Source organism: Anopheles gambiae, chromosome 2 (genome assembly GCF_943734735.2).
Source record: "Anopheles gambiae chromosome 2, idAnoGambNW_F1_1, whole genome shotgun sequence".
NCBI classification, from domain to species: domain Eukaryota; kingdom Metazoa; phylum Arthropoda; class Insecta; order Diptera; family Culicidae; genus Anopheles; species Anopheles gambiae.
Genome location: NC_064601.1, coordinates 36,081,261 through 36,152,940, shown reverse-complemented (window position 1 = coordinate 36,152,940; position 71,680 = coordinate 36,081,261). Strand labels below are relative to the sequence as shown.

At 43.2% G+C, this 71,680-nt stretch overlaps 5 protein-coding genes across 12 annotated transcripts in view; 2 read left to right on the top strand and 3 right to left on the bottom strand.

Moving 5' to 3' along the window:
- Positions 1-18,394: 18,394 nt before the first annotated feature.
- On the bottom strand, positions 18,395-19,680 carry LOC11175919 (antigen 5 like allergen Cul n 1). Its single transcript, XM_003436407.2, has 3 exons — positions 19,222-19,680; positions 18,898-19,142; positions 18,395-18,805 (listed from the first exon to the last, which is right to left on the bottom strand). The coding sequence occupies exons 1-3, from the start codon at positions 19,516-19,518 to the stop codon at positions 18,562-18,564; spliced, it is 786 nt and encodes a 261-aa protein (XP_003436455.2). The 5' UTR covers positions 19,519-19,680; the 3' UTR covers positions 18,395-18,561.
- A 2,968-nt stretch (positions 19,681-22,648) lies between these two features.
- Positions 22,649-23,989, bottom strand: LOC1275030 (antigen 5 like allergen Cul n 1). Its single transcript, XM_314254.6, has 3 exons — positions 23,418-23,989; positions 23,102-23,346; positions 22,649-23,008 (listed from the first exon to the last, which is right to left on the bottom strand). Exons 1-3 carry the CDS (start codon positions 23,709-23,711, stop codon positions 22,765-22,767), a joined length of 783 nt encoding a protein of 260 aa, XP_314254.6. The 5' UTR covers positions 23,712-23,989; the 3' UTR covers positions 22,649-22,764.
- A 4,942-nt stretch (positions 23,990-28,931) lies between these two features.
- On the top strand, positions 28,932-30,056 carry LOC1275029 (uncharacterized). The gene is made up of 2 exons (XM_314253.4): positions 28,932-29,256; positions 29,331-30,056. Exons 1-2 carry the CDS (start codon positions 29,054-29,056, stop codon positions 29,512-29,514), a joined length of 387 nt encoding a protein of 128 aa, XP_314253.1. The 5' UTR covers positions 28,932-29,053; the 3' UTR covers positions 29,515-30,056.
- Positions 30,057-31,314: 1,258 nt separating this feature from the next.
- On the top strand, positions 31,315-68,716 carry LOC1275027 (band 7 protein AGAP004871-like). Of its 8 annotated transcripts, none has more exons than XM_061649126.1 (4): positions 49,559-50,916; positions 52,448-52,519; positions 67,190-67,706; positions 67,797-68,716. In XM_061649126.1, the coding sequence occupies exons 1-4, from the start codon at positions 50,817-50,819 to the stop codon at positions 68,191-68,193; spliced, it is 1,086 nt and encodes a 361-aa protein (XP_061505110.1). In that variant the 5' UTR covers positions 49,559-50,816; the 3' UTR covers positions 68,194-68,716. The 8 variants fall into 8 exon arrangements, with proteins under 8 accessions (XP_003436453.1, XP_061505110.1, XP_003436454.1 ...); XM_061649130.1 differs by lacking the exons at positions 49,559-50,916; positions 52,448-52,519 and adding exons at positions 64,924-65,159; positions 66,201-66,279; XM_061649129.1 differs by lacking the exons at positions 49,559-50,916; positions 52,448-52,519 and adding exons at positions 64,924-65,163; positions 66,198-66,279.
- A 2,496-nt stretch (positions 68,717-71,212) lies between these two features.
- The window catches only part of LOC5667532 (uncharacterized), a 2,902-nt gene continuing 2,434 nt past the window's right edge, over positions 71,213-71,680 (bottom strand). Inside the window, exon 1 of the mRNA XM_001688498.3 lies at positions 71,213-71,680. This exon is cut by the window's right edge and continues 2,434 nt beyond it. The gene's annotated coding sequence lies outside the window, so the exon portion shown is untranslated.

Genomic DNA, 71,680 nt, shown 5'->3' with positions numbered 1-71,680 from the left:
CAATCTGCCAACCAGTTCAAAGAACACACAAACATACGCCTAGGAGGAATGGTTCCATTTTCATCATTTAAAACAAGCATTCAGGAGAAGAACTCATCACCCCAACCATTCAATCTAATAGAAACGAAATATTTGCTCAAGTTGAAGGTGAAGCACGCTCCCCGCTGCGCATACGTGCGTATTATCGATGGCGATGGCCGTACTTGCTCTCTCACTTTATTACGAACTGATTTCCGGGGGCTGCAAAATCTTGCCCAGAATACCAAAACTTCACCACCGCGCGCGCCAACAATCTTAAAAGCACGCGCACGTTTTCGGGAGAAGCGGAACGAAGGGATGTGGCAGCTGTGCGGGAGTGACAAAAAATCCACAGGTTTGTCCAAAAGTTTTTAATTAACAAACTTCACCGTCACAGTAGCGCACCGCACCAGACCGGTAAAGACAATTCTACTTTGAAGGCTGGTTAATGGGTAACGGGGCATGGGAAAAAAGGTAAAATTTCACTTCTTAGCAACGAGAGGCTGCACGAAAGGGGTGGTGATTTTTTTAATTAAGCGTTCCTGTGAACCAATCCACCCCTTTTTTAACCAGAGGCACCATTATCTTCCCGGCCGGCCGCTTCAGAAGACGGTAGCGCAGAAAATTCGGCCAAAATGTCCCGTACCTTTGCTCGGTACAATGTTACGCATTAACAAGAAGAAAAGAATAATATCAAGTTTATTCCCGTACCAAAGTAAAAACGAAGGAGAGAAAGAGGAAGAGAGAGAGAGAGAGAGAGAGAGAGAAAGAGGGAGCAAGAGAGAGAGTGGGACTTTTTTGCCGAAAGCATTGTCGAGTGAAACTGGGAGTCTACAGAACATTTCGCTCGGAAAAACAAGCCCTCCATGCCGGCAGCTCCGTCTCCAGCATCGTCTGGCACAGCAGAAGAAAGGTCGCCGCTTCGCCGAAATCAATGTTTAACAATTAATTACAGCTTTCTAACTTTTGCTTCCGTGTAGTCATGCTTTGCCACTTTCCCAAGGCAAGGCGTGTAAAATCGATGCGAACGGTCTGTAAAGCATGTAGTAATATTTTAAGCCCTGGCCCTCGGGAGGCTCAAATTACCTACTGCTTTGCTAAATTGATCAGCGATTACCGAGATGACATTTGATAAAAGTGAGGTGAGTAATGGGTTGCCATGTTGACACGCAATGGCGCTGCTGGCGGTTCGTGCCGCCCCGATGGGACCTACATGTGTTTTTGCAACATAATTTAAAATTCTCTTCGATCCTTTGGGTTGAAGCTTTTTCGTTTCGTTGTGTTTCTACCGTGTTTCGTGTGTTTCAAAGCATTGGAAGTTTTTAATCTAATTCCCCTTTCCCCCCAAATGACACCGACCCACGTGTCGCTTGGAGGTAATGCATCGCGAGACTGGAGGAGGAAATGTTGTCATCCATGACCGTTCGATTCGTTTCCTCGCACCCGTTTTCTACTGGGGCGCAAAACTTCCACACAAATCAAATCGAACAAATTCCACCCATTGTACCAGCAGTGGCATTGTCCGGGTGTAGCAAACTTTGCTCCCACTCCCGATCTGCCATCCAATCACAGGGATCCAATCCAATTGTCCTCCATCGACAGCGCTGGCGAATGGTAATGAATTCTTAATCGATAGCAACGCAGCAGATACCTGGGAGGCAGTCGCTCTTGCCAGGACCGTCCAACAGAAGGTTCATTGAAAATGTAATTTTGATAATTACACTCCCGCTAATCTAATGGATTTTCTTCGGGCACCGAGCACAGAACAGCGCCGAGCTATGGGTGTCAACAGATGGATCGTTACAGTTCGCGCTGGCCGACTGCACAAGGGATGGTTTGTAATCAAATAATAGTGTCCTAAAAATAAGACATTGTTCCAGGAACGTCCCATCCCATCGGAGCGCAGCGTACCTGTCTGGAAAACATAATTGTAGCGCTGCTTTCGACTGAGGCTCCTTTCAGCTTCACGGTGCAAATATAATAAGGGTAAGAAATTAAAACATTCTTAATGGCGCAACTTGTAAACTCTTTAGGTGATTGTTCTGCTTTAGCTGTAGGCGCTTTGGCATTATGGGTGCGTCCCATTCTTTACTTTGTGCACGTGTCACGCTCTTGCAAAACGCATGCAAATTACGGCTCGTTAAACAGAGACATAAAAATCAATGAAGCTCGTAACGTGTCCCGCACGGCTGCTAAACGATGCAATTTCAAAGCCCAAAGCCCGGCGCAGGAACCATCCCGCCGAGAGCAGCAATCCCGACAACCCATTATATTCCATTATTCATACAACAAAATTACCCCCCTTTTTCTTGTGACCCGAAAAAGATCACACATACGAAAACTCGCTTGCTTTTGTCATTCAACAGTGCGCTCGTTCGTTCGCTGACTGCCGCTCATCAGAGCCTTCCTTTACAATGCTGGCCATGTTACAACTCTGCCATGATTTGATACCATACTCCTTCCTCCGCCCTACTGTCCTTGTCCAGCATCCCGTCAAACGGCCCATTACATCATTACATTCATTCTAATGTCCTGTCACTCGGTCATATCAACTCAAATTCAAACGCCCCGCACTGACACTTTACCGATGGTCCTACGTCACCGAGTGGTGCCTCGGCAGCTCGTTAGTGCCGGGCGCTCCCCAACACTAAGCTCAGCCGGGTGAAAACTCATCTTGCAGTGGAATGGAAGCCAGATTGGTTAGTTGCAAAAAGCGAAGGGAAAGGCAAGATGCTCTGACAGACTCTTTATCTTTCATGTGTGTGTGTGTGGCCATGTGAGTGAATGCAAGTTGCCGTCTCTAGCTGCTTCTTCTCCTTGTGCCCATTAACATTCATACAAGTGGCTCGCCTTTGCTTTGTCGGTTGTGCGAGTCGTTGCCGAGGTTCTGGCAATGTCTTTGACCCTTCTTTCCGATTGCCACCATCAGTCGCATCAGGCTCGCTCACTGGGATATATGAATAATGCAAATTTATCGGAATTCTTTTGGGACGACAATCGAGCAACCCCTTTCCTCTTAGGGTGGCGCATGTGAGTACGACTGGGTAAGCGGTGAGGTGGAAGACAGGTTGAGCATTGTCTCTAGACGATGACAAAGAGTGTGAAGAATTTCATTGGAGGCATAAGGCATCTTTTTCTTAATATAGTTGAAGAGGATATTTAAGGAGCTTTATAAATGCATCACATTCCAAGAAGCCCTAATGAAGAAAGTTAGCCTAATCCGATAGTTAGCAACATATTTAAAAAAATAAAATAACAATAATAATAATAATAATACTAATAATAATAATAATAATAATAATAATAATAATAATAATAATAATAATAATAATAATAATAATAATAATAATAATAATAATAATAATAATAATAACAATAATAATAATAATAATAATAATAATAATAATAATAATAATAATAATAATAATAATAATAATAATAATAATAATAATAATAATAATAATAATAATAATAATAATAATAATAATAATAATAATAATAATAATAATAATAATAATAATAATAATAATAATAATAATAATAATAATAATAATAATAATAATAATAATAATAATAATAATAATAATAATAATTATAATAATAATAATAATAATAATAATAATAATAATAATAATAATAATAATAATAATAATAATAATAATAATAATAATAATAATAATAATAAAAGTAAAAATAATAATAATAATAATAATAATAATAAAAATAATAATAATAATAGTAAAATAAATAAGTATTTATGAAGGACAAGTATCTTTTAATACTGCTTTTTTAGATAGATCCTTCTTGAGTCTTAATTAGCTTGGACAAAAGTTAGTCGTTCTTAATGTTCTACTATCTTTTATTTTATTATGTAGATTAAATTTATTTTTTTTAGTATAACAATCGTAGGTAGCCTAGCAAGTTATTTTTGGCTAATTAATCTTACTATAGCAAGAGAGTGAGTACTGTTCATAATAGACACAGTCCATTTCAAACTTAGGTCCCTGAACGAGCATATCGTACGACTTGACGTATGTGTGAAAAAACCAATAGAATAATTTACATTTCTTTATGAAATTTAGTTTAAAAAATAATTAAAATTTCAACCATATTTTACCACTATGCCAAGAAAATAGACTTTATTTACCACTGCAATGTGATAGAATCCACCAGAAAACTCCTCATTTGCAAGTATAAAGCTTTTTGCGTGTATCTCTTTGTCAATGTACAGAAAAAGGCTGCGTTTTATTTTACGATGTATCCCTAGCCCCCGCTAGTGCTATATTTATTCAGCATGTTTCATACTAATTTAAAATCTTTTATCCTACACTCTCTTACCCTTTTGCAGCGCTGGTGAAATGCAAACGATTTTAATACGAAAAGCACCCCACGGGGTCAGATCCAAATGGTATGTCGCTGGATCTCTTCGCTTCTCGCTAAAGCACACGGTGTCAGTTCACCTCGATTTGTCATTTGCCTTTGCCTGCGTACCGAAGAGTACGTAAAAATCTACATAAAACTCAACATGTGCCATAGTTCTCAGCTCGTATCGTTCGCCACCGGTACAGGGGAAAGATAAAATCGTTTCGATTTGTTGTTTTTTTTTTGTGCCCGCGCGTTCAATCGAATGAAGAAAATGCAATGAACCTCGTTCCAGCAAATGTGATAAACTCTCAGCGGAACGGTGATGGGAAGGTGCACCGTTTCATCACACTCGCCGATCGATGATCAGCTTCATCAATGCCTGCTCATCGTCGCCGAGATCAGCACTTTTACGTTCCGTCGGAAGCACGAGAACGATTCGGTTTCTAATCAAGCGCTTGGCTACCAGCTCTGTTTCTCACGCTCACACACGCTGCCACATGTGTGGGATGAAAAATCAAGACAGAGTCCGATGGTGGAGGGGGGTGGGGTCTGAAAAACAATAAGAAACCACACAATGCACCCGTGCTGCGGTGGAAAGGGTGTGAAAGATTGAATTTCTCATTCGGTCAACCTTACCCGTTGGGTAAGCTTCCCACTCGTTTTACCTTTTACATTAATATTCCATTGCCGTGCCGCAAGTAGCGTTGAAGTGCGTTGCGGAATCTTGATAAAACCCCGTCTAGCTCTTTCATCCATCTGCCGATCCATCTGAGATGGAAGTTGGCTAGTTTGAGATTTGTTGCACAGCGTATGCAGTCGTACAGTGCAGTGCTTGGAGCACTAACATAAAAAAACAGCTCATGCGTTTCGCAGGTTCGTTTATGCTTTTGAAGCGAACTAGTGTAACGTACGCCAATGAAAGAAAATAAGATCTAAACCAATCCAGATGATGTAGTGTAGCAAATAAAGTTTCACACCCAAACAAAATTGTACTTTGTGTGCATCCTTACACGCGTGAGTCCGTCGTCCGTGATCGTCGTCACAGGCGAAAACCCCCGACCAACTGAGCAACAAAGAGCTTCTCGATCGTACATAAATCATCCTTATGCAGTGATTTAGTTTCGTGATACGGTAAAATGTTACTTCCTGTATGTGTGTGTGTGTGTGTGTGTGCCTTCATTCAATTTTGTCCGTGTTTGATCCGCTTTGGTCGGTCGTGAGCGGTTTCTTCGTGTACGCTTTGGCGACGGCCATTATTTTTCGTCTTTGAGACGAAATTTTTCCCCCATCCGGTCGTATGATTGAAGTGCAGGTTTCTGCTGTCGATGCTGCCGGAGCATAACGCTGGTTCCGCTCATCCCGTGGAAAGATCGCTTAAGCTGGCGCTCACAGCTCATCCCATTCCCGGCGAATTTTCCGGTGTCACCAGCCACCACGCAAGCAAATCGACTCACATGACGCGCTTTAGTTGCGTTACAAACGCTTTTGTCGAGGAAAACCATTTATCATGCCATTCAGTGTCTGTATCCTGTCTGTCGTCGGTTGGTAAAGAAAAGTTTACCCCCTCCCACACGCCACCACATACACATATCCATCGTTGTGCTTTTGTTGTGGTTTTTGGTCGCGTGAGCGGTACACTTTTCGCGATGATCATCAACGAGCGTCGTTACTGTTTTTATTTTGCCGTTATTTTGCTATGCTTTGGCCTCCCACGTTACGGGATCCCATTCGTGGTCAAACTTTCAAGCTTTGCAAAGTAAATTTCGTGACGGCGGCTACTCCAAGAAGGCCTCGGAAGACCTCGGTCGTGGTAATTTATGGCTTCCACTATTAGGCAGCACGAACCGACGCTTCCCTGCACGTCAAGTGCCGGCCACTACCATGTAAACATCGAACCAGCTCGGATGGGTCAAGTAGCATGAACCGGAAGAAACCTTTTTCAACAGCGGAGCACAGGCGGAACAAGAAAGAAAAGACCAAGACCGGAATTGGAAAACAAAAGGCGCAAAACTACCAGCAACTAACCGGTGGCTCCGGTTCGTGTAGCCACCACAAACACCAACCATATTTTGGATACAGCGAGGTGTTGAAAATGACCCACAACTTTTGGGCGGGGTTGTTGAGATCTTTAATCTGGTCTTTAATCCGCACACAATATTCTTTATCACTGGTTTATTTACTCTAGATTTCAACACTTACGGAGCGTGCTCTTTTATGAGTCTGTGTGGTAAAGGAACGAAATGAAAAATTATCAAAACTGAAAACTTTTTCACGATTGATTTCTTACATTTGGCTTTCCTCGCTTATCAACTTCTTGTTTCACAACACGCCCTATTTCACCAGTGTAGGGCGTTATATTTTAAAAATGGAACAAATGATGCAAAAGATTACTTTTACTAGCTATCTATTTTGTCGGTCAACTTTCAGCCCTTTGGAACAAAAACATAAAGCTGTTTCGGATAATGTGTAGCAGGGAAAAAATGATTAAAACTTTTCCAATTTCGTTATCAATCAATCTTAACTTTTGCCACGAAAACGCAACCTTCTGGCCGGTGACTTAGAAGCCAAAGATTCGCTGTTCATTATAACTAGCACAACAGAACAACGGTCACCCTGCCAAAAACCTGTCAGCTGCTCGGGGAAAAATGGATGACCCATTCGGGGATGTTGCTTTCTTTTTTAAATTACCGAATTTGGCAATATACCGGCAAGATAGCAAGGCGGTAAGTTATGAAACATAAAACAACAGTTGACGTGCTTCGCAATTTGCTCTCCGTGATCGCCGTCCGTGAGGCCAAAAGACACTTCACTTTACACTTTATCCGTTTGGGCGAGCATCCGGGGACCTTAAGCGGTGACGCCGAACCAATTTCAGATCAAACTGTAAGCCTCAAACGTGCCTCGGTGAGCATGGTTAGTGTAGAAATCAACCCTACTTAACCAATCTTCAGCCCATTATGCTGCCGTAGGATATCCACCACTTTTCCGGCCACAAATAACGTTCTCCAGGGACACAAAAACGATGCACGGACTGCAACAGGCAACAGGAGGCGAAAACGGTCCCAGCTGAAGGCATTACCCTGGCCTGGCCTAGCAATGAAAAGCGCTTTTATCGGGCACCAACGAAGAGTACCCTCAAACCGCAACAAACCCCTTCGATCAACGCTCATTCCCCTCCCAGTAGGCAAGACCCAACGTTCCCAAAGTTTCAGTGCGCCCTGTCGTACTTTGGCATTTGCATTTTATACCCTCACGTTTATGGAAAGGTTTTCTGTGGAGCTTTTATGTAAAATGAAACGCTTCAGGTGTGGGTGCAAATGTCTAGAAATTTATCTATGACCGAGTGACAACTGTGCAATTCAATCCTAGGGTCTGTGTATGTATGTGTGTGTTTTTCCTCTCCGCCTCTTACTCACAATAAAATCGATGAACTAAACGCTCGTTATAAGTTTGGTGAGTGGTAGAGCGGGACCAAGACCACAGGAACTATGTGTAAGAGTGTATGGGTGTTCTTGTGCGCTTGTGTGTGTTTATGTGTGTGTGAAAGTGTTTTGTATGTGTCTGCCATTAGATGCCATTAGATTGTCATTATAGGTTATCATTTGGCAAATAGTCCTTTCACCTCGTACCATTCGATCCTCAAGACGTATGCTTTACATTCTTTGCCTTGCATTCTTGGGTCTATGGCACGAGAAAACTGCCAGGCAAACATTATCGGAATCTATTGATGGCTTTAAAATTTAACACTTCATAGAATGGAGATATTTTTAGTGCCGCTAAGCATTTACAAGGTATGAGCACGTAATTCTTGACATATTTTATACGCATTTATATCCAAAAGATACTTTCTAGTGTGTAGTTATGTTCATCAGTATGAATAAAGGTTAATTAGAAAAAATGAACCGTTCGAAATTCACAATAAACCCACAAATATGAAAGAAAAGGATCTCACTATTAAAATAAAATATTTACAGCATGTTTTAGTAAGAAGGGTACTGATTCCACATTCCATTTATTAAACCTTACAAAAAACGATTCCCAGCCTAGAATTAATATCAATCATACTTACTTTTGATGTCTTGAGAACTAACACTTTTCCGCCATCGCGGTCCTCCTGTTTCAGTTTAAGTTTTTGCAAAGATTTTGTGAGTAAATAAGTATCTCATTTGACAGAAAAAGATGTCGCGAGATATCTTCTTCTTCTTCTTTGGCCCAACAACCGATGTCGGTCAAGGCCTGCCTCTACCCACTTGTGGGCTTGGCTTTCAGTGACTAATTGATTCCCCCCACAGCAGGATAGTCGGTCCTACGTATGGCGGCACGGTCTGTTTGGGGATTGAACCCATGTTGTTAAGTCGTACGAGTTAACGACTGTACTACGAGACCGGCTATGATATCTAGATGCATAAAAATCAACGTTTCACTGTTGTTTTTGTTTTTCATGAAATAAAACACCTGGTGACTTAAATCAATATCAGCTGAAATTAAGAAAATGTTCCAAAATCGTGGAAAGCAACTATCATGTAGGTTTGGAAAACATTACCCAGTTGACAACAAACATTTCACATCACATTTTCACGCTACCACTACTCTTTGATTTATGGCAAACAATAGCGACATGTGTTACTAGCTAGCATACAAATGTTAGACACTGCCTCTGTAGAACCAGCTGCTATTTAGTTTTGCCGAAATAATGTGCACAATAATGTGTAACATAATACTTGAGGTACATGTAAAGCCAGCATGGCGGACCCGATTTTTTATCATTAATAAACATTTATAAACATTAACATTAATAATATTACCTATTTTTTCTTCAAGTAAGGTAGTTGTAGACCATTGATGAATCATCAAGGTAAAAAAAGAACCAAAACCTTCGCATCCTATTGCAATCGATGTAAATTTTCTAATTGCTTTCGGAGCTAATGGTTTCCTTCAGAAAAAAAAAACTTTTGGGCCTACTTTACAGAATACAGAAATCGTACAATTTGTCCTACCAAAGCGAACATGTAATGAATGAACAGTACATCGTAATTATCGATTTATTTCCATCCCAACCAACAATACAACCAAAAAAAAAACATGCAAACGATCAAACTTTGAATGCTTTCGCTCTTTAAGGTGCTTCACGGGTAAATCAATACGATTGCGCATAATTATTTGCACCGCACGAATGAAGACACGCTCTCGGCCACTTTACCCTCATTACCCTCGATGGAGAGGCCTACACATTTTACTTATTATTATCATCCCATCCTCGAATGCCCCACAATGCTCTCGTTACCTGCCTGCCCCTTGCACTGTTTCTGGTCCTTCAATCAAGGTTTTTCAGCCACCCACTCTCCTTCCCCTCCCCCTCCCTGCCCTCCTCCATGTCAAACCCTCCCGCAACCGCTCTAGCTGAAGTACTTTCAATTGACCTTAAATTCCTGGAGCGCTCCAAAACTGACGGTAAACAAGGCCCTCCAAACAATCTCACGCATTCCGGCCACGTCGTCGGGCCGGAGTCGTCTTTACGGTATGTGTGGTCTTGGCATTCTGGTACACCACTTACTTCCCCCCCCCCCCTTCCATCCCTCCGACCCCCTCGATTTTCGATACGGTCCATACAGCATGCGAAGATATTTTACGGCTGGTCGTTGGAGGGATTTTTCTCTCTTTCTCTCAACCTTTCCTCTTCCGCACCACTCCCTAGGCGCGTAGCAACAAATTTATCTCGAGTGTTTTCCACCGTTCCGTTCCACCGAAATCGTTGTTTTCGAAACGCTAGCACTCCTTCCCCTTGGGGAAGGGAAACTAAATCGTGCCCCGTCGCTAGGGGAAGCATCTTTCCAAAGCAGCACTCGGAAAAAAACATTCCCCCCAAAAGCGTAAAAGAAAATGCAAAACTGTGTCTCCCGGCTCATTCAGTGAGGGAGTGAGTGGCTTTTTTCCGCTCGGTTTGGTTTTGGGCGATTTTGGGCAAAACAGAATGTGGCGGCAAAGCGTTCCGAGTACGAAATCGTCACTGTAAGTGGCCGCTTACGTGATTTATGAGTCATCAATTTTGGTTTCCGACTGTGAATCTAGCCGTGTATAAGCTTGCAGGTATGCTCGCAGGCAGCGTGGCTGATGAGAAGCTAAACATATTTTTCTAAAGTAGAAAACATCGGAGTCTCGGTGAAATCAGATTTGATACTTTGAAGAACATTGTTTTCCCGGCGAAAGCAAGAACCGATTAAACATTAAACTTCAATTCACCGATTGTGCATGAGCATGTGCAACAGGTACAGTTACGTACAATGTTGAAATTCTTCCTTTTATGATCGATTTTCGGGCAAACATAACGCAACGCAAAACGCGCCGCATACACGCAAGGAAACTGCAATTCAATTTCGTGCGCAAAGGCAAATGTTTGCCAGAAATTAATATCAACCGTTGAATAAAACATGAGCATGAGGGTTTTTTTGGTTGAAATGTGCGCAATTCTGTTCCCTAGCTTTCAGTGCCGTCCGCCCGGACCCGGAGTGTGGGTAGACAAACTCGAACGCGTCGCACAAGCGCATTTCCTCCAACAGCAACAAATAAGCAAGTAAAACACGGTCACTTCAAACAGTCAACGCATAAAGATGAAACGCGACGGTGTGTTTAGACGAATTATGCGTTTGGCAGCCATTTCCTTGTTTACATTCTAGTGAAACGTTTTCCACCACGTGCTCGCACATCAGACGCCGCTGGTTTGGGTTTCTTAGATCTTCCACTTCATTTGCTGGTGGATGGGCGATACGGACATCCGTACTTCCGTCAAACAGGGCCCAGACAGCCCGAGTTTGAAAAAGGATCTAGCAGAGTTCTGATAAAAACCGCTATGAGCTATGACATGAGATAAGGGGAACACAATAAATTCAAAACAGCGACACAGCTCTTTATATTGCAACACAGCCATACCGAAAGCAGCAAATGCTCCGAAATAAATGAAATAATAATGCGTGTGTTTAGTAACCTTCAGCCAACATTTCTACTCTCGCTTACTTTTACTCATACAGGCGTACCCATGTTAGGCAATCTTTCGTGGTGACGCGGGGGCAGAAAAAAAATCCCTGGAAAACGGGGAGTAAACATTTTCCTTCTGCGAAAACCGTTCCCGATCATCCTAAACGAATATTTACCGGTGAGGATTTGAGGGAAAATGTGGAGTGGATTTTTCGTGGAGTGGCACGAAGATTCGCAGTGAAGTGCACCGTGTGGGTGGCATTTAGCGTGTGTCTTCCACGTCTATGCTGACGACCTAACGCAGGGGCAAAGCGGAACTTTTATAAGGTGGGAAGTACATTAAAATATGGATCAAAACGTACATTTTCATACAAATGAAATTATTCTATGTGTTGTGGTTCAGCGTATAACGAGACTGAATTAGTATAGATTGCCATACATACATAGATAGTTGTAAGGGAACTTTTAGTTTTTTTTCTATTAGATATTTATGTGGATTTAAACATTTGACAGCTGAAACTACAGCAACACTTCTTTTCCTTCTCAATGTTTGGCAGCTTCTACATGAACTATACATTTGTTAATTTATTCAAATTTCAGCCTTTTAATAGCTACTGCAGTCCACGCGTTTTGGCAAAAACAACTTTTACAATCTAAGTAATAATAGTTTAACAAGAAAATAAGTATATCTCTTCTTAAATCATTTTTTTCTTTATTTTATAGAGACTTTGAGCCAAATCAAGTCAATATGAGAGGAGCTAAACAATGTTTGTACGCCTGATTTTCTAACCTTTATAATTTTTCAACAACACTTTTGCATTTTGAAACTGTCAATTTGATATGCAAAGTACGGCAAAATCCATTTTCGTCATTGATATGTTTTCATTCTTCATTAAAAAAAAACTTTCTTTTCTTATGGCCCAGTTTGACCAACCTCACCTTTTAGCACCCAACAGAAAAGAAACGAAAAAAGAAGAACAATTGACTCATGTTACCGGGTGTGATAATAACTCTGGCTTACTAACTTTTCATCCTCATAGCTTGGATTCTGGAGAAGGAAAAAACATAATATTCTGTTGACAATCTCTCACGCGCCAGGCTTTCCCTTTCAGTACCGTTTCCCTGCAGGGTATCAGATAGCAGAGGCCATGGGAAACAAACATCATCGCAGCTGCCATATCGATGCAGCCGCATCACCGGATATTCGGCAAGATTGTTAGAAAACAAACCGTCCAGCAGATCTCGCCCCGGGCCGGTGTTGTAAGTCCGGTTCCGCTGGTTCCGGTCGAAAATGTGCTTTAAGCGGTTGTAGAGCCGCACACCAACAAAAACAACTAAAGCAAAATATCTCCTCCCCCCTTCCAGAGGGAAGCGAAGATAGAGAAGAGATTATGAAAGATATCAACGTCAGTTGCTGTTGTTTTGTTACCCGCCTGTGAGCTTAGGGCCTAGATGAATAGGGAACGATTTAATGTTTGCTTCTTATGAAAGCGGTTGAGCAGAATGTTTTTTTGGAAGCATACCTTGGCGACGGTCATAGATCGGTGTAACGGGCAGTGATGAAATACTTTTGTGGGTGGTTGTGCTGTTTTTTTTACGTTTACTGCTTTCAGTAGGAGCACCATCGGCTTAAGGCTAAATTAGAATGCGGAATTTGTGTCTACTCTTGCTTTTCCTGGAAATTATTTCGTCTGTAGTGTGCAACGGTTATTAGTAAAATTCCAACCGTCAACGGTGTCCATTCTACATCTACATGTATTACCTAGAAAGCTCAGTCTCATAATGAAACCGGGAAATATGTGTATGATATCTAGCTCTAGTTGAGAATATCTAGGACTCTTTTTCAATCTCTTTTCAAACAACGCCAGGAATAAACAATTATTGAGGGTTACACAATAGTTATTCATAATATGTTATGTTGCACGGCCGGGTTTGTTTCTCAGCAGGATCATCTCGTCGTTACAAACACTAACTAATTTATCATTGTAGAACTCTCTCTCTCTTTATCACTTGATTAGAAGTCACATATATATGGAGTAAGCCTGGACGCTTATGAATAGCTCCACGTAAGTCAGTATGTCAATAAAATGAAAGTAAACAGCAATAAAATGTTCATCAAATAAGGTTGTTTTTTATACAGATTTGTTCGATAGTCTTACGATATAGTTTCTCATAATCTCAGTGAAGAGGTTAGAAGTTCTTGGAAATTGGTTCAATGCTGCCTGTTGCAAGTTCCCCACGTTATCTACCTAATTGGGCTGAAATAATGAACATTCATTAATCGATCGTTTCATTAATCTTAAAATAAGTACATATATACAAATAAAAACATCACATATATTTGATTTTTTTATTGTTTAGCAAATAATACATAGCTTTATGGATTATCACAACGTACCTTAACGTCAATCATTTCCTATGTAAAGTTTCACAATGTGATGTTCAAACATATTGTTTGGCTGATTCAAAATCATAATATTTGTTGGAACATAAAGCTACATAAATAAAATTGATACTACAAAATGAGATGAATTCAATTCATTCAACATTATTTCATTGTACAGTACACCTTACTGTTGCATATTGAATTTTTGCATTTAACTTAATCCTTTTTCAAAAGTGAAATGAAAACGCTTGACTGGATTCAATCATGTCCAATTTGCGATCCAGCATATACAAACAATACATACATGCACGAAACGAAAACAGAAACTTAAATTACTAACAGCAGTGCAGCTCGGTTCCGCATGGCTACAAGCTTTCATTGTGCTTGAAACAACAGAGCAACAAAGCCGAATAAAACAACGCATCGTTTTTTTTTATCGATGTGTGTACGTTTGCTTTCGCTTTTGTTAAACTTTTAACAAAGTTTTAATCAAAACAGTCGAACAATGGCACCAAACCGGTCCAATTACCGTATGTTCGATGAACGTGTTTGCTCTACTTTTTAACTTAAAAAAACGACATCGCCCGAACCGGCTCGACACATTGAACGCATACATGAATATAGACGTACGTGCGGTCAACGGTCGGGGGCCAATCGGTTGACCGGAAGTTGCTTAAGCATAAACATGCTCTACCCAGGTTCAATAACTTTATCCGTGTGTTTCACGGGACCGATTCACCGCCGAAGACGAACCAACGAACGACGTCGCTTCGCACACCAACAGACCGAGGATTATGGATTTAATTTAACAGATCACCGATTTGTGCACTAACGCTACGTCGTGCCCGGAAGGAACGTCTCGGTGATGGCGTTGAACAGGCAGCTAACCATCACCGAAATTTGCAATCTGTTTCTTATCGTTAAACATCTTGCAGTGGAGGGGTTTCCCGTACGGTGTGTGCAGACGCACGGCCGGTTTGCCGAAAGATTAAGGAAAACTTTACTCTTATAGTTCCTTCACGTGCCTGATCGAATGCGGCGCGGCACTGCGATGTGTGTCTGACTGGCGGAAACAAGTGGAAGAATTTAATTAACAGTGTATCAGATGATGCCCGTACGGGCTTTACTTACACGGGGCCCAAACTTTGGCCTTGCGATGGGTTAAGCGATTTCAGCAATTCTGTAAGAAGCCTTGCTGAAGCTTTTTTGTGGAATGGGAAAGTGAGTCAGACGGGGGTGCTAGGTTTGCTGTAGTTTGGCTTGCTATCGCTTTATCATTCGGTTGTATTTGCTGCACTCGTAAATGTTAACGATGGGTCTACGATTCGATTGCCGTACTAAATTGCTCTCGTAGAGCGAGAGTTCCTTTTTTTATTGAGCCACGAAGTGTTAATTAGCAATTGCTCTTAATCGAACGGTTCAAGAAATCCTTCATAGGGTGTGATTGATGTAATTAAAGGTTTATAAAATCACTTGCTCAAGAAGTTAGTTGAAATGAGATCACTCTCTATGATTAACCAACAAATTGAATGTTTTTGGATCTGCTGAACTTTCTGGACGAAAAATTTGGATCTAACTAACAAGCTGAATATTTATTTCTATTGAACATCGCAGTTCTTAACAAGAGAAAAGCTACACGAAAAGATCACCTTATGTTCGGTTCGCTATGTAGATCGAAATAAATATTGAAAAGGAAATTTTATTAGTTTCCTTAAAACTTTACATTTAATTGGACAATGCTGTTTCTTCGCTTCCATACGTTTCCTGCAATTTCAGTACACCCTTTGCTGGCACTTTTCGCTTATTAATTGTATTCATACATAATAAAACGTAACGACGTTCGGTGAAGCACAAAAAAAGTTTTCACAATGAAACGAGCTTAAGCAATTGCCACATTATCTATTCACACCGGAAGTGCATCACGATGTACTTTTAGTACATGCCGTATCGTATCGGTGGAAAATGTGTCGTAACGCACAAAACTACCACGTTGCAGTAAGTGTTCGGTTTCATGCAGACACCGCTACAGCACAGTCTCACACGATGCATTTCCATTGCAACAACCAGCATCAAGTTCCGCGGGGGAAACTGTGTCGAACTTTGCCTCTATCATTAGCCGTAGTACAGGGTGGAGGTGAAGTTTTGCAGCAAAGATTTCTCCCCTTCGTTCTATCCGTTTCCGGCTCTCGTTAGGGGACCTTCGCAAGGATCATCGCTTTGTATCAACGCGGACCGCGGACAGCCCCAGCATATCACCGTCATATACGATCCTTGGGGACCAGCTCCAGCAACGTTTGCGATGCGTTCACTGCTCGTGTTTCGGCCGCAATCGCCTAAAGGACAGAAGAGAAAACTGTGCCATCTTTTGCACATCAAAACGCTTTCCACATCGGTCGGACGGTTAGCCAGGTGCACTTTTGCACGGTGCAGCGCGTGCAGCCGTGGTTGAGGATTCTTTGTCACTGATTTCTCTTCCTGTCGGTGGAATCTTTCAAATATCTTCCGTTTGCTAACTTTTGACTAGTGTTACGCTTTTTTTCTCGCAGTTCTTTTGCTTCCCACCAACGGGTACATCGTTGAGCAGACCTCTTATATGACTCGGGTATAATCTATGCCCTGGTACATACCATTAGCTGCAGAAAGTACGGAAAAGAGAGCAAATGGGAAAGTTTTCTTTTTCGATTCTCTACCGCATGGCGCTTCCTTTTACACTGCTGACATTGCAGGATTTTTTCGAGAATGAGAAAGACACATTCAACAGCCACATTTGCCGTCGAGCACTATGCTATGACGATTTTGCGAACCCTTAAATATACAGCGTTAAAAAGTTGGTTTAATTTTGGTTCATTTACAACAGCTGCCAGGCACAGCTTTAGCGTAGTTTTAATGAAGCTTTTCATTGTGCTTTACCAAGACCGTTTGACTGGGTGTGTAGTGCTCATCTTTCTATGTTTATGTTTTGGAGTATGCTCACTCAATGGCGCATGATCACACTATCTAAAAAAATGAGCAACATTATTCTTCTTCTTATTGGCGGTAACGACCTACGCGGTCAGGTCTCCTATATCAGCTATCGAGAATTTTTAAGTACACCGCAGCTTTGCTACAAGGAGACGGTTCATGTGAGGCTTGAACCTACGATGGGCAGGTTGTTAACTTGGGGGTGTTGATGACTTTACCACGGGGATCGCACCGAAAGCAAACTTATTTTTGCCTTCATTTATCAAAACTATAAAAAAATCACAAACATAAATCATAAATTAAACGGAACCGTGACGGAACGCTTTTGGGGAAAATATTAATAAATAATTAGGAATAGCACATTAAAGCGCACCGTATATTGGTGCATATTTTAACATATTTCGTTAAATATGTTTGCTTTATTTCGTGCTATATTTTATAGTATATTTTAGCTGTAAATAGGGACCCTTTTGACTTTTAGCTTTAAAGCTACATTCTGAATCACGAAAATGTTCAAGGATTAATTTCTTTGAATGAAAGAGAGAAATCAAGGAAATAATTAGTTTTGCAGCCCACAGCTACATCAGACATGAGCTAATATCAATACGATTGTAACATATTACAGTAATTTTCAAGGCAAAAAGAAATTTTCAAATGAAAACACGTACGGCAATACAGGAATTAAAAATCACATATCACTCCAGCAGCATTCATTGGAACTAATTATACTAACCATGATCCAATTATGATCCAAAGTTAATTATACTATAACATAACAAAGTAGAGAGTTTTAATTCCTGGAAATCAATTCACCATCATGTGCAAATATTAACCACTAAAACAAACTGGGAGCAAAGTAATCCGGAGAATGTGGATGAATCGCAAAATAATCACTTTAAAGTACCAATGCAATTCCATCCACCTTAAAGCTGTTACCTATCGATGAACATGCAAACTACTGTACTTCTCTGGTTACAAACATACTTCAAACAACCTCGAACTACCGTGCGGAAGCTAATGAAAAATCATTCATTACACACCATCGTTCTAATTACATTCAACGCACTTGTGCACTTCTATTACTCTACCCTGCATAAGGTAAACAAAAATACCAAAAATATGCCCCCTCCAAATCGGATACAATGAAATGGTGTGAAAATTAATTTAACAATTACCCTACGCAAACGCAAACTACGACATGGTTGCGGTTGAGCCGTGCAGCGATTGTTGCCCCCATTCTTCTGTTTGAATGGGCACTGCCACCGGTAGCAAAATGGTTACAATTGGAGCTGAATGATGGTGGTGATGGATGAAATTCCAGCAGCAAATCAACCTGATGGAACATCAGCCTGCACAGCTGCACACTAATTAAACGTTCAATAATTCAATTGCCTTCACGGTGCCGTTCGTCAATCTGCTTAGAAACGACAGGAACCATATTTTGGTGGGGTTGGGAGTTTAAGTTCGGTTGATTGTTTAACGATCGCAAAAATTTTCTTCAATATAGCAAACCATATGACGGATGACGGTGAACCATTTGTGCCGTGGCCATTTAAAATGAATCAATTCTAGGAAGTAAATAATCGTGAGCGTTTAATTTTGACGTATTGAATGGTGACTGGTTGTGCAACTTAAAAGTTCTTAAAAAATGCTTATTTTCTTTCAAATAGTAACTCATTAGTTCATATTCAATCATGCTAAATAATTTTATTATTTATTTACATCAATTTCTTTAGCAAATCCAAAATATCTAATTTATCAAACAACACTAAATAGCGAAATGCTTCTACAAACATCGTCAATCAATGCTACTAGTGATGTTTTTGTCAATCGTGTGGCAAAGTCATTCCTGTTAATCCCTAGAACGGCACCGAAACCGGTTCGTCAGGATTGCAGAGGCCTTCGTAAGCCGAGTTGCAACCAGTAGTACAGCCAGTGCACGGATCGCCTGCCGCATACATCGGTAATCCAACGAAATCGGTAAACGAATAGTTGCACACCAGGTACAGGAAAGGGTCACCATTATCGGACCACTGGGACATCGCGCAACCCAGCTTGTTCGATTTATCCGCAGCCATTACGGCGAAGTGGAAAATCATAGTACTGCAATGAGTGAGGCCAAAATGAGAAGAATTAAAGATGAAAAAACGAGCCATAGGGACGTCCCTTTCAGGACTTCAGCGTCCAACACTTACTGTTTTCCCGGATCGTACATGCTGTTGACCATGCGCGAGTTCACATCGAGACGCTCATCCCACCAGGACGAGATCAGGTCCTTGATCACCTGCGGGATGTTGTCGATCGACGGGGCCGTCGTTTTGATGTGGTTCAGGTTCTGACCCGAATAGCGAATCGTATCCGTGTTGTGACAGGCGTCATGCTTCTGCACGCACCGATTCGCGTTCAACTGAGCCATTTTTGCCAGCTCGTCGTCCCAGGTCTAAGCAAAGAATCATTATTTATTGACAGGTTGGAAACAATCACAGATCCAATAAAATCACTAATATACAAACACCTACCATCGTGGTCATTTGTTTGGCTTTTGGGAGCCACTTGACGCCACCGGTGGCGACGGTGCTACGATACTTGTTGTGCTCGTCGAGCATAATTTTCTTGTACTCCTCGGTAACCTCGATCACCTGTGCCCCTTCGGGACAGTTGCTGGTGAAGCCTCCCGGGTTGTTGCACCCAATGTGAGCGTCTCCAGGATCGCACAGATCGGGATTGCAGTAATCCTGAGCTTCCGTCGTCTTCATGGCCGCTGCCACAAGCACTGCCAGCAGCAGCACCATCTTGCCTTTTCCATACGCCATCATGATGAAGCGTTCAATCCTTCACTGTACAGTAGTTACCTACGGCTCTCTAAAACAGAAACTGATGCTAGGGAATAGGATGGCTTGGAAATTTATACTAAAATGTACAACGAGATGTATCTTCGTACGCGTACGGATGCTGTGGTTGTGCCTAACCCTCTCTGCTATTTGAGGGGGCTGGTCTAAATTAAGCTAGATATATTTCAATTCCACGAACACAAACAGCCGGCTTATAATGGCTCGCGATATCTTCCATTCGATCAAGCGGCTCATTTAGATCAATCTCATCAACCTCGGTTATCCCATGAAAACGCGACCACAGCTACGCGTTTAATGTATTCAACAAAATGACTATCATACAAATGTAACGTGTTTTCTGACATAACGATAGATAATAATTTTAATCGATGCAATAGAGAAATTACGAGTTGCTATGGTTTATATTATTTTTTTTCAATTTGTGGAATCAATCAATGAATTGCCAAATGACAGAATTATCATTTCATCTATCAATTTAAAGCCCTCAATTAGTGGCGCATTGACACGAGTGGATGTCCTTATGTCACTCTAAGCCCTGCGAGTGAGTAGGAAGTGTCGAGTGAGAAGGATTTTTGAGAAATTCTTGTGCGGTGAAAGATCAAGATGCAAATTTACTCGTGACTGTGGTGTAAGGTATTTTTCGCGAGGCAACAATCGGCTGCTTAATTTTAGTAGTGCTTCATTCACCCATGCCATCAATACGTCCTCACTATGTTGATTTCCATTATACGTAACGAAACCATCGATTCGGAAAAGAATAATTAAATATTTTTGAGTGTGAAGTGGCAAAGGCAATTGATTTTATATCGCACAGATAAGATAATCCATTCCCGGTGATAATTGTTTCACCCGCGGTCTATGACGTCAATAACTTCAATTCGAATTACATTCAACACAATTGCATATCCCACGAGGTGCAATGTGCATCAAGGTGGAATGGATTTCCATACCACACGTGATTAGGGTTTAACGAGCGGCTGCAAAAAACAAAAACAAAATTGCTCGTTAACTTTATGCGTTAAGTTTAATTACACCTTGTGAACAATCGCACCCACAATCAGCTAGTTTATTGCCTTGGTTATTTTAAGTGTATAAAATCTAGAAGCAAAAGTTTTATAAAGGCAATTGCACACTACACAAACTAAAAGCTATGGACGAAAATACACATGATGTAGAGATACTATTTTGTTAATGTTAAAATATATCACCGAAGAATATAAGCCAAGACAAAGTGCGTAAAATGTTCGTTGAACGGACGAAAAAGGTAATTAGCAAAAACGGGAAATTGAAAGAATATTTACAATAAATAAAACAGCCCACTCGAGACTGCTCTTATGCATGTACACCTACATATCAACACAAGACGCGCAATTCAGTGGTTCGGGTAGTTAATTCCGCCGCCGTGGTACTGAGCTCGTAAAGGTCACCAACGGAGTTCAGCAAACGGGTCATGCAGAGCATGGGGTCGCGGGCGCCAAACCATGTCCGCGATGCAGTAATAACCAGCTCCCGTTAACAAGCCCAGTGATTAATGCCAGCCTGACATGCAAAATACAGTCTACGAGTTAAGGGAGCCCCAGCAGCAGACATCTTGTCTAATAATGAAATATAAAAACATGCTTGGTTAGAAAAAATATAACCTCTTTATAAGTCTACATCTATAGGACGTGACGGTCGACCCTATCACAATAAAGCATATCGTAATCTTAAAATTAAATTCGAATTCTTACTAACGTTTTCATTACAAAAAAAAAGACCTTTCTTCGGATGGATGTAGCCAAAAAACCAAGACAGAAAAAGGGTGTCCATAAACATTCCCTTAAAGCTAATTATTTAACCATATTCATTATATAACCATGTATTTGAGATCTGTCGTCGATCAATTCCTCTTCAGTTTGCATGGCAAAATTGTAAGATTAGAGCTATTGGATCATCATTGGATTGGTCTAAAAATTCTCGTTTGGACGCAGCTGGGGGATGTTGGTCTGATTCGCTGACTAGGGTATTACATCGATATTTAGCCGATCCAAATGATTTTCCTCGGACTTCATTTCCACCATCATTTGGAACCTCAAGACGCTCAGTGTCGCCGGCCATTCGGAACGCGGCTTTCTTTCGATGCCCTGATTGTTGTCTTATAGTGCCAAGCTGTTGTAGAGGACGGTCCCGTGCAGTCGTCTTGAACTCGAACGACTCATTCACATGCCCGTCATGGGATCAAGCCTAGAATGGACCGTTGCCCCGTAACAAGGACTGACTATCCAGCTGCCTGGCACAGAATAAAGTCTCAAAAGCCTGTATACGTTGGCATGTCCCTTTCCGTCGTGGCGTGGTGCCTTTCTTTGATCGCGCACGCTTCACTTGTTTGGCCTTCACGGTTAAAGTTTGATTGATAGAGATGGCCAATTGTGTCTACTTATGTTTGTGACTTATAGGATACTGTTATTGAAAGTGCCATCATCGTTTCGTTAGTGCGGGTGAATAATTCATAAAAAATCGACAATTTCTGTGCATTTCTCAATGTAAATATTACTCGTAAGTACTGTTTGCCCGCCCTCCAAAAACCACTCTTATGAATGACTAGAATAATTCCGGTTGTATCATACAATGTGATATTGGATGTGAAGGAGAGGTTTGGAATGCAATCGACGAAAAAGAATGTAATAAAAACACAACATATCAACTGGGAGCTAGAACATCGAGAGCAATTGAATCATTGGATTAATATGTCAATGTTATTGGATTATTTTGTACCTTACTAGATTATTGCCTTACAATGTGACCGGTAGAAGCTATTCAGTAGTGATGAAAAGCCTCGACAGACATACAAGGCCGCTAGGTATGTTTCACTCAGCAAATACATTGCAGAATTCAAATAAATTTCAAATCAAGCATTTGAACTTTAATTTAATTAAGTCACTCGATGTCCCAGCTCCTGGGTCTGTACAGACAAGCTTGAAAGAGGCCAGAAACGCTTCGCTCGTTTAACCCTTCGGCATCTCCTTTGGCACGGAGACTATCCACATTGTAAAAAAAATATATCGTTTACGGATATTGATCGTTTTCTTTGCTTCGGATACACACATTCAACCAATTATGTGCTGATGAATGATTATGCCTTTATTGAGCTGCCATAAAATATGGAGCAGATATTTGATCGTGATTGTCGCGCCGTTCCTTGATATAGCCTGGCAGTATGGCCAGTGTCAATTAGTACGGCACCGAGACTGGTTCGTCTGGGTTGCAGAGTCCTTCGTAGGCGGAGTTGCAGCCCTTGGTACAACCAGAGCACGGTTCACCCTGAGCGTACATCGGCAGACCGACAATATCCGTGAAGGAATAGTTGCACACCAGATACATGTAAGGGTTGCCATTCTCCGGCCACTGGCTGATGGCGCATCCGATCTTGTTCGCCTTATCCGCGGCCATCACGGCAAAGTGGAAGATCATGGTGCTGAAGGTTTAAAGAAAAGAATTGTAAGGCGTCATTGCTGTGTACTCATATGGTTCTGATGGTAAAAAACAGACTCTTTTGAAAAATACTTACTGTCTGCCCGGATCGTACATGGCCTTAACCATGCGCGAGTTCACATCGAAACGCTCATCCCACCAGGACGAGATCAGGTCCTTGATCACCTGCGGGATGTTGTCGATCGATGGTGCGGTGGTCATGATATGATTCAGGTTCTGGCCCGAGTACCGATGCTTGGCAGTGTTGTGGCAGTCGTCATGCTTCTGCACGCACCGATTTGCATTCAGCTTGGCCAACTTGGCCAGCTCGTCGTCCCAGGTCTAGAGAAATGGATCGATCAGCTCGTGTTATTTGCTTTGTTAGTTAAGAAGTATCATCCCACAAAACCTACCATCGTGGTCATCTGCTTGGCCTTCGGCAGCCACTTCAAGCCACCGGTGGCGACGGTGCTACGATACTTGTTGTGCTCGTCTAGGATGATCTTCTTCAGCTCGTCGGTCATCTTGATCACCTTGGCCCCGGACGGACAGTTGCTGGTGAAGCCTCCCGGGTTGTTGCACCCAATATGATCATTGCCCGGATCGCACAGATCGGGTTTGCAGTAGTCCTGGGCCACAGTTGTTTTCAGGGCCGCTGCAACAATCACTGCCAGCAGCAGCACCATCTTGCCTTTTCCACTCGACATTTTCGTAACACCTTCCGAAACGCTTCCAAATGTTGCAAGCAGATCACTCGCGGTACAGAAACACAGCTTCAGTTGCCCTCTAAACCTCTCCGTTCAGTGCCGTACAAACACTGATAACTTGAAGAGAAATTACATGAACCTTTATACCAACTACTGCTTCGCCTACGCTTTTGGCAGGGCAATTCGTTTTTATCAAATCGAAGGCATCAGTTTCATTAGAATTCCTTTTCACGCACCTAGATGCTTAAAGTAATTTACTCACACACATTCGCACTGGCAGCTACTACTTGGCAATAAAAAAAGAAAAAGATGATCGAGCACTACAAATCACTACCAGCCCGATTGAAGCTGCCCGATAATGCCAATTGAGCACAGTTTCACAATTAAAGCTTCGGCGTAGATCGAGAGCGATTAGCTTGCGATTAGAATCGCCACGGCAGCCAGCATATCGTAAATCGTAAAAAAGCAAACGTGATATTCCGTACACAGATTACATTCGCTGATAAGGTGCAGCATGCATTATGTAATGGTGTAGATAAAAATAAGTACCAAAAAAACTCATATAGCGCCGATTAAACTGCAATTAATTATTAATTCATTTCTATTGCATATAAATTCACGTGGTAATAATTATTCTCATGCCATTTGTGACGTAAATGGACCACAGCTATGCCCGTGTGTTCCTGAATTGTGATCCATCGTAGCGAAGCCCGTTTTGTTCCGTGATGGTCAATGATACGCGTGATTTTGTTTTGTTTTTGGTTGGTTCGCTCGTTTCATATGTTGAGCTAGTTCTATTTGCTTCATTTACGATAAAGCGTGAAAAATCAATTATTATAAGACACTCAAAAACTCTCAAAACACTCAAAAAATGTAAAGATTTTTTTATTTTGTAATCACTTGCCACAGCCATTCAGCGAATGGCTTATGAGCTTTTATTTATTTTTTGGAAACTTTTTGCTGTTCGATTTGTCAGTTTATAGACAATATAAGGAGAAAAATGCAACAGCGTTTCGTTCTTCTGTTTAAACTTCATTATCGTACTAGATAAGCCGGTCTCGTGGTACAGTCGTCAACTCATACGGCTTAACAACATGCCAGTCATGAGTTCAGGCCCCGAATAGACCGTGCCCGCATACGTGGGACTGACTATCCTGCTATGATAACAATAAGTCACTGCAAGCCAAGCTTATTTTCACTAATAGTGGGTACAGGCAGGCCTTGACCGACAACGGTTGTTGTGCCAAATAAGAAGAAGAAGCGTACTAGATAATGATCAGCAAGTCTTTTCATTGTCTTAATATTTAGACGAGAAACTAACAAACAAACAAAAATACAAAATACTGTTTCCATCTACGTTCGAATCTCGTGCCATTTGCATCGAATCGCAAACCACCTGCTTCGAATCGCATGTGTGCAACCATGGTTGAATCGCGTTCCACTACATTCGAATCGTGTGCCACTACGATCGAATCGTGTGCCGCTACCATTGGATTTATGAAAGATATGGTATAGCAAACTGTTTGTTTGCATTTGAAAGCTGCTTGCTTCTTCGCCGATGGCAATTCGTTTGTAAAATACTAATAAAAGGGAATTATTCTCTGATTATAGGCAAACTCCACAAAGATTGGTTGAAACCATGGATTTTACCATCAACAACGAACACCGGATATTAGTTGAAAACAAGGATTTTACCATCAACAAGGGACCACGATATTCGTTGATAACAAGGCTTTTACGTGTAATCATCATGTCGGGCATATGTTGTAAACTCGTACGAGTTGACTACTGTATCACGAAACCATTCCATCTTTTATTACTTTTAAATACACCTGTTTCACACCTTTCAGAAATCCAATGGTAGCGGCACACGATTCGATCGTAGTGGCATATGATTGGACCATAGTGGAACGCGATTCAACCGTACTGGCACGCGATTCAACCATGGGTGCACGCATTCGATCGTAGTGGCATGCGATTCGAAGCAGGCGGTTTGCGATTCGATGCAAACGGCACGAGATTCGAACGTAGATGGAAACAGGTGTATTATTGCAACAAGGACCATACGATACGTCCATTGCCTCAGCTGATGGGGAGAGAAGCGAACGATCCCTTTAGCCCGAAGCGCCGCGATCGTGTTTTCACGCACCCGGTCGCCTATCTTTGGGCGCACGACAAACGTAGCCACATTCTTACCACATAATTCAATAAAGTAAAGAATTTAAACAACTATTGTAAAGAACGCATAAAGGGTTTATTGTATATCCTTAAAAGCAACATATGAAACTAATGCAGAGCTGCGTTGTAAAAGTCAGGTTTCTCAGGAAATAGGGTTGAAATCAATTTCAACATTGAGACAGTTTCACCATCTGCATCAAGCCAGTGATAGCTTTTTGATCGTTTTTTAGATTTACACCTGTTTCCAGCTACGTTCGAATCGCAAACCGCCTGCTTCGAATCGCTTGCCACTACGATCGAATGCGTGCATCCACAGTTGAATTGCGTGCCAGTACGGTTGAATCGCGTTCCACTATGGTCGAATCATATGCCACTACGATCGAATCGTGTGCCGCTACCATTGGATTTCTGAAAGCAAGAGCATAGTAAACTGTTTGTTTACGTTTGAAAGCTGTTTCTTTCTTCGCCGACGGCATTTCGTTTGTAAAATACTAATAAAAGGGAATTATTCTCTGATTATAGGCAAACCCCACGAATATTGGTTGAAACCATGAATTTTACCATCAACAACGAACTCCGAATATTAGTTGAAAACAAGGATTTTACGTGTAATCAGTGAATAATTACCTTTGATTAGAATTTTACAAACGAATTGCCATTGGCGAAGAAAGAAGCAGCTTTCAAACGCAAACAAACAGTTTGCTAAGCCCTACCTTTTAGAAATCCAATGATAGCGGCACACGATTCGATCGTAGTGGCACACGATTCGACCGTAGTGGAACGCGATTCAACCATGGTTGCACGCATTTGATCGTAGTGGCATGCGATTCGAAACAGGCGGTTTGCGATTCGAAGCAAATGGCACGAGATTCGAACGTAGCTGGAAACAGGTGTAATTTGTGTATCAAGTATATTCCAGCGGAAGGATTAAAAACAATTCTTTGGCTGGAAAATGTAGAAAAACAGTGGCAAAATCAGAACAGTGGGTGAAGCAATGCCTGAACCACGACAGGTTGGGGGACAGTTCTTGGACCGAGATTAATTCAACACCAGTTTCTGGAAAACAGTCGGAAAAAAATGCTTTGAGTGTGGCTCAGCAGAGCTGGTTAACCATCACTCATGTATAAATTCAATGAAACTACTTTCGTTTATTTGTTTTTGTGTCCAGTTCTCTAAGCACTTATTTCAGTACCAAAAACAGCACCCACTCAAAACAAAGCTAGATCATTCGTGAAACTCCAATGTTCGCCATTTGCTTCCATAAACTACCAGCATACGCATAGTCGTTACTGAAAACGGGGGAAGCAGTGTGGCGCGTTTAGTTCCCCCCGTCCTAAACTGCTAATTAAATCCATTTTTCATGCACGATTAGCATCACACCTTGTGGCACACACTTCAATCGACACCTCGTCCGGCCCCCCGCGAACCAGTAAACCCGATGCACACGTGCAATTTACGCATTCACGAGCAGGAAGCCAGCCAGGGAAGGTGGTGAAATTGATTAACGTCAGCCTCGGTGCCGATATGATTGAGCTGATTGGTGGCACTGCAAGAACGATCGTGCAATATTGCTGCTGATGATTGGTTTCCTATTGCTCTAACTCCCGAGCCATATTCCCTCGTCCCATGTTACAACGAGCACTCAATATGCTGCTCACAATGAAGTATTTGCTGGTTTATTCATGTGTATGGCTTGCGGAAACAGTTCACATTTTTAACTGAATTATGATCTGGATTGGACGCTCCTGTTAGATAAACATGATACCGAATGTTGTGTAAACGTCATCGTACATTGTATTTAGCAGATCCACCACAATACGCATAACGTACAAGGGGGAAATAACAGGTTGGCCACTCTTGCTCTCCCGCTCGCCGAGTATTAATTATTCCATTTGCTTTAATCTTGTCGACTTAAGCCTGAGCTCATAAATTTAATTTAATCGATGCTTTTACTCGCATTTTTCTCGCGGGAACCGTTGCGATGCAATCCATCCCGGGCATCACTTATGTTGGTTCGAGTGTCACTTGATGGTAGTAGGATCTGTTGTGCTATCAGGGGAGGGGGATTTAATGGTTTCGTTGTTTTTTGTCACACACACTCGCGCTGGTAATGAAACATTATGAGTGGTTTTCTCCCGGCAAGCTTTACCTTCATTACGGGTAATCAATTTCCATGTGGTTATCAATTATTGCACCACAGTACCCCAGTGCCTCGTGAAGGTGTATTTTTGCGTGTGAATGCTACATGACATACGATGTGTTTTGTGATGTGTTTGGTAGGCGTTTTTTAACACAAGCAGTATCAATTCACTGCTGTTCAACATTATGTTCATTAATTAAAACGATCCATGTTGCCAAACAGGTAGTACAAAATCCAAAATGCGGTCAATGTACTTCTGGTATTTGCTGTGGCACAAATAATGAGTACTTCATTAACATTTGAGCAGAAAAAAAATTCTTATAATGATTTTTATTTACTGAGCATGTTTTTTTGCATCCTTTATGCTTATTTCTACAACTAATGACATGTATCACAAAATGTACACAGTTAGTTTTAATTGTAGTTCTCAAAAGGCTTAAAATCTTTCGCAAAAATAATGGTGTGATAGTTAGTTGATGATTGAAAACAACACACCATAATCTCACTAGTTGGGACTTATTTTAGATGGGTGCGAACTTGCTAATTGACACGCAATCGTATTACAACCAGTGCGATCATTCTGCTTTGAAATTTCCCATGCTATAGGTTGCTTTTAACCGTAATTTTTAAATGAAACACAAGCATTTTCACAACTAGATGTCGCTAGTGTCGCACCCTTCGGAAACGTGGTTGTTTCGAAGCACAGTGTGTGCTTGTTCTCAATCGAGACAACTTAAGTAGTCTGTACCAGTCAAAGTTTTACTTTTTTTTATTTAAAAAAAATCAAATTTTACAGCAATTTTTAATTGTTCAACTTGTTAGTGCATTGCACAATTCATACATATGCTCACCCTGTGTAGGCAATTTCTCAGCGCAAGATGACCATTCAATATACCACTGTGATTATTGACAGTTCTCTATTTGGTAAACAAAATACCAAGCAGTATCAACAACGCTGCTGCTCGCAAGTGCAACAAACTAGCCGAAGTAAAAACCATTAACTACCAATTCAAAATAGCGCACCATGTCCGAGGACGAAAACTGGTCCGTAAGCTGCTTCGAGGCAACTGACTGGATGCCCTCACCGGAAGAGCTCGAAAATGCTTACTGTGCGCTCGAGAAGGGCACGTACACGCTCGAGCTAAACTGGAAGTGTCCGGGGCGGAGGGCACCATCGCCGGCGAAAAAAGACGAACCCAAAGTGACGGAAACAGTTGACAAGGAGGCGTAAGTATAAGCCCGACGTAATGTGTACCAAGTCGCGTCTTCCAAAACTAACCCACTGTCCATTCCATTCCCAGTGCGGCTAAGAACAAAGAGTTCGACTTCATGGACGACGTTGCCCTGCCGCAGATGCGTGTGCGCGGCCAAACGAGCGGTCCGAAGGGGTCGGCCAAAAAGAAGACTACCAACTTTGCCGGCGTGCTGGACCACATGAAGAAGCACGGCCGGCTAACACAGTCCAAGGATAGCTCGGGAACGTAAACTCATGCACCCGCCGCATTTGTGCTATGTGTGTAAGTGTGTTCCTTTCCTTCGCTTTGCTATCGTGATTCGGGTCGATTTGGTCGATATTTTTAAAAACTAAATTTATGTGCCCCACCCCAATCGAAGATATTTGCGCGCGCCCATGTGGTCACAACCTGGTGAACCGCGTCAATCATCTACCATCATTTGGTGTAGTCAATAACGGGAGGCGGGAGTCGAGAGGAAAGGGGGCAGGGAAGGTCAACGAGGGACAAATTAATAGATCGATCGACCGTTAAACGACAGTAAACAGTTTATAAATAAATTTTTACGATGAAGGTTTTACCCGTCGCTGCCAAACGCTTGCTGGCAGGAAGAGCTAACAGGGTTGAAGGAGGTCCCCTATATGCGGCTAGCAGGTGTTCCCATAATTCAAAATTTGCGCGGGCATATTTTACGAAGCAAGGGAGCAGACAACTCAGCCGATAGGAAGTAATCGCAGCTTTGATTGTATATTTTTTGTATTAAAAAATGAAACAAACCTATTCAAATGTAACCCATAACCCCTGCACAACACGGGGAATGTACAATACTCACTATCCGAAACAATGTAAATATGATTCCCCGTCATAACGATAGCGTAACGACACACACACCTAACCCAAGGTGTACCATTCCGTGCAATCGTAAGCGAAACTGGTCACTGGCGGGCCACCTTGAGCTAACGCCACCCGAGCCCCTACACCATACGATATGAGCATCGACTGGCAGCGGTCCAACAATCATTAGGCAACATTCCTCCCAAATCGCATCACGCGTCATGTATTCGTGGTCAGGAAATGTGTTTCAAAGTTACGCCCCGCGCCCAATGGATGCCTACCTACCGGACAGGAATCGCCGGCCGGAGGAGTTGAGATTTCCTTTTCGTGATTTTTAACGTATCAAGCAGCACGAATAATTGCTCGCAGACCTCCGTTCGGTGGACAGTGTGATGGATTGAAGGCAAATAGACGATTTCTAACTGTACAGTGAGTAACTCAAGCAACTCAACCAACCATCACATCCATCACATACCCGCGCACCATTCCGTGTGTGTGTGGTTCTTGTTTTGGGGCGCACGAAGCTTACCGGTGCGGAACACACCGGGCCCGTGCCGTTTTCTTCAACAAAATTTCGTAGGATATTTGGTACATTCTTCGCAATGTACAATGGAGATTAACCTGGGCGAGATTGGTGGGCGAATAGGGTGGGTTGTGTTGGGGCGGCAGAGTGGGTAGTCGTAGTCCGGCTGCACAAATCCAAAACCGCGCTAAACGCATCAGAAATGTAAACACAGAATATCGTTTGCCCCGATCGACACCCATAACCGATCGCCGACCACCACTAGCACCGACGAGGGGCAAAAGTAAACTTTGCCTTAAAGGTGCGAGGTAAATCTAGCAACGGGTAGTACCGGCCCCACCCCGTCCTCATCATCGTGTGCCCTGTAGCCCTGGATTGCGTAGTTCATTTGTTAAACTATTCAATTCAAGAATAGAATTCGATGGAATTGAAATTTCCAATCAATCGGGGGAGTTCCTTGCCCCATTTTACTCCCTTGGTTTTCGTGATCGTGATCTCAATCAATCGTGCCGAAGACAATCGAACCATTAATTTTCCGCCGAAGCTAGGAGGGAGCGCAATATACTGACTGGGTCGTTGCGTCGGTGGACCAAGTAAAAGAGTCCGAGTTTGGGTTTGGGAAATTATTACACCAATATTTACACCCGTCCCAAGGAGAAGGAAGCTAAACAGAAAAACTTAAGGCGAGTTTATATACACATTGGTAGCGCGCCCGAGAACTAGCGAGAACGGTTGCCCGCTGGAGCAGTCACATCGGAATCGGGAAGATAAAAACTGCTCTCAGATCTTGCCACGCGGTTGAATAAACAGTGTCCAGTCGGTAAATTGCAGCTGTTTAGACCACAAGCACCGCAAGCAAGGCAAGCTCAGGTGCGTTCCGGGACTGACTGCTGATACTTCTGTGATCTTGCAGACCGCTCGTGGACAAGCTGGGCCGTGTCTGAGCGGCAGCTTCCAGCAAAAAAAAAGAAGATCGCACCAGAAACACCAACCAGGATAAGAGGATCAAAGTGAGGATCGAATCGAAACGACGGTTCCGTTTTTGCGCATCGGTCCCCGATCTCCGCTGCACGGTTGGGTCACGCGTGAGCTCAAAGGAAGGAAATTACGGTGTCTCGTGCTACTTTGCCGCGCTGTGGCGTGCCTCACCACACACTGCTCGCAGCCGTGTCCCAGGCCGTGTGCTTCTGGTGCGTGTTCGTGCCAGCTGCGCCACCGTTTCGCGCATCAGTACATCATAACGCTTCGGTACGGGCGGACTGCTGTTCGCGCTAGTGGCGCGCTTTCACCGTCAGCGCGCGTAACTGTGCTACACCGGTGCGTGTTTTTTGGCGTGCGACTGCGGCAAACGAACGGTGTGCTTGCTGGCGGAATTGTTGTCCGTAACCGGAACAGGCTAGTGTTGCGGTACAGTGAATTGTGCTTCCGCCAAGATGGATTGGGGTGAAAGAACGATCGTCGATGATCAGCAAAGTGTCGATGGGTTGCGGGCTGCCGACCTGCGCCACGAGCCACCGGCACATCAGCAGCAGCATCTGCTGCAGCAACCGCTACAGCAGCCCCTGCTGCAACCGGTACAGCAGCTGCACACGTACATGCCCCAGTCGACGACACCGTCGCAGCTGCCGCCGCCACACCACAGCCCGCTCTCGCTGGCCATACCGATATCCGATGCGTTGCGCCATCGAACAGGTAAGCTTCTGTACAGGGAAAACGTGATCGTGTGTTTTTTACAGCTAAGAGTGTTACAAACTGAAAGATGAAGATGATTCAACTCTTCAATCTCCTCTGCCGATATCTGTAACTTTACAGTTAAAGTGTACAAAATCCAGCAATCGCGATCACCACAAAACCCGAACGAAATGAAGCAATGCATCCGTTAATTCTTCACACCTCATGGGGGAGGGGTGCCGGCGAAGGTTTCGCTTTGGCACCATCGTGCACCTCCCTCCCAATTCTTCTTACTCCTTCACGCGAATTCGTTTGCTTCACTGTTCGCTTCGCGATCGATACGTTTCCCGCTGGCCACCAGCAGTAGTATCTCTCATACCGATCAACGACGGCGTGGGGAAGGCGTGTGGGTTAGTTTATTTTTATTTTGTTAACCAATCGATTAATGTAAAAATAAACACAAATCACGCAAAAAACAACACACACACTCCTTCCGCAGTGAAACACGCAACGCATCTTTTGGCGACCAGTACGCCCTCGGGGTGGAGTTTTTGACCGGCAACACGGTGGTTGTGGGTTGGTTGGGAGGGCGCAAAATGGGGAATATCGGAGTGCGCATCCTACGGGGGAAAAAGTGTGTTGTTGCGTCTTAGCAAGAGCGTCTTAGTTACCGATTATTATGATTTTTCTTCCTTGTAACGCTTGTAAAAAACGGTTCATCGTGTGCGCGAATGAGTTTAAAATGTTTTTGGACTGTGGATGGGGTTTTCTTTTTGCACATTCTTTGGATTTTTTTTGTTACTTTCTGTTCTGTTGTGAGTAGGATGAACATGTTGTTCGCAGTACCACCGTGTCCGAGTGTTTTGGATCGGATCCATTAATGGATAACGGCGAAAGGTAAAAAGGAAAACGGGAAACCTTTTAATTTTTTTTATAGGATCATGTTAGTGTCATTTTTAAAGACATTTTAACTAATTACCTTTAAAGACATTTTTTGCATTAACATTTGATACTTTTTCTTTGTTTTTTTCTGTAATTTGCTATTTTAATTCTGTCAAATTAACTCTTTCTTTAAGGTGTTTTTTTATTAAATTGAATAAGGCAGTTAAACTCTATAATGAAATTAAATGTTAAATTTGGATGCATATTTCAACATTACGTGATGCTTATTTCATAGAGAAAAACAAAAAAAAATATATATAAATCGATTAAAGTTTTTAACAAACATTTCATTCGTTTTACGCTAAGCTTTCTTTTTTAGTTAAAAAAAAGAAAATATAGTGGAACTTATTATACTGCGAACAAAATTAAAGTATAAGCGGCAGGATTCGCATAATACGTCTCTATTCTCTAGTGGCCGTAATAAGAGTGCTTATCGAAGAGCTTGCGTATGTAATTGAACTGACATTTAATAGCTGTCTGTTGAACAAGGTATGGTCATAATAAGGTATGAAAAAATATTATAAATAAAAATAATATAAATTATACCACTTATAACCATATCCTTTACCAAAGTCAAATCAACATAAATGCTGAAGCCCGCGCTTTCATAGTTACACTGTTTTAAACCATTTTCTTAACAAGAAAGCTGATAATTTGAAACGTTTCTACTTGCTTTGCTGTGCCTTTTGGTCACTCAAAAACCGCCAAAAAATGTTTAAACACTATTTTAAATCTAATAAAACGAAACATGTAAACACAACATGCACGCTTATTAAAAGCAAATACCAGTGCGAGATAATTAAATTATGTTCACCCAATATTTCAACCGACAACTTTCACGGGAAGGGGACGTTTAACATTCTCACCCGGGTCCCACCACCAACAGCAACAATAGGAAGTCTGTTCGTTTGTGTTAGCACCAGCATTCTTTCCCTCTCACCGCGCCGTCGTTCATCGTCCGCATTCCGATCGTATGGCGATCGTTGGATGGGTGGGGGGAGGGCAAAAAAACCTGGACACACACACACACACACACCAGGGTGTTGTTTTTTGTGTCTCGCACGCAATTTTTGAAAACGATCGTGACGTGACAACGCACACGTTTGCGCATAACAGGATGTCCTGCTGGGTGTGCTCATAAATCAGACCCGAGCCGAACCGAAAGGAACCAAGCGCGCGGTCCATCGTCGCCGACAGCCCCCAGCGATAGTTTATTTTCGTTCCACCAAAGCCCTGAGTTTACCGGCACAAAGCGGCATTGTTGGGGCCTAGGTCAAGTCAATTGGAGGAAAATATTTATGTTTTTTTCTGGGGAGCGCAATGATCCACTGGCTGGCGGTGGAAAAATATTTACCCGAAACCGTTGCGGAAATATCGGTCGCTTTCGATCGTACCCGGCAAATGGATGAAGTGTTTGCAGCCACCGGGTTTACTGTGTGATTTTGTATTGATGTGTGTACGGATGCAGCTGCCCGTGATGGAAAGAGCACCAGTTTACTAAGCAAGCAGCTTAAAAGATGCAAACGGCCATAAATAAAACCATTAGCAGGTGAAGGCAATTATTACATTAGCATCAAATTGCCACCTCGTACCAACTCCATCGATTTAACGCTGTTGATTCGGCTCCATTCATTTCTGCTAGCATGTGCTCGTATCAACTTACACGTCATTCCCCCCCCCCTTGAACGGTGTGACAATCGAACAACCAGCGTGTTCCGTTCCACCTCGAACCACTTCGCCGTGCGATCCCGCAGGGCATTGGAATCATTCACGGATAATTTATAGCGGCGAGCATCTAGAGCGGGCGGAATATTATAAGGGAAGCATATTTTTAGAACTCACGCTCCACACTTTTCTCACGCCCGCCGTTTGGCGCTGCGCTTCCAACACGTGGCTGTAACGGATAATCACTGCACACACCGGTTTTAACAGCAAATTATGTGTTTCTTTTTTTCTTCTTAGCTCTTTCTTCTGCGGTGCTTTGGAGTGTAAAACAACACAAACACATCCACCTATACACACTGCATCTAACAAAAACAGAAGGAGTCCGGAGACCCACCCAAGAGTGGCCCATCTCCATCTCAATTTTAAAGCGCTGAACACTTGAACTGTCTCCCGTTTCGTTGCCCGTGCTCCCCTTCGCGTTGCACTCCATTATTCCCATTCTGTGTATGTGTGTATGTGTGTGTATGTCTGTGTGTGTGTGTGTGGTACGTTAAAAATCCATAAATTAAGTCACTAATTAGCTAAAAAGTAAGGGAAAAGAGGGAACTCGGACTACTGCATCCCTTACTGTTTGCATGTTTTGGTCCAGCGAGCGAGAGAGCGAGAGATAATAAACAGTAAGGCGTTTGTGCAATAAATACTTCACTTGCGCCAGGCAAATCCAGACACCCAGCGAGCGTTCCAGCGACGGGCGCGTGAGCTTAAGAAAACAATTATACCCAGACTCAGGGCCGGAAAGGAGGCCATTTTCACGCCTTGGAGGGATTGGTGAGAGTATTGGTACAACTTTTCGCCCGTCTTGAGGAAGAGTTTAACTCCGAATGGAACCAGGCAACCGCACCACTGGCTGACTCATGCAGCCTGTGCAGTCCAGAACTTTCGCACCCAAGACAAAACTCTTCCCCATCTGGGCAGCTTAGCAAGCAGCGAGAAATGTAAAGAGTTTAGCAAGCTAAATAAATCACAGTGCAAGACACATTTGCTCGAAAGCTACTGGGCGTCTCCACCGAGCAACGGCAGCGAATGGAAACACCTTCGAAATCGATCGCTTGCTTTTCCCCCGTCTTCCAAAATTAGTATATCGTTTTCACACAAACACACACACTTTATCTTCTTGGCCGGTTTTTGCTAGCTTTTTGTTCTTTTCCTTGCAATCTCTCCGATGAATGGTTGTTGGTTGTTCTTCTGCTCCAAAAATCACGAACGCCTTGTCGCCTCCTTTTTTCGTTCGCTCTCCCCCTCGGGAATGTATCGACACCGACGCCGCGCCCGTCATCGCGCCCGGACCGGAAATGATTGTTCAAACCCTGACCTCTTGATCTGCTGGTGATGGTTCTGCTTTTGCTCCCAGTGAGCTGGTGTCCGTTCTTTTTTTCGCACGATTTGTGTTTTCTCACTTTCACCCTCCCCAGTGCTCTGGTCCGTCCGTTCAGCCATAATTGATAGACAGAGCGCGCCACCAGTTCAAGGCGCGGTAATCGAACAGAGATCGGTTCGTTTCCGTTTCTCGATTCACGATGCTGTCGTCTGGGACGAAACGGTTGATGGGAGTTTTGTTCTCCTTTTTTCGGCGTAGCTTGCTGCCTTCATTTATTCCATTTTCTTAAAGCACAAAGCAACGAAACGATAAACGGTACGACGACACACGGTGGCGGCAGTTTGTCTGGGGCGCCGGATGGAGTTCAATTTTCTTGCGTTTTCGTGGCCAGAAGATGGGACGTCGGTCGGACCGATACGCCGACGGACGACATTGTTTCATTTTCACGGCGGGCGTGAGTTTTCTATCTGCTGGGTTAGTTGTGTTTTTTCCTTCCTTCCTTCCCTTTTGTCCTTTGCTCAGTTGTTCGGTGTGCCACGCCGTGCTCATCTGGTGCTCATCCATGAATGGGAAAAGTGTGTACGGGAGTAGCAGCACCATTGAAGCAGTAGTGCCGAACAAAAGTCAGTCGTCGTCGTCGGCGTGATGGTCATTGAAGTGTGAACCACTGTGGGCAGGAAAGGTTTTGTTGTTTGGAAGCTAAGGAGCAAAAAATGCGGCAAAGATTAGTTAGTTGATGGCAGCAGCAATTTCCGGCATTGTTTATGCCTTTTAGCATGGAAGCGGAGTGGATCGGGAATGCCTCCCCCGTCCGAAGGCTTCAGAGTTCATAACTGCACAAGCAGTTAACCCACTCGTTCGCGTGTCCCAACGCTTTTATGTTTGCTAAATTGACGACAACGGCCACGCTTTGCGTTCGGTGGTGAAAAGGGTTTTTCGCAGTTTCTTTGGAATTTTTCAATACCGAAGAAACCGAATAATCGGTGAAATGCATTATCCCACCCCACCGGCTAGTTTATTGCCCTTCCGGGACCGACGCCGAGACCGATGCCGGATGATCCTACTTACAGCACAAAAACACATTTATTTTGCTCAAATAATCTCGCCCCCAGGAACTGATAGGAAAATTATGCATGCAAATGTGATCCTTTGCTCGTTGCACTTTTTTTTTTGTTTTGTTCGTTTGCTTTCTCTGTCGCCGGGTCGAGATTGGAGAACAAACAAGCTCATAATGTTCGTTTTCTTGGTGGGTGGACAAGGTTTGGTATGGAATGAAGGTGGTCTTGCGTTTTTGAAGAGAGTGTGCGATTTTTTAATTAAATTTAGTTTTACATGACAATTGATTCTCATCACTTTACTAGTGAATTGAAATACGATAATGCCTGTAAAAACATCTAAAATTGGATTTTTATTGTATAAAAAATAAAACTAATTTCAAATTTAGCAACTTACATACCTTTTATGAACTTTCAGATTGTAAACTCGTATCAATTTCCTTAAAATGTTGTCCATTTCAATCAACCCAAGCACACTGTCTGTCTCAATCTTACACTTTGCGCTGCATACTTTCACTTCCACAAGATACTATGCTAAGTACAAAGTGAATGAGAATAATAATATAAAAATGCAATACACTTTTGTTGCTTGTCCTTTTCTCCCGTTTTGAAGTGGATGCAACACAGCGAGGGTAGGTGGATGTTGGGGCAGCGTACCAAAGCGCGCCTGGTGTCGTTTGCCAAGTTTTTACACAACCAAGCACCACCAGTGCTGGGGAAGGAAGAAATGCATAAAGATGCTACAGGATTAGCTGCAGCTGTTTCCCCCCTTTTTTTGTTGTGACTGTTTCTTAATGTTTACCCTGCGACTGCCTGGATGTCTTGGCAGGGGATTTCTGGGCTTAATACTAATTTAGTCGTTATCTGCAATGATTCAAATCGTACAGTGAGCTCTGGATTCCGCTCGCAAGCTGATGGTCGGGCGCATGCTTTGTGCTGTGCAATTTGCACTGAATGCACTTCTGTGCGTAATCTGCCAGAGTTTTGTACGATATGTATGGTATGGGGATTAGTTCTTGAATGCATAGCTAAAGTGAATCCTTTCTCCCAGTTTTGAAACCATCAATAAATGGCTTAAACATTACTCTACTTTAAATGGTTAAAAAATATCTTAAATATTTTTGTAATGCACAAAAAGTTATTTTCCATCTTTCTTTACTTCAACATGCACTTTTCCATCAACTTTTCCTATCCTTCCCGTATCCTTTCTTTCTACACGAACGCGCCAAACTGCAAGTGGCTGGGCGTTTTTTGGGCTGTGACGAGTGCACTCGACGAAGAAAAGCCAATCGCCCCTCGCAGTGAAGTGGAGTAGAAAATACTTCTTACGACGTGACACAAGATGTGTGTGTCTCTTTCACTGAACATCCATCGCCTCCCATTTGCAACATTTGGTGGTGTTTTTTCGGCTAGTCTCACTGTGTCACTGTGCGTCGTTACAGCGATGCGACTCATTGGGCAGCGACTAGAACCTAGGGAAAGCGGAGAGCGGGCGAACGGTTTGTCTATCTTTTCTGGCGCTTCTGCATGCGCGTCTGTGTCTGGGGCCGGGTCTGGTGGTCGTGAATATGTTTTGACTAGCGAGCGAAAAACCATTCGATTTCTGATTTAATGGAAATGTGTGTCGCCGTCGTTGGAGATCTTCGTCGAATGCGCTGTGTGGTTCTTGAGATCGAGACTGGAGGAACTGCTACCCGGGTGGGGGGTGTAAGGGGCGCAGGGAATGTTTTTAAATCAAACAGTATTATGTTTTCCCATTACTACTGTTACTACCATTCGGTTCTCTACGTCTTCATTGATGTGGGCAATCGTCTAACGGGTGCTTTGATCTGATGACTTTAATGTGGCTGCTGACTTGCTGACTGCACTGCCACTAAAATCTCAAATATCAAATAGAGAAGGATGCTGGTTTCAAGTAGTTTATACTACGAATGTTAATAAACATTCATTGCCCCAATGTTGGCAGGAAAGTCAGCGCCGACTGAATACCATTGAATGGCACTCGCGTTGATGAAATGAGCTTATGAAGATGTTTTATAAATTCATATTTCGTTGCATTGAGTGCAATAATGTCAAAAAGACATGTGTTTGGATACGAAATTATTATTGATTTTTTCGATTTTCACAATATAAATTTAAGTTTAAATAAGCAAATAGATCTAGTTCCGCTATTGAATAAAATAAATATTCAAAACACTAAGTTTATTTTACACCTACTCAAAATGCCGTGTTTTACATTTTTAATGTTCAACCATTTCGGCATCTGCATTTCGACCCTTCCCTAAACGATAACTGCAATTTAGGAGGGTCACCAAATACCAGCTAAAAAGCAAAGAAAGAAACTGAACAAACCGAGCGAACAGTCATTACGTGACCCCAAATACCGAAACCGTCGCACGATTGAAAAAGTTGTAACATTGAATGGGGCAAGTCGTTAGAATGAAGGTAGTGCCATAAGTTACGCCAACTCGCCAGGATGCTGTCAAATGGAAATCGGCCACAGCATGCGTCACCTACCGGACACAATATCGGACACCTTCGGACACCGAATCTCAAGGGTTTCAACATAAATCTGTGTTTTAAACATGAGCAGAGACAATAGAAGACCACAGAAGAATGTGGTTTTGTTTGTCATTCCTATGGGGTTTCCACAATTTCGATGTTTTCTTTGTGCCTCCGTCAAGGATTACACTGTCATTGGTGTGCATAGTTTGGACATTTGCTGTGTCAAACCGTCTCAACGCAATTGCCGTCGGAAGATGTTGTGGATATGATTTTATTTTATATCTTGAAGTCAAATTGATATGTCTAACGCATACGACAAATATGGTTGCCACCGTTATGCTCCTTCAGCAATCAATAGTGTTGTAATGGTTTAGTAAAAAACACACACTCAAAAACCAACACGCACGCATCGTAACGTTTGTGGGCGACATTCATTCGCACGCCTGCCTCTATTGTGGTCCGAAGTCGGGTGTTTGCACTAGACAACAGCGTCCGGCTAAAGTAAACTATTCCTTCCGGCAAGCACCGAGCACACGGTACGGAGCCAACTCATCTACCACAGCTGTCAAAGACAACAGAAGCTGCATGGGTTGGGAGTTTAAAATGTTTTTGGACTGTGGATGGGGTTTTCTTTTTGCACATTCTTTGGATTTTTTTTGTTACTTTCTGTTCTGTTGTGAGTAGGATGAACATGTTGTTCGCAGTACCACCGTGTCCGAGTGTTTTGGATCGGATCCATTAATGGATAACGGCGAAAGGTAAAAAGGAAAACGGGAAACCTTTTAATTTTTTTTATAGGATCATGTTAGTGTCATTTTTAAAGACATTTTAACTAATTACCTTTAAAGACATTTTTTGCATTAACATTTGATACTTTTTCTTTGTTTTTTTCTGTAATTTGCTATTTTAATTCTGTCAAATTAACTCTTTCTTTAAGGTGTTTTTTTATTAAATTGAATAAGGCAGTTAAACTCTATAATGAAATTAAATGTTAAATTTGGATGCATATTTCAACATTACGTGATGCTTATTTCATAGAGAAAAACAAAAAAAAATATATATAAATCGATTAAAGTTTTTAACAAACATTTCATTCGTTTTACGCTAAGCTTTCTTTTTTAGTTAAAAAAAAGAAAATATAGTGGAACTTATTATACTGCGAACAAAATTAAAGTATAAGCGGCAGGATTCGCATAATACGTCTCTATTCTCTAGTGGCCGTAATAAGAGTGCTTATCGAAGAGCTTGCGTATGTAATTGAACTGACATTTAATAGCTGTCTGTTGAACAAGGTATGGTCATAATAAGGTATGAAAAAATATTATAAATAAAAATAATATAAATTATACCACTTATAACCATATCCTTTACCAAAGTCAAATCAACATAAATGCTGAAGCCCGCGCTTTCATAGTTACACTGTTTTAAACCATTTTCTTAACAAGAAAGCTGATAATTTGAAACGTTTCTACTTGCTTTGCTGTGCCTTTTGGTCACTCAAAAACCGCCAAAAAATGTTTAAACACTATTTTAAATCTAATAAAACGAAACATGTAAACACAACATGCACGCTTATTAAAAGCAAATACCAGTGCGAGATAATTAAATTATGTTCACCCAATATTTCAACCGACAACTTTCACGGGAAGGGGACGTTTAACATTCTCACCCGGGTCCCACCACCAACAGCAACAATAGGAAGTCTGTTCGTTTGTGTTAGCACCAGCATTCTTTCCCTCTCACCGCGCCGTCGTTCATCGTCCGCATTCCGATCGTATGGCGATCGTTGGATGGGTGGGGGGAGGGCAAAAAAACCTGGACACACACACACACACACACCAGGGTGTTGTTTTTTGTGTCTCGCACGCAATTTTTGAAAACGATCGTGACGTGACAACGCACACGTTTGCGCATAACAGGATGTCCTGCTGGGTGTGCTCATAAATCAGACCCGAGCCGAACCGAAAGGAACCAAGCGCGCGGTCCATCGTCGCCGACAGCCCCCAGCGATAGTTTATTTTCGTTCCACCAAAGCCCTGAGTTTACCGGCACAAAGCGGCATTGTTGGGGCCTAGGTCAAGTCAATTGGAGGAAAATATTTATGTTTTTTTCTGGGGAGCGCAATGATCCACTGGCTGGCGGTGGAAAAATATTTACCCGAAACCGTTGCGGAAATATCGGTCGCTTTCGATCGTACCCGGCAAATGGATGAAGTGTTTGCAGCCACCGGGTTTACTGTGTGATTTTGTATTGATGTGTGTACGGATGCAGCTGCCCGTGATGGAAAGAGCACCAGTTTACTAAGCAAGCAGCTTAAAAGATGCAAACGGCCATAAATAAAACCATTAGCAGGTGAAGGCAATTATTACATTAGCATCAAATTGCCACCTCGTACCAACTCCATCGATTTAACGCTGTTGATTCGGCTCCATTCATTTCTGCTAGCATGTGCTCGTATCAACTTACACGTCATTCCCCCCCCCCTTGAACGGTGTGACAATCGAACAACCAGCGTGTTCCGTTCCACCTCGAACCACTTCGCCGTGCGATCCCGCAGGGCATTGGAATCATTCACGGATAATTTATAGCGGCGAGCATCTAGAGCGGGCGGAATATTATAAGGGAAGCATATTTTTAGAACTCACGCTCCACACTTTTCTCACGCCCGCCGTTTGGCGCTGCGCTTCCAACACGTGGCTGTAACGGATAATCACTGCACACACCGGTTTTAACAGCAAATTATGTGTTTCTTTTTTTCTTCTTAGCTCTTTCTTCTGCGGTGCTTTGGAGTGTAAAACAACACAAACACATCCACCTATACACACTGCATCTAACAAAAACAGAAGGAGTCCGGAGACCCACCCAAGAGTGGCCCATCTCCATCTCAATTTTAAAGCGCTGAACACTTGAACTGTCTCCCGTTTCGTTGCCCGTGCTCCCCTTCGCGTTGCACTCCATTATTCCCATTCTGTGTATGTGTGTATGTGTGTGTATGTCTGTGTGTGTGTGTGTGGTACGTTAAAAATCCATAAATTAAGTCACTAATTAGCTAAAAAGTAAGGGAAAAGAGGGAACTCGGACTACTGCATCCCTTACTGTTTGCATGTTTTGGTCCAGCGAGCGAGAGAGCGAGAGATAATAAACAGTAAGGCGTTTGTGCAATAAATACTTCACTTGCGCCAGGCAAATCCAGACACCCAGCGAGCGTTCCAGCGACGGGCGCGTGAGCTTAAGAAAACAATTATACCCAGACTCAGGGCCGGAAAGGAGGCCATTTTCACGCCTTGGAGGGATTGGTGAGAGTATTGGTACAACTTTTCGCCCGTCTTGAGGAAGAGTTTAACTCCGAATGGAACCAGGCAACCGCACCACTGGCTGACTCATGCAGCCTGTGCAGTCCAGAACTTTCGCACCCAAGACAAAACTCTTCCCCATCTGGGCAGCTTAGCAAGCAGCGAGAAATGTAAAGAGTTTAGCAAGCTAAATAAATCACAGTGCAAGACACATTTGCTCGAAAGCTACTGGGCGTCTCCACCGAGCAACGGCAGCGAATGGAAACACCTTCGAAATCGATCGCTTGCTTTTCCCCCGTCTTCCAAAATTAGTATATCGTTTTCACACAAACACACACACTTTATCTTCTTGGCCGGTTTTTGCTAGCTTTTTGTTCTTTTCCTTGCAATCTCTCCGATGAATGGTTGTTGGTTGTTCTTCTGCTCCAAAAATCACGAACGCCTTGTCGCCTCCTTTTTTCGTTCGCTCTCCCCCTCGGGAATGTATCGACACCGACGCCGCGCCCGTCATCGCGCCCGGACCGGAAATGATTGTTCAAACCCTGACCTCTTGATCTGCTGGTGATGGTTCTGCTTTTGCTCCCAGTGAGCTGGTGTCCGTTCTTTTTTTCGCACGATTTGTGTTTTCTCACTTTCACCCTCCCCAGTGCTCTGGTCCGTCCGTTCAGCCATAATTGATAGACAGAGCGCGCCACCAGTTCAAGGCGCGGTAATCGAACAGAGATCGGTTCGTTTCCGTTTCTCGATTCACGATGCTGTCGTCTGGGACGAAACGGTTGATGGGAGTTTTGTTCTCCTTTTTTCGGCGTAGCTTGCTGCCTTCATTTATTCCATTTTCTTAAAGCACAAAGCAACGAAACGATAAACGGTACGACGACACACGGTGGCGGCAGTTTGTCTGGGGCGCCGGATGGAGTTCAATTTTCTTGCGTTTTCGTGGCCAGAAGATGGGACGTCGGTCGGACCGATACGCCGACGGACGACATTGTTTCATTTTCACGGCGGGCGTGAGTTTTCTATCTGCTGGGTTAGTTGTGTTTTTTCCTTCCTTCCTTCCCTTTTGTCCTTTGCTCAGTTGTTCGGTGTGCCACGCCGTGCTCATCTGGTGCTCATCCATGAATGGGAAAAGTGTGTACGGGAGTAGCAGCACCATTGAAGCAGTAGTGCCGAACAAAAGTCAGTCGTCGTCGTCGGCGTGATGGTCATTGAAGTGTGAACCACTGTGGGCAGGAAAGGTTTTGTTGTTTGGAAGCTAAGGAGCAAAAAATGCGGCAAAGATTAGTTAGTTGATGGCAGCAGCAATTTCCGGCATTGTTTATGCCTTTTAGCATGGAAGCGGAGTGGATCGGGAATGCCTCCCCCGTCCGAAGGCTTCAGAGTTCATAACTGCACAAGCAGTTAACCCACTCGTTCGCGTGTCCCAACGCTTTTATGTTTGCTAAATTGACGACAACGGCCACGCTTTGCGTTCGGTGGTGAAAAGGGTTTTTCGCAGTTTCTTTGGAATTTTTCAATACCGAAGAAACCGAATAATCGGTGAAATGCATTATCCCACCCCACCGGCTAGTTTATTGCCCTTCCGGGACCGACGCCGAGACCGATGCCGGATGATCCTACTTACAGCACAAAAACACATTTATTTTGCTCAAATAATCTCGCCCCCAGGAACTGATAGGAAAATTATGCATGCAAATGTGATCCTTTGCTCGTTGCACTTTTTTTTTTGTTTTGTTCGTTTGCTTTCTCTGTCGCCGGGTCGAGATTGGAGAACAAACAAGCTCATAATGTTCGTTTTCTTGGTGGGTGGACAAGGTTTGGTATGGAATGAAGGTGGTCTTGCGTTTTTGAAGAGAGTGTGCGATTTTTTAATTAAATTTAGTTTTACATGACAATTGATTCTCATCACTTTACTAGTGAATTGAAATACGATAATGCCTGTAAAAACATCTAAAATTGGATTTTTATTGTATAAAAAATAAAACTAATTTCAAATTTAGCAACTTACATACCTTTTATGAACTTTCAGATTGTAAACTCGTATCAATTTCCTTAAAATGTTGTCCATTTCAATCAACCCAAGCACACTGTCTGTCTCAATCTTACACTTTGCGCTGCATACTTTCACTTCCACAAGATACTATGCTAAGTACAAAGTGAATGAGAATAATAATATAAAAATGCAATACACTTTTGTTGCTTGTCCTTTTCTCCCGTTTTGAAGTGGATGCAACACAGCGAGGGTAGGTGGATGTTGGGGCAGCGTACCAAAGCGCGCCTGGTGTCGTTTGCCAAGTTTTTACACAACCAAGCACCACCAGTGCTGGGGAAGGAAGAAATGCATAAAGATGCTACAGGATTAGCTGCAGCTGTTTCCCCCCTTTTTTTGTTGTGACTGTTTCTTAATGTTTACCCTGCGACTGCCTGGATGTCTTGGCAGGGGATTTCTGGGCTTAATACTAATTTAGTCGTTATCTGCAATGATTCAAATCGTACAGTGAGCTCTGGATTCCGCTCGCAAGCTGATGGTCGGGCGCATGCTTTGTGCTGTGCAATTTGCACTGAATGCACTTCTGTGCGTAATCTGCCAGAGTTTTGTACGATATGTATGGTATGGGGATTAGTTCTTGAATGCATAGCTAAAGTGAATCCTTTCTCCCAGTTTTGAAACCATCAATAAATGGCTTAAACATTACTCTACTTTAAATGGTTAAAAAATATCTTAAATATTTTTGTAATGCACAAAAAGTTATTTTCCATCTTTCTTTACTTCAACATGCACTTTTCCATCAACTTTTCCTATCCTTCCCGTATCCTTTCTTTCTACACGAACGCGCCAAACTGCAAGTGGCTGGGCGTTTTTTGGGCTGTGACGAGTGCACTCGACGAAGAAAAGCCAATCGCCCCTCGCAGTGAAGTGGAGTAGAAAATACTTCTTACGACGTGACACAAGATGTGTGTGTCTCTTTCACTGAACATCCATCGCCTCCCATTTGCAACATTTGGTGGTGTTTTTTCGGCTAGTCTCACTGTGTCACTGTGCGTCGTTACAGCGATGCGACTCATTGGGCAGCGACTAGAACCTAGGGAAAGCGGAGAGCGGGCGAACGGTTTGTCTATCTTTTCTGGCGCTTCTGCATGCGCGTCTGTGTCTGGGGCCGGGTCTGGTGGTCGTGAATATGTTTTGACTAGCGAGCGAAAAACCATTCGATTTCTGATTTAATGGAAATGTGTGTCGCCGTCGTTGGAGATCTTCGTCGAATGCGCTGTGTGGTTCTTGAGATCGAGACTGGAGGAACTGCTACCCGGGTGGGGGGTGTAAGGGGCGCAGGGAATGTTTTTAAATCAAACAGTATTATGTTTTCCCATTACTACTGTTACTACCATTCGGTTCTCTACGTCTTCATTGATGTGGGCAATCGTCTAACGGGTGCTTTGATCTGATGACTTTAATGTGGCTGCTGACTTGCTGACTGCACTGCCACTAAAATCTCAAATATCAAATAGAGAAGGATGCTGGTTTCAAGTAGTTTATACTACGAATGTTAATAAACATTCATTGCCCCAATGTTGGCAGGAAAGTCAGCGCCGACTGAATACCATTGAATGGCACTCGCGTTGATGAAATGAGCTTATGAAGATGTTTTATAAATTCATATTTCGTTGCATTGAGTGCAATAATGTCAAAAAGACATGTGTTTGGATACGAAATTATTATTGATTTTTTCGATTTTCACAATATAAATTTAAGTTTAAATAAGCAAATAGATCTAGTTCCGCTATTGAATAAAATAAATATTCAAAACACTAAGTTTATTTTACACCTACTCAAAATGCCGTGTTTTACATTTTTAATGTTCAACCATTTCGGCATCTGCATTTCGACCCTTCCCTAAACGATAACTGCAATTTAGGAGGGTCACCAAATACCAGCTAAAAAGCAAAGAAAGAAACTGAACAAACCGAGCGAACAGTCATTACGTGACCCCAAATACCGAAACCGTCGCACGATTGAAAAAGTTGTAACATTGAATGGGGCAAGTCGTTAGAATGAAGGTAGTGCCATAAGTTACGCCAACTCGCCAGGATGCTGTCAAATGGAAATCGGCCACAGCATGCGTCACCTACCGGACACAATATCGGACACCTTCGGACACCGAATCTCAAGGGTTTCAACATAAATCTGTGTTTTAAACATGAGCAGAGACAATAGAAGACCACAGAAGAATGTGGTTTTGTTTGTCATTCCTATGGGGTTTCCACAATTTCGATGTTTTCTTTGTGCCTCCGTCAAGGATTACACTGTCATTGGTGTGCATAGTTTGGACATTTGCTGTGTCAAACCGTCTCAACGCAATTGCCGTCGGAAGATGTTGTGGATATGATTTTATTTTATATCTTGAAGTCAAATTGATATGTCTAACGCATACGACAAATATGGTTGCCACCGTTATGCTCCTTCAGCAATCAATAGTGTTGTAATGGTTTAGTAAAAAACACACACTCAAAAACCAACACGCACGCATCGTAACGTTTGTGGGCGACATTCATTCGCACGCCTGCCTCTATTGTGGTCCGAAGTCGGGTGTTTGCACTAGACAACAGCGTCCGGCTAAAGTAAACTATTCCTTCCGGCAAGCACCGAGCACACGGTACGGAGCCAACTCATCTACCACAGCTGTCAAAGACAACAGAAGCTGCATGGGTTGCCGGCGGCCTGCTCAATATCTGCCTTTACCATGCGCACGGCCAGCGCCAGAATGATTCTGCTCTAGTGTTCGGATCATCCATTCGTGAACAGAACCATGAGGAGTGTTGCCGTTATTACAGTAATGGATAAAAACAATCATCTTTATAAATTAATAGCTTTTATGTTGAATGTTTACCGTTGAATTGATTCATGCCGTATTTTATTAATATTTACTTTTATATTATTTTCTCAAATAATCAGGCTGTTTGGACCGGAATAATAGAAAAAAGGTTTATTTAACAAAAATTGGAACGTAGCTTTAGAACATTTTTAAATAACTAGTTTTATAAATGTCAACATAAATAATTAGAATATTTTTAAAGGAATTTTTATTTTAAATTATTCCACCGAAAATTATAAAACCGTTGTGAAATCGTCGAAGACATAAACATAACGGTAAAAAAAGGAAAAAAAAAAACTAGTGTACAATTTAGAATCATTAACCACTTGCTATTTTTTATGATCATATGCATGCTAATAATTTTTAGATAGCTACGAGACTAAAAAGATCCCAAATAAAGCGCGTTTAACAAAATAAAACATTGGTGAAAGCTTGCATTTTTCCTGAAATATTGAGTATTTCTGACTTAATTTCCAGTGGCTTTTTAAAGAAAACCTTCTCAATTTTTTTAACGCAAATGAAAATATATCGACTGATTTCGATCAAAACGAATAGATTTCTTAGCTAAACTCTTAGCGGTTTGTGCTCCACAAAGTAAGGCGAATTTCACGTTGTAAACCACTTAAACTGTATATGTTGATTGAAATCAAACAAATGTCGTTTATTCTCACGGTAAGGAATAAAACATATTGAGTTTTTTTTTGTGAAAAAAAAAACACATTTTAGTCCACTGTTTAGTAATTGGAACAAAGAGGGCACCTTGATCCTTTGTCATTGCACAGCCCAAAGTCTCCTTTTTACATCGTGCCATCATTTTGAAAGTGTTTCGTTCACCACTGGCGTGCGGAAGCTGGCGCAAGTTTGCTACTTATTTTGCCGAATTCCGGCTTGAATTAAGGACAAACGTGTAATGTTACAGCGTTTCGTATTGTCCTAAACATTATTTAATAGAAGAAAAAAAACATCAATTTCAGGGTTCTTTTTTGACTATTTGAGTGTGTTGCAAAGCGTGCAATAATTGGATTTAAATAGTGCACAAATAGAGATTTAATTTCTATCTTTAATTTCTATCTTTCTTCTTTACTTTAATATAATTTAGATTTAAATAATGCACTAAATTTTGATACTGGGTTTCCCGCGATTTATTGGTCAGTTCCCATATTTTTTTATTTTTTTTAGCTCGTCTTGCGATTTATTCATTTCTATAGATTTTTGGTACGTTCCCATAATTTATTGTAACTCATTATTTTTCTATCTAAAATAAAATGTACATATTATTTTTCCAACAATAGTTATGTATACTAGACACACATAACATGAATATTGTACATCTCATACAAATATAATACTTTGGATGCTTCCTTAAGTGTGCAACAATTGGCAAATTACCCTATTATTTTCTCAACAAATAATGCCACTGTTTAAAAAAACCATTCGAGTGGGTGACAAAATACACTTACACCTATTGTCCGAGTTACATGCGTATCAAGGATCGGTTTTAAAATAAGTGGTTCCGTTTTTCATTCAGCACTGTAAAACTACGTTCCCCATGGAGCAATGGGTGTATAAATTTCAGGTATATGCTAAAGATTTCGCCCCTTGGTCGCAGTTCCGTCTAGCCGAAGGACCACCATGCCCATGATACAATCTAATGAAGGGAGTTTTCCCTCAAATTTCTCTCCCCCTGCTCGACTGTGCGACATAAAAGAGTAAGCAGAATCATTCTCTTTCATGCGGTGCCCCTCTTGTGTGCATCCCACTCTATCCACTTTCCACTCTCATTGAAGATATTGAGGGATGTGGGGGGAAATTCTAAAAAAAAACCCACTAAAAAGAAACAAAACCCATTAACAAGTGCCCGGTTGGTAAGCGGGTTGGGGCGCCGGCCGAACGGCCGAAAAACAAAAGAATCTCCCGCACACGAAAGCATCGTAAAGCAAGCGGACGATGACTACGGCGCTGGTGGAAAATCGGCTGCCCGAGTGTAGAGTCGAGAGAGCCGTCGTGGCCGTCCACGGGCGTGCTCTCGCACCGTTGGGAAACGATGAAATACCACCGACCGAAGATTCGGTCCCATCCCGACTCGAAGATGGAAACACTTGACGCGGCACAGTGGTGGCGCTAGGAAAAAGTGTGCCAGGCGATAAAAGAGTAATGGTTTATTAGGTCGGGACGAGTTTCGGGAGAGCACCGGACACGGCTGACGAACCGCTGCTAGCGTAACAGCCACCACTGTAGCTATATGCAGCTCTTCGCGCTCTGGTCGCCTCGAGAGTACGGCTTCCTTGAGAGTCTCCTCGAACATCTCGAGACAGCGGGACAGCACGCGAATGCGCCGAGGCGCGAAAACCGATGACAATGCGAAGCGCCGCGTTCCGTTTGGTACGCCGACCCGATGCTGCTGATGCTGGGTGCGTGCGTACCGTGCCTATCAGAGGACACAGTCCTGTCAACGGAGTCACCGGTGCAAGATAACGAAGCGTGTGCTGCTGCTGCTACTCGCTGCTCTCGTGTGCGCGTGATTTTGATCGTTCGTGCTTAAGTACTGTTCACTTGCGTTGTTTGAAAGTTTGTTAACGAAAATACGTCCCCCTGTTAGCACTGCTCGTAAGTTGGTGTCGATCGTTTTGTGTAATTGTCATTAGTGATCGGTAGGAAGTGGTTTGCTTATAGCTACACGAAACGTAAAAGATGTTTTATTCGATAGGCCTCGATCGATGATTGGTGGTGATCATACCGTGAAATTTCAGCTCCAATAACGTGAAATAGAACACAAATTCAACGAAAAAAAAAACACTCATCACAAATCACCCCCGAAACGATGTATCACGCACAGCATTTGCAAACGCAGCAGCTACAACCACCAAACCAGCAGCATACCTCCCAGCAACAGCAAGATCAAGTGCGATGGAAAGTGAAAAGTACGTTCAATGTTCTTGCTCTCTCTCTCTCTCCTCCACACACTGTTTCTCTCCTACTCATCTAAAACATGCCCCATTTTATGAACGATTTTTGTGAGTTATGCTAATGAGTGTGCCACTATTTATATTACTAACACTACATCTTTTACCAAAAACCCTCTCTGAAAGCCTTTACAATGGAGGTGTGATTCGGTGTGAATTATTACAACAATCGACGGAAAGGCCAATGCAACCGGCCGTCACTTCCCCCCTACGCGTGTCCCCGACACGAGCTCGGAAAAATGGCAACCTGTTCCCAATTTGTATTGCTGTTAATTTTCCCCCGCCCGCACAGAGCGCGTGTATATCTTTCACCCGTACGCACGCACGCACGCATCATCATCATCGCTCTCTTCGATGAGGATCACCATTGTTTACTTCATACACCAACCCCCCCCCCCCCCCCGTGCGGCCCCCGTTTCCTGCCGCGTACCGAAGTTTCGGGGAAGAAGAATACAAAAAATCCACCCGAACTCTGTTTAGCACGGACAGGCATGAATCCGAAGAGTGCCGGCTCCCTTCCCCCCCTTCCGATCGGCTCTCGGTCGGAGGCAGATTAGTTCCACCCCTTCGGGGTCGCTCGCACCGCCCGCGATGCGTTTATGTTTACGCGAGCAGCATTCTTCTTTGCGTCGGGGTATGGTTTTATAAATAATCTTCTGCCGGATTTTGGTTCGCCGTTTGGGTACTCTCTGTCTTCTTCTTTTTTTGCACCACTCTCACACACACACATTCACACACGTCACACACCTCTTTACCTTAGTGATTGCACTTTCGTGAACGCTATTTTCGGGTGCGTTTGACGGTTATCAAAGATTTGAATATCTCTTACTAAGCGCACAAGAAACAGTAGAATGAGATGTGATGCTGGCACGATTAAAAACTGTCCCTGACTGTCTGTGTCCCCTCAAACTGTCCCCTCAAACAAAGTGAAGACAAATGGGTCAAACTTTCCCTCTTCGTACCGGTGATTTATTCCCATTGTAGAGGAAAGTTTTGTTAAATTAGATTGTCCGTCCTGTTGTCAACAATTTGGCGTTGAATGGCATCAAGGATGAAGAAAATTTATACATTTTTGTTACGATTCAACATGCTCTTCATTTGACACGCTTGGTACGTAATCAATTGCAATAAAGTGCATCGAAAACTGCCACTTTTGCTTAAGTTGATTTCATTAATCTGCTTCCGCTTCGTCCCCCGGGAAGTGTGTACAGTTTTTAATCACTTAAAGCTGCTCCACTACCTGGTGGTGCTTCGATTGCAGCTACTCTTTCTCCCCTTGGAGGTGCATTTGGCTTTCCCGTTAACTGGCTAATGGCTGCCTGCTGCCGCGTGTGCAGCTTGCGCTGGTAACCATGCTTAGCAAAAAGCAATATCAATTGTTTCGCCCATTTACCCATGCTGCCGTGGCTGCCACCCCGTACAAAAAAAAACTTCCCATTGAATGTAACGTAATACGCTGATACTAATGCAGCACACGAACCGTTCGCAGCTCCGATGCACTCTCCGCAGAGTACTTCCGAAGCGTCTCGCAAGCAACCCTACCCTCGGCCACAGTATTACGGTAAGTGTCGGTGGTTAGTGTTTGTGTGTGCGTGTGTTTGTATTTGTTGTGTGTATGTGGAGGCGAAACGCATGGTTGTTTACCACTTACACTGCTTGCACTATCAGACGTTGGAGCAAACAAAAAAATCGGGAAAGCACTTGCTTAGGCTGATAGCACCACACGCTGCACGCGCTGTAAACGCTTGGCGCTGATGTTGTGTCACGCCGTAACGGTTGATTCACTGGCTGCAGAGTGGTAGAGTAGACTGAGCCAAGTGATTCATCAAACAACCATCCATTCAAACAATAGAAAACGGGGATTTTGCTGCACCAGCACCTGCAATTTATCTGTATTCTAGGAAAGCACACACACACACGCCCTATCTTTGCTTATTTACGCTTGCATGTATTGGTGTCAATCGTGCCTTTTAGCAGAGCAATGTATTTCCGCTTTGTTTAGTTAATTTACTATTATGTTGGTTAATTATTTTCGCGATATATTATTATTTAACATTAATTATTATTCGGGTTCTGTGTACATATTTTCACAGCAAGAAATGTTTACACATGGCTAAGTAAAGCGTAAACAACTACAACATTGTCGAAACCTCAATAGAGTAACCGGCAATGTACACAATGTATAAAATGGAATCATTTAAAGTGGAGTTTACTTTATGGAGCCAAACTTTCTTTCGGTGCGTTCCTTTTATTTGGGGTATTGTATGGTGTTTCAAATTTACTCTAAATAATATTTTTTATTTCCTCCTGAACAGCCAAAGCACAATTTCATACTTTTGTAACATCAAAAAAAATATGTTTAAAGCATTTATTATCTTTTTTTTAACCATTACCAAACCCACGACAATGCAACGTTTTGTCCCTGGGCCATAAAGCCATCATTGCCGCAATACAAATGAATCAACACGCAAGCAGCCGAAAAATTCCATCACACGCATGTTGTATCGCATGCCGTAATTAATTATGTACAGGGAGGGTACAATATTTACGGCCCCGCCAAAGACCAACCGGATAGTGAAAACAAAAAATGGAAGCAACAACAAAAATCTCATCCCACATTCCCTCGCTTCACTATAAATAGGGATTTTCGATCTGATTGTTTTACGATCCGGCATGACAGTGAAAGCGGCGATGTGTGCCTGCGTTTCATCCCTTTCGTCCAAAAGATAGGTTCACCATCTTAATCTAGCTGCGTCGCTTGTTTCTTTTTCGTTTTTTCTTTGTTTTTTTGTCATCTTCAAGCGGAAACGCCTATTATACCACCATTCGCAACACAGTTGAACATATTTACTCGTGCATGGATTATGGTTGGCGAAATTTGTAAATACATTTACCCGCTGGATTAAGCAAGTAGATTAAACGGATTTTAAACCCCCCTAATTTCAAACGCGCATAACGCACACACCAACGCAACTCTTTGCGTGTGTAACGCACGCGTAATCACACACTGTGCTTACCACCCGTTGCCGTAGTAACGCCCCGGCAATAGCAACCACCGGCAGGTCTTATCTCACCTTCTCGAGAGACTAAACAGCAGGGAGTATGTGTTTGTGAACGTAACCGACTACGGGTTTGGCCACCACGCCGGACCAAGGGGAAAAGGGGACCGGACGATGTTGTCATTTGAATGAGTTCGATTAGACGGGAACCGGTCATACCGGTGAAGTCAGTACTCGTTAGCGGTTCCAACGAACCGGATCGTTTTGTGGCGCGTTCGTCTCGACGCACTGTTTACAACCGTTCGCGTTGGCCGTGTGTAGTGCCACCCACACGACTCGATTAGCTGGTGGTGGTGTGTGCGTGCGATCGTAGTTTGTTTTGCTTGCGATTGAGACAAACAGTGCGTTGAAGTGGTTTAAGCTGATGCAATGACCGCTGCACTGATGGAACCGACGCCCTCGACATCATCAGCTGCCGTTATCATAAACGATGATAAACGACGTACCAGTGGTAAGGCGAGCAATAACTGATAAATGTGCATTCTTTTCCAGTGGGAATGTAGATTAGAATGACAAAATATCGATCCAAAACGTCGATTGGACATGTATTTTAGATAAGAGATGTTTTCGTGTCGATTGCTTCACAAATTAACACCAAAAACAGATAGCAAACGACACGTAGCAAAAGGCTTGCTATCTGTTACCACAGCCGCTGCTGCATATTGTGCAATGTAAACCTCAAGCACCAAAAGCCTGACGTTATTACTTCAGCAGCAGGGCATTTGCGCCAAGTGTTTACATTAAAACATAAACCGTCCTAATAGTTGCACCAGCAATCAAACTAGTTTCCGCTGCCTGTTTGATAGGTCATCAAAATATAATTACTCCATTGAAGCCATCCGTCATCGAAATACTGTTTACTATTCAGCACGCTGTGTAAGGGCATTGCAATCGAAACAGAGTGAGCGAGAGAGCGAGAGAGAGGGATGAAATATAAATCATTCCCCAGTGTGCCAACCCTTTTGGCCGGCTGCAGTTTGGCTGGAAGATTAAATAAACTATTTACACTGGCAAACCCTTCGCCAAACCACAGGCACGCAGTGTATAAGCAAATGGGAGAAAACATTTCCCATCTGACATTAAATATTATTCCATTTCCTGTCGGTTAGATCGGTTCGGCAGTATGATTGATTGATGTTAAAAAGCCATTTCAATTGTGTTTTCGAGATAGAGATTTGAGGAGTGTGTTGCATTACTTAAACAAGCAATTACGTTTTACGAAGTTTGCGAATTATTCAAAGTGCGCCCTTTCATCCTTGACCTTTAAGATTTGAAAATAACAGTGAGGAAATGGGCGCTTAGAGAATGGTTCTTTTTTGTAGTTTTTTCTAAATATCATAGCCTGAAGCTCTTGGATGGTGGTGTAATTATTAATTATTAGCATTGAAAACAGATCAAGTGCGATCTAATAGTCGGCCGTATTTGAAGCTTTCATTGCTCTTCTACATGCAGAACTATGCATTGGCATTCTACATGGGACCACACATTGGCAGGGGTCGAATAAGACCACAGAATCGTATCGGCTACCCTACCTTTTTTAAAGAATTGAGTGTTATGACGAATCTAGCACATTCCTTCTTAGGGAATTTCATAAATAATTAACAAACAAAAACATTTAAACAGTTGCAAACTAAAATATGATACTAGCGCAATAACTTGAATGCAAAGATTTCACAACTTCCAAGAAATTGACCTCATCACATGATGGTTATTTATTCATTAAATTTGATAATGGAACACAAACGCTGAGCGCATGATCTGGTGAGTGAGTGTCACCACGCGTGTTGTAGCATGATTTACCATGATTAATGAGACTAAACACTTCGTACACTTTAAGTACGCATTGATTAGAGGTGTTTTTTTAAATAACATTTCAACAATTACAGTCGTTTGTTTTGCATGTTTACATTCATTGAAGTACGCGGTACTAGGCGTCCCCATATGTGATATTTTTTATGTAGCATTTTTATCGTAATAATCGAGCCTCTGCTGACAAAATTGCAAAATTCCACAAATCACGTCTTACAGAATTCCAAAAATGCGTATTGCAATCTGTTGATCAAAATGCACAATGCAATTCACCTTTTGAAAAAGAGATTCTGCCAATGCATTGTTGCTATATTGTTTAATTATGTGACATAAAATATCATTTACATGTTATTCATTAACATGTTCGTCCATCATTGTTTACTGCACGCTCTGAAAAATAACTCACCGATGAATCATCGGCACCAGCAACGCGTGATGCTTGACAGTGCAATGATGTGTGTATTGGTGCGGTCCAGCTCGTTTGTGCCCATTCGCTATACACATCGGTGATGAAGCAAATTGTTTATTCTGACAAGATGATACACATTCATACACACATTGCACATATCAACCCATTACGCGTACGGCTCGTTTACGATGAAATGTTTCCACGAAATCTTCGCCTAAGTAGTAGCAGGAAGAATTACACGTACTTTACCATACCAGCCCAACGAAGGGACAAGTGCCTTACGTAATGGCAATAAATGTGTAAGACGACTAGACGAGTCTCGTCATCTTTTTATGATTCTGCGCGCGTGTGTGGTGCATCATGTGTGCGTTTGGGCCGCCCGCGAATTTCAGCCCATTGCTCAGCGGCCCAAATGGTACAAATCTATCCCATGCCGAACCATCCAACCACGGTCAAACTGAAGCCAAAAGGGCATTAATCATCGGCTTTAGGCAAGGCGGGTGGAGTCCATTTGCATATTTCCGCCATTCGATGATTACACTCATCCGTGCATGCGTGTGTGTTAAAACGACGCACGTTGTCAGACGCTCGTTGAAACGTCACAGTACAGCAATGCAAGCCATCAATGGGTGAACTTAGCAAAGAAAATAGTACAAGCTTTTCCCCGAAAAAAAAGGGAAAAAGTAATCCCTCTACCATGTAGAAAGCCCCATTTAGGAGGAGGAATGAAAGGAGCGGTCGCTCATCCGTACAATCCACACCGTCAGTTCCTGACGACGGAACGGCGGAACGGAAGCGATTCCGAGTCGAGCATCTGTTACCCTTACGCCCGCGTACGCGAGCGAACGTTAGGCCCCGATGGCGGGGAGGGCGAAATGGGCAATTTATTTTCCGCACTCGGACAAAATCTCAACAAATCCGGCGCCCCGTTCCGTTACTTCCCATACGCGCGCAGTCACATTCCATTACGTGAAATCGCGCCACTCATCCACTGATGGGTGTATGTGTGTGTGTGTGTGTGATTGTCCAGCATCAACGAAGCGCAGCTCAAATAAAAAAGGATTCCCAAGATATGTGCTGTATCATTTCGGCCGTGCTCCGGATTGAAACAATATTCCAAACGACGCACCACACGCACTGTCCCATCGGCCGCTCTCGCAAAAAGCTTTCACCAGCACGGCCGCCAGCAGGCTAATGGGCTTTGCTCGAAACTAATTTGGAAAATGTGCTGCGTGTGGGATACGATCATAAAGAGGATGAAAGGAAGTAGAGGAGGGGGAAGAGAAGAACCCCTTTTACTCACTTCTGTTTTGCTGTCGTTGTTTTTCTTTCGACTTTCTTCACATCACTTACTGTATCGAGATGGGATTTATTTTATTTCCAAAATGATACCGCAACGATACCGAGGCCACACTCGCCGGAAGGTCATTAGGGACACCCCCCACGAAGCATCTTCCACTTCGGAGTGCACAACCTCTTTCTCTTTGCCTGCTGGTTAACCCTTTACGACTGCTTGCCGGTGACTAATGGTACCTTAATAAATCTTTATTCAAATAGCCTTTCCCGCCGACCGATGTATGTATTGAATACGGTGATAGAGAACACAATTCCCTCTCCCTCCCCTCCCCCTGGGCAACACTTAAATGAATGAGAAACTTGGGCCCAACACAAACAAACCAAACGTAATAAGCGGAAAGCGCGCTTTCCCACGCGAAGAAGTTATTAGCAGGGTGACAAATCGGCACCGGCAAGAAAGGGGAGGGGGGGCGATTCACCCGGAAGAATGAATTTTCAGTTCATATTTTTTAACCCCACTGCTCGTTCATCATCATATGTGTGTGTGTCGCACCATAACGGCACAAAGGCGCCCGATACAAACTCCAATGCCACCACTTCCAACCAAATCGCCTGCACCAGACCCACTCGTTCTGCTCGGTGTGCTCATTTATCATCTTCGCTTAATGACCCACTGTCGTGGCGCTTGCGTGGGGATGGGTGCGTCGAGCCGCGTACTACCACTTGTTGAGCACGATCGGCCAAACGGCATGTCAAACGCGGGACATGGCCCTCCGACTATACGCAACCGTTCGCGCAACCATTTGCTGAGAACAAAGTTTTCACCGCATAACCGACCGACCATGCGGGTAAAGGAAAACGATCGAAGTGAGCTGTGAAAATGGTGTGTGCTCCACACCGAAACGATGATTGGAAGCAAGCAACATTGCTTCAAAGTAAAGAGCGCCTGCTACAAGACAAAACGTTGCCGACGCCACCTGATTGGGAACGCCGTTTGGGTTGAAATGAAGGGATCATTCGTCGCATGCCGGTCCAGTTTGAAACAAAAAAAACCTCACATTGCCTTTTCCAATCACTTGCAAACGTGTCAAACGTGAGAGATCGTGGCACAAACTGGCCCGGCACGCACACACCGTTCGACGATGATGTACATCTGTCCGACCGGGGTCCGCCCCGGGAATGATGCTGTGCCGCAACGTGTTTCGTCTCGTCGTAAATGGCGATTTGATGGTCGAGCAGATTTGAACCGTCCCACACTCGGCCGTCCGCTGACACGATCGCCGTTCATTCGACAGTTTATGCTTCGGGTCACGTTCCGTTAATCCCGGTTTGAAAATTCTTTCTGTAGTTCTGCGAGAGAACGGGAAGGAGGGGTTCGTTTTAAAACGCCGTAAGCGCTTCGCAAAAGGAATAAGAAATCAGCTCGCATCAGTTTCGCCCGCTAGCAACAGGGTAGCGATTATCTTATTCATGGGAAGGGGAGCAGTTTTTCTGTTGTATGCTTTGCAGCCACTATCGAGAATGGAGAATGCATTGTTTATCGATTTTCGATTCGATTCGTTGTTTATTGTTGCTTTCTCAATTTTCTTTCCCAGGGCAAGTCCCAAAAAAACCCTTTCCCAAGCCTAAATCTAAACAAACCGCGTGGATGGCGCGACGTTTGATTGATAGTAAATTATTTATTGTCTTACCTAAATCGAACGCGTCGTGAAGGTCGAAACTCTATAGGTGTTTGATGGATTGTTTGTGCAATTTCGCCTAAAAAGTGTGGCCGTATGGAATTTGTTTGCGGCTTTGAAATGGGTTTTAAAGTAAACAATTTTTGTGTGCACCATGTGTAGTGGAAGGTATAGGCATAGAAATGCTCGGCTAATGGGGTCGAAGGGCGGAGTGTCCCACAGACTGGTCTAAATAGCTTCATTGTATTAATAAAGTAAGCTCCCATGCGTGTGTTGCGAACTAATCCCGCTTAATCTCACCCAATCTCGAGCTCGCCCTTCATGACACACATCTTCGGCTCAAGACAGGGATTAGCTTGGTTCCGATTACATTCCTAACTGCTTCACCGAAGCCACTTCCCTGTCATTTGTATCGGGCAGTCGAGATCAATGTAACAAAACCCCACCCCAGCCAGGCTAACTAATCTGGGAAAGATCAAATCACCTCGACCCAATCCTTCCACAGTGACGTGGTGGGGCTGATGGTGCACCTTTAACGCACGTCGCGTCAATATTTGGACAACGTTGGAACGGGTCGGAATGCACACATGCCATCGACTTCACACTCCCGTACGCCCACCCTACCAACTTACAGTGGCTCATTTAGTCCACGATTTATAAATATAATTAACACCCTTTCACCGGGGAACACCGTCCCTTCCTGTCCGATCGCGATCCGTGAACAGTCGTCGGCCGATGATCATGTTGTTGCATTTTGCACGCAGCGCAGCGAATTGACTTTTTGACATTTCCACAAACCAACCAGAACGGTTTCTCACTCTCTCGCTTTGGTTTGGTCCACTTTTGCACGGTCGCTGAAAGGAAAAGATACACCAGACGACGACGACGGGTTTGGTCGCCAGGCTGTCATCAAAGCGCAATCTTCCGGGGTAGCATCTTGGCCAAACTCACACCCCGGCAAAACCAACCACCGACAAAAAAAAAGAAACCTCCGCCCGTGCTGAAGCTCATCAGACTGTGGACAGACTATCGTCGTCGTCGTCGTCGCCGGGTTTTTATCACGATCGTGGGTTTTTCACATGGGCTACATTCGCACTAGTGGCTAAAGAATCCAAGACCTGTCTGGTCGGCACACAAAGCACCAAAAACGGACCCCCGGAAACAAACCCAACCAAGCCGAACGACTGGCTCGAACTTAATTCGCCAAATAAACTGTGCTTATCAGCCAGAGAATGGAAGCGAAATAGAGCGATAGATCGTAGTTTCTATTTCTTCTGTATTTGTGTTCCTGTGCTGTCGTGAGCTTGGTTTAAGAATGTCACATCAGCAGAGATTAAGACGTGACATGAGAGTGTGTAGGATGCTGCATTTATGTTCCTGCTTGTTTTCGGGGCGGCATTTCCGTGCTCGCTCGCTGATGAGATGTAAAGTTCTTTATCAATAAACAACTTCCGAAATGGCCCCTTTAACTTTGTAACACAAAATCAAACTTCAAAGATGGGGAAGGTTTTTCAATCAAACCCTTGGTCGCTTGAATGTGTTTACAATCAATTAAGGGACGGCGACTGTAAGAGAACGGAGACTGTAAATTAGGCACACTGAGACAGATCACACTGCATCGCGGTGGATTTATTCCCCTGTCCAATAAAAGCCACCATACTTAAACCGAACTGAAGTCATCAAATTTAAAGGGGAAAATTCATTCGTTTAGTGCTCTTCTAGTTCGCTCTTTAATGTGCTGCTAGCATTACCAATTGTTAAGATCCGATTTGCTAGCTTCATCGTCTTATGCACACGGAACAGGATGATCGTTTAGTTTTATTACCATTAATCGCCGCCCCTCGACGCAGCATTTTTGTCACAGTTTGTCTTTTTCTTTCCACCCTGCTTCTACTCATCAGTAATAGTGCTGTGGAAATTGGATACGACATCACCGAGTGTCTCCGGCGCGCGGTACACGTTGTTGCGGTCTCATTGTGAGGTTTTTTATTGTGCACGTTTTTCCCACCCTCACACACACACACAGCAAGGGACATCATTAATGCTTTTGGGCGGAATGTGAAATCAAAAGAAACACACAGACTAAACGTGGGCTGCGGAAGAAGGGATGATGTCGTTTGCAAACCCCACCCCCCCACGGTGGTGGTGGCCAAGTACATGGCTCAAGAATGTTGCTCGTTCTGTGCGGCTCAAGATGGATTGCTGTCAATAGACGCCATGCATGTGGCGGCCGCCCGGGCAGAGATTTAGATCCCGTGCCGTCAAGCTAGCCAGACAGATAAGGGAAATGAGTTTTAACTGATTCATTTTTACTGCCTAGGCCAGTTTGTTTATGTACCGAGTTTGTACGATAACGATGCGTTTGTTCGCTCTTAAACGCTCTGCTACAATCGGCTTCGGTTTGACAAATAAATGGACTGTTTGGGTGGATTAGCGCCTTCAAGGCGCCCTAATTTTACGGCGTTATTCGCTTAAATATTGTTGCTTCACAGCGCACAAATTGGGCGGGATTACACATACATAACCCCGTCAAATTTGATGCTTAATAGAGGGGTTCAGGTTCAAGATAAGATAAATTAGAGAGTGGGGAGAGGGTTAATGCGTTGGTCAGCAAAGACAATGCGATACAGATACAGATTTGAGAGCTGTGTTTATCAATCAGCGCCTATTGTATTCTGCTATCATCACAGACAGATTACAGCTGCGATTACAATAAAGTGTTTTCACAACAACGAGAGTTTAAAAAAAACAGCTCGAACTGTTTTTTTTTAGGAATTAAAGCATATCGATATTTTGTCACAGGTTTCCACTCGTGACAGAATCGAATTCTTACCCAATCATTCCGACACATTTAAATGCAATTTTTAAGAAATACGGCAAAGCCGTCCCTCCTGAATAAAAAAATGCAATTTCTTCTTTTTTTTAATTTTTTCAATATAAAATTGTATTTACAAAGTTTCTTAAAGGTTTTTGGTCTCATAATTGAATGGTGGAATGAATGTAAAAACGGGAGTTATCAAAAAACTCTCTGGGAAACAACCAAAAAATCACGTTAAACCTGACAATAACGACAATTAATAGGTACAACTTATATTTTCCTAATTTTTACATCATAAACTGGACTATCTGACTATTATTATTATTAACTATTATTTTTTATAAATTTCAATATGTTTAATTCTTTTTTCAAAACTAAAATGCTGCATAAATATTTGTTTCGAATTTACCTTCAACAACCTTATTAACGTTATATGTAAGTTTAAACGTGATAGTTTAAGTTGCAGTTTAGAAGTAATCGGGATGTATTAGAATTCAGAGGAAAAAATACAATAAATATCGCAAAAGTCGTGTTCTTTTCACAGTCACTCGTCCATAGAGTAGAGTTATTAGTTCCTAGTATTTGAAGTGAATCCTTTATATATTATTTTTGGAGTGGGATTTCGCCATTTTTTACGAATTTACAACATTTTTCGAATAATGAGGCATGTTTTCATATTTGATAAATAGCCCTATCAATCAATGAGCTTAAAATTCGTCAAAATAACATAAAAACACATATGTGATAAATTATCACTAAAGTGCTGGTTGTGATAAACGAGTTGCCGAAAACCGTATAGTGTTGAGAAAAGCCGTTGTGTCCTTTGCGCCAATCAATTTGCTACTGTTGATTCACTTGTTATTTCAGTGCACATAGTTCATTTGTTTCTTCATTTAAATTAACTCCCAATCCTAAGAGTTAATTCTCCAGTTCGAATCGGTAATTGATCTAGTTTAGTTGAAATAATTCACCATTGGAAATAATTCACGAAATGCATACAATTTGAATAAATGTATGAAATAAAAAATTAAGCTTATTCAATTCAATTTCCAACAAAATATTTTAAATATTCTCCATATCTCAGAATTTTGGTTGTGCATAATTTATTGTTTTATATCTCTCTGATAGTATTAAAAGACGTAAACAGAATTTCAAAACAATAAAATTGCACCCGACCACTTATACAAGATTAAATTCACACAAAATTTTATTTTTCTATAAACAAAAACTAAATTACATTGCATTTAACAATACGTGGCATAGCCGTTATATACATGTCACCTATAAACTCATTTACTGTCTATGTCACATAATAAAGAAATTCTATTTTTTTATTATTTATTAAACCTGTATCAACTATATTTTATTGTATATTTTCCATCCTTCAACTACGTTGATGAAATGAAATGAAATAACTTATATCAATATTAACACAATCATAATTCGATTATAAAAGAAACGCTTAAAGATACTATGCAATGTTTTCTGAATGTTTGCTAAATAATCTACCACCCCAAAGAAAGGCAACATCCTTCAATGCCCTGCACTGACAACGATAGATTGCGATGTCACTTTGTGGAAGCGTACGACCGAAATTCCGTGCCAAACGGTACCACCCCACAAACCCAGGGGTCAAACAACCCAAACCGAACATTCGCTGTACGTTTGCATCGTTTTGGTTGTAAATGTAAAATGCTACTAGAGAAAAAAAGAGGGCACGGACAGGGAATCTATGTACGATTCGAGCAAAATCTAAATTCCGAGAAGAGGGGGAAAGATCGGTCAGGATTTACCGAGCGCGCAACGTTCGAACTCGATTTACACTCATGGTCACTCGCGTAACGAATTTGATGTCGTTCCGATCCTCCCGTTTCCCATCCATTTCCCTCTTTCGCTCCTTACAACACGGTGCGATTTCGTGTGAGCAGCTTTTCCGTGTTTTTTTTTATCTGTCGAAGATCATTACTTGCCCCCTTCGCACCTTTCCTTTCCATCTTACATTGGCAGATTGAAAAAGAAAAGTTCGTAGTGGTGGTGGTGTGTTTTTTTATGCTCCCTTTACACATCTAAACTCATTCCCAAGAAAGAGCACTCATCCATTGCCCCTCTTTTGGCGTGCAAGGATGGAGAATCTCTGGCTGCCGCTGGTTTGCGGTGCGGTTTTGCAGCAGTTCGATCCGAATTACTACACCGGGTGGTGCCCATCGTGGGTGTGTACGCGGTACGCGTGCTACGCTGCGGCTAGAGCTGCTACTACATTGTGCCCGGTCGCACGCTTGCCAGCGAGAGGGGTGGCCCACCGTTCTCTGGCCTGTCTCGGGACCGTGTGAAAAGTGTCACTTTTGTATAACACGCGACCAAACATCGATCACACTTCCTTGTGCTTAGTGTGTGTGTGCGTGCTTTTTTCTTCTTCGCCCTTACTCCCTCGAGTGCCATTTACGCGCGTGTTTGATGGAGGAAGACATTGTCGGGAAATAAATTATGCTCGCCGACCGTTTGCGCGCACCATGGAACGAGGACGCCATCGTGACAGCCGCCCGACCGTAGCGGGAGCGTGAAAATCGTGACCCTCTTGCTTCGCCGTTCAATTCGCTATGGACACCGACTGTCTCAGTACCGAATCCGGTGGCTGCGAGTGCTACGTTGACGTTCGTACGTATCGTTGGGTAGGCTTTTGTTGTTGTTGTTGAGGTATAATGGGTGTGTTGGACAGAGAAGAAAAAAAAACGTACACACTGTCGCATCATTTTGCTGAAACTAGATGGAGACGCCTGGTGCGGCACGATCAAGCAGGCGTGCGCCGGCCGTTTTTCTCGGCTTTCGGTTGCCCGTTCGTGCGCCCTTGCCAACAGACGTGGTCGTCTAGTGTGATGATCCTCTCGCGAAAGGTGGAGAGCGTTGTTAGTCTGCTGCTGGTCGTCGTAAGTGTCAGTGCTGCCCGGGTGCTGCCCCGGGGCCGTTACGTTTTGTCTTTGATTTTCCTCGTAAAAACTCGTGATTTGAACGTGAACCGCAAGCTTAAGTGATTTAAAAAAAAAAACTCGGAGTGACTCGTTGTGTTCCGCAGTTTTGGGCACGGCAAAGGTCGAAGCAGCGAAAAGTTCGAATGAAAACGCGTTGCAAAATAAGCAAGTAATCACACGGTTTGATGCTCCGGGGGGTTTGATGTGTGTGTGTGTGTGTGTGTCTGTGTTTGTGTCTGGTTTGTGTTCCGGTGTGCGATTAATTAATATCCAATTACGGTTCTCACACGTCGGTGCTCCAATACGGATGGTTCACCAATTAATTATGGGGCTGCTTCGTAATCGGGCGCAAAAAGCGGCCAAGCTTACTTCCTCTCGAGATGTACTCGAGATTGAACAGAGCGCCGCGTGAAGCGCATCAACCACTTGGGCAAAGATTGGGCGCACCATAAACAAGATAATTTATAACGATCGATTTAAGATAAATCTGTTTAAAAAAAAGAGCTGTGAGAGAGGTGGTGGTGGAATAGTCAAAAGCAGATAGGCCGCATGTGCTCCACGCTTGCGTGTAAAACCAAAGTGTTCGTAGGATAAAGATATATTTCGCTTAACCCGTTGTTTTTAACCCAAACTCTCGACCACAGCCGTTCGTGTACGCGCAAGACACGAGAACTACACGCAACGGCCAATTAGTCAGTGTTGTACATCGTGTAAAGCATTAGGCCCCCTCAAAAAAACCTTCCTTCTCACGCACACGACCACTGGAGCGAAGTGGAAGCTAAACTCGACGGCCAACCGCCCACCAAAAACTCCCCCCAAACACCGAACACTCCTCCCGCGGCGCATTAGTCGGCGAAACCATAAACAAACCATTCCCAAACGTACAACCAAGGGAAAGTAGCTCTCCAGACCCCACTCTCGGCCTTTTGCACTTTTTCGAAACGATTCGTGCTAATTGGCCTATCCACTAACCACCCACGCTGGAGCTGGGTGTCTGCTTGGTAGGAGTGTTTCGTGTTGCGCTGTGCGTCGAGCAGTCGCGGCAGTGCTCCACGACGTTGCTGGCGTTCATGCACAAACCAAGCGCGCCATCGATCAAAACACACGCGCACACACGATCGGCACGGGCTGTGAAGAGAGCATCATCATCATAACGCAAACACCAGCGCAAAAACGCAGCTCACTTTATTATTCAATCACCAGCAGCCTCCCGCGGTCCCGAATGCGATCGAATGAGCGTGAATGAAGGTGGTTTGGAAAACGTCCGGCGGTAATATACTGCAAGTTAAGTTGCGTTCCTTCACTCCTGTGTGTGTTTAGGTTCGGTTGATGAAGTTGCTGTGGATGGGTTTGTGTGCCTGTTTGTGCGTCAGTTTAAGTTTAAGCGGGAGAGATAGATAAGAGTCATCATTGAGAGTATTGTGCGGAAGAACGGTGGATGGATACACAGTGGAGATAGTTTTGATTTGCTAAGTTTTCAATGAAGTGTTTGCTGCAAAGGCAAAGTGTTTCCACTTGAACAAAACAAGTTACTCAACACACTTCATCATTTAACTGAAGAAACCCGTCCCCATTATGAAACGACTTACACTTACACACGGTCCTACACCAAACGTACATATCCTTCATTTACACTGGCAGCAGTTCTTTCGATTTGAATTTTCCATCCCTTTTGGGCCGCTCGCAATTCCATCACACATCAAGTGGTGCAAACAAAGACGATGCATCCAGTTTGCATGCATCCCAAGACGACGCCCTTGAAGGTGGCAGCAGGCTGTGTGCCATTCATTCCGCAAAGAGCACAAAGAGCCGCTTCGTGCAGACAAACAACACCTGATGCAACAATCGCAAACCACAGCAGGCGGGCTCTGTTCCCCTATGACAATTAGTCTCACTCGGTGGGGGGAAAGCGTGGCTTTTTGATTAATTTTCCCGTTCAGCTGGTGCGCTTGACGATGTGGTGTAGATGGGAAATGAGGAAAACAATTCCAAACTCCAACACCCACGATGAAAGGCGTTCCTGAACCGAGTGCATTCTGTTGGTGTTGGTTGGTGCACATGGTTTAATTATCCGTTTTTATTTGCTTGAAAGTTTGAATTTAAATAACGTTTAGTAAAGGATTTCCAAAAAACATGCTAATTTTGAACCCCCCTCCATTTTTCGCCCTCCCCTTTTTGCACCCCCGTCAAAACAGCCGAAGCCGATTCGATAGGATGCGTGGAAGTGCTGGCGACCGTGTGCTCGATCGTGCTGATGGTGCTGACCCTCCCGATCTCGCTGTTCCTCTGCTTCAAGGTGGTGCAGGAGTACGAGCGGGCGGTCATCTTTCGGCTCGGCCGGTTGCGGTCCGGTGGGGCCCGCGGGCCCGGCGTGTTCTTCGTGCTGCCCTGCATCGACAACTACTGCAAGGTCGACCTGCGTACCGTGTCGTTCGATGTGCCGCCGCAGGAGGTGCTGACGCGCGATTCCGTCACCGTGTCGGTCGATGCCGTCGTGTACTATCGCATCCGCGACCCGCTCAACGCGGTGGTGCAGGTCGCGAACTACAGCCACTCGACGCGCCTGCTGGCAGCCACCACGCTGCGCAACGTGCTCGGTACGCGCAACCTGTCCGAGCTGCTGACGGAGCGGGAAGCGATCTCGCACTCGATGCAGGTGACGCTGGACGAGGCCACCGATCCGTGGGGCGTACAGGTGGAGCGTGTTGAGATGTAAGTGTGGATGTGTGGTAAATTGCACGCAAAAAAAATGATTCTAATACGTACGATCTTTGGCTCTTTCTCTCTGTTCTTCACTCACAGTAAGGACGTTTCCCTGCCCGACTCACTGCAGCGCTCGATGGCGGCCGAGGCGGAGGCGGCCCGGGAAGCCCGTGCCAAGGTGATCGCGGCCGAGGGTGAGATGAAATCGTCTCGCGCCCTCAAGGAAGCGTCCGACATTATGTGCGAAAGCCCGGCCGCGCTGCAGCTGCGCTACCTGCAGACCCTGAGCAGCATTGCGGGCGAGAAAAACTCCACGATCGTGTTCCCGCTGCCGATCGAACTGATCGGACCGCTGATGAACTTTACCTCCTCGCTGGGCGTGCAGCGCACGACTGCCCCAGTGCGACCGATGGCACCACCGGCCGCACCACCGTCCACAACGACCAGCACCTCGTCACCGCTCGGCGATCCGAGCCAGCAGCAGTCGTTTGAGTAGCAACAGCAGCAACAGCAGCAACAGCAGCCACCGAGGGTACACTTGCAGCGGCGTCACCATCATCAGCACCGACGACATCAGCAGCGGCTTCCGCACCACCACCGGGCCCGGGAAGCTTCCGGGCCGGCCGGCGGAGACCGTAAGATCGGACCCGGCGCGATCGTCGGGTCGGCATCGTCTTACTCCATCTCCTCGGCGGAGGACTCTGCCCTCTGCTCTCCCACCAACCGTTTGGCACGATTTATTCTAGACCTGTAAGGGGGAGGAGGAGGAGAAGGAAATGCTCGAACTCACACTCACACACATACAGATATACAAGCAAACGACGGTCTACTGGTTGGCAGGATGCAAATACTTTTCCATCCACGTTGAACGAGCCACAATCAAACGAATTACCTAGTTGTTGATGTTTTAACAGTGTTATCATTTTTGTCATTCTATTATCTTTTGAATGTGTTTTAACGTACTCCGAACATGATTGTAAATAAAAATAAATAAAAGCCGTATTCGTACTAAAACTAAACGTGTGCGGTCGGTACGTATGTACTCTACGGTTGAAGGATACTGGGAAAAGCCAAACGTACAGTAAGTGCTGCCTATGGTAGATTGACGATTTTTAGTGGATTATTTAAATTATAAAGCTTTTATTTCACTGTTAAACTAGAATGCCATAAAAAATACATGAAACACATGGCACATGGAAATATTTAATATTTAAGAATATTAAATCACACACAGAAATATTTCAAAACATTATAAAATCATTACCCCCGAAAAAGATTCACGGGCTTGGCGGGATATCAGTGGATTTAATTAATTTATTACCATAAACCGTATAGTCAACAGTTATGCATTTCATAGCGTCGATCTAGACGGGACTTGAACTCATGACGGACTTTCTGTTGGATCGTTCGGGCACGACTTAACAATCGGACAGATCCAACGGCTACATGGATCGAAATCGAATGGTAATGGTCTGGTCTTAACAGCAGCCTGCGCGTCTACTGCTAGACCACTTGGGTGACCATCACTATACAAATTCTAATAAATTTCTTACACTATTTCCTACGCTAATACCTACACTATTCCTATGCTGCACATTTACTACCGGATATGGTTTGTAGACTGAAAATGGGAATTGTATCGGTGCCAGGTCCCGTGCAGGTTCAATTATCGTTCCTAATCCAAAATCCGGAACAGTTCCAGGGACTGGAAAATCGAGGAAATAACTTAAACAGAGAGCTGTATCTGAATAGGAATGGGTTCAGTATCAGTTCCAGGTCAAATGTGGATTTACAGGATATGGATCAGTTCCAGGACCGGTATGTATTAATGATTGGTTCCAGGCCCGGTATGAGTTCATGATAGGTATGGGAACATGATAGACTCCAGGACAGATATGGGTTCATGCTATATTCCAGGGCAGGTAAGAGTTCGCGACAGGTCTCAGGACCGATATGGGTTCATGATCGGTTCCAGGAGCGTAATGGGTTCATGATATGTTGCAGGACCGAATATGGGTTGATAATCGATTCCAGGACCAGGATGGGTTCCTGTTCGGTTCTAGGACCGATATGGATTCATGATTGGTTCCTGGACAGGTATGGGTTCATGATATGTTCCAGAACCAGTATGGGTTCATGGTAGGCTCCAGGGCAGGTATGGGTTCATGATAAGTTCTACGGCAGGTAAGGGTTCATGTCAGGTCTCAGGACCGATATGGGTTCATGATTGGTTCCAGGACCGATATGGGTTCATTATAGGTTCCACGACAGGTGTGAGTTCATGGTTGATTCTAGAACCGATATGGGTTCATGGTTAGTGCCAGTTTGAGTGATTGGTCAGTCAGTTTGAGTGATTGGTCCCAAGACCTGTATGAGTTCATAATCAGTTTTTGAATCGGTTTGACCAGTATTGGTACCTGGAACGTTATGGGTTCATGATCGATTTCAGCACCAGTATAGGTTCAGTATCAGATCCAGGGCAGGCATCAGGTCATGTGCAGCTCTTGAACCAGAATATGCATTTTATTGGTGTCAGGACCAGTATGGGTTAGGTTTGGGGTCTCTTAAGGGGTAATTATCTCATTTCAATTGGGTTTCGAGGCCGCTAATTTCGGCGTACTTTTAAGGAGATCTTTGCAATTTATTTGTGCAGTCCTGTAACCTGGCCAAACTAACTAATTATTAATAAAAGTTGTTAAATTTAAGATTTTCAAAATAAGGAGCGAATTCCACATAACATTTCTAACACTATCAAGGAAAAGGCATTTAAAATATCTAAAGCATTGTGAGCAAATCCCCACGAAAGGACATTTCTTTCCAACACCAAAAGAAAGCGTCTTACACAGCTTAATCCCCTTTTCAAAATTGCAAGAGAAAAAAGGTTTCTTCTACCCTGTAGTTCCCTCCAGCGAAGATTGAAATGTGGGTTTCGAAAGTCAGAGAAAAGGACTGCTCAGCTCATGGATGTGTTACCCGCTTTAGCACGCAGTGGGAAAAAAACCCATTTACCTGTCGTCAGACAATCGGCTCACCATTCCCGTAGTAAATCCGCTTAATGCATCCTAAATTCGCTTTCAAATTCGCATCTACCAAAATCATCCCATCCTGCGCATCAAGTGTCTCGTTTTCACCATCCTTCATTCCGTCTCATCTTTACCTGTTAAAGTAGCAAATAGCAACACCAAACTATTTACATTGTGTCGACATCTATATTACATCGGAATTCAATTCAGGCAGCACGTTACAAACGACAATATATACGGCAGCACACCTCATCAATCTAACGCAGCAATTCTGCTGCTTCCTTCGCAATGCATCCTACGACAGGTCGGTTGTCACGTGTTCAGCCCTGCCTGTCGAAACGTGACAATGAGTAATGAAATTTTACAATTTGCATACAAAATGCTCTCCGATGCTGAGGTCCCCCTATGCAAACTTTCAAAAGGGGGGAAATATGTGATATTTTTAGGCTTTCTCGCTCCTAGCAGTGCCGACAATAATGGAAACGCTTGCACGAGTTTAAGTAACATTGTTTCGAATAATATTAAAAATACAATCATAATAAAACACTGATCGATTAAGTTGTGCCACAAAAGAAGCAGATAAAACAAGGTTGTAATAACCTTTGCAAACTTACACTACTACGAAGCATAACTTATAATAATTTAAGCAAAAAATTAAGTGTTTTGGTGCAACTGAGTTGAGAAAATCGTGTCCGCGATTAAGATTAAACGTAAAACAAGCTGCATTCCGAGTGATGGAAGAAAATTAAAGAAAAGTTATGTGAAAATGGTAAATTTCCAACAAATTGCTGCCTTTCGCTTGATTAAAATTCGCTCAAAAAAGCCTTCTTTGGTTCTTTTTGTAGAACAACGCGTGATTACTGTTTCTTTTGGTAAACTGGGATTTGGTGCTGTGCTTAACGATAATAATAATAATAATAATAATAATAATAATAATAATAATAAAGCGATAATAATGAT

Bases quoted from the DNA above. Each gene is read 5' to 3' on its own strand.
- LOC11175919 (XM_003436407.2), bottom strand. From the start codon at position 19,518: ATGATGGCGTATGGAAAAGGCAAGATGGTGCTGCTGCTGGCAGTGCTT. The intron at 19,143-19,221 runs GTAGGTGTTTGT...TTCTTTGCTTAG, and splicing joins CCAAACAAATGACCACGATG to ACCTGGGACGACGAGCTGGC. The intron at 18,806-18,897 runs GTAAGTGTTGGA...CACTCATTGCAG, and splicing joins ATGTACGATCCGGGAAAACA to TACTATGATTTTCCACTTCG.
- LOC1275030 (XM_314254.6), bottom strand. From the start codon at position 23,711: ATGTCGAGTGGAAAAGGCAAGATGGTGCTGCTGCTGGCAGTGATTGTT. The intron at 23,347-23,417 runs GTAGGTTTTGTG...CCATTTCTCTAG, and splicing joins CCAAGCAGATGACCACGATG to ACCTGGGACGACGAGCTGGC. The intron at 23,009-23,101 runs GTAAGTATTTTT...TTAAACCTTCAG, and splicing joins ATGTACGATCCGGGCAGACA to CACCATGATCTTCCACTTTG.
- LOC1275029 (XM_314253.4), top strand. From the start codon at position 29,054: ATGTCCGAGGACGAAAACTGGTCCGTAAGCTGCTTCGAGGCAACTGAC. The intron at 29,257-29,330 runs GTAAGTATAAGC...TTCCATTCCCAG, and splicing joins GAAACAGTTGACAAGGAGGC to TGCGGCTAAGAACAAAGAGT.
- LOC1275027 (XM_003436405.2), top strand. From the start codon at position 32,052: ATGGATTGGGGTGAAAGAACGATCGTCGATGATCAGCAAAGTGTCGAT. The intron at 32,311-67,189 runs GTAAGCTTCTGT...CCGTCAAAACAG, and splicing joins TGCGTTGCGCCATCGAACAG to CCGAAGCCGATTCGATAGGA. The intron at 67,707-67,796 runs GTAAGTGTGGAT...CTTCACTCACAG, and splicing joins CAGGTGGAGCGTGTTGAGAT to TAAGGACGTTTCCCTGCCCG.